Source organism: Lolium perenne, chromosome 4 (genome assembly GCF_019359855.2).
Source record: "Lolium perenne isolate Kyuss_39 chromosome 4, Kyuss_2.0, whole genome shotgun sequence".
Classification (NCBI taxonomy): domain Eukaryota; kingdom Viridiplantae; phylum Streptophyta; class Magnoliopsida; order Poales; family Poaceae; genus Lolium; species Lolium perenne.
The window spans coordinates 329,891,477-329,962,565 of NC_067247.2; the positions used below are offsets into that span (position 1 = coordinate 329,891,477).

Here is a 71,089-nt window from a genome sequence, read left to right on the forward strand (position 1 = left end):
CTTCGGCGTCCCAACAGGAGAACTTCTTCGTTTTCTAGTTTCAGCAAGAGGGATTGAAGCAAATCCCGACAAAATACAAGCTATCGTAACAATGAGGAAGCCAACAAAGTTGAAAGAAATACAGCAACTAACTGGGCGAGTCGCAGCTTTGAGCAGATTCGTCGCCAGGCTGGGAGAAAAAGCGTTACCGTTCTATGCTTTGATAAAGCAAGGGGAGAAATTCCAATGGAACGAAGAATCCGATAGAGCTTTTGAGGATCTGAAATGCACAATCTCGACACCACCAATCTTGGTGGCGCCGAAGGAAAAGGAACCTCTCCTGCTGTACATTGCAGCCACACCCCAAGTGGTTAGCATGGTGCTAGTTGTCGAAAGAGAAGAAGAAGAAGGAAAACTCCATGGAGTGCAAAGGCCGGTATATTTCATCAGTGAAGTTTTATCGCCTTCTAAACAGCGGTACCCGCAGTACCAGAAACTATCATATGGAGTAATTGCAACGGCAAGAAAGTTGCGCCACTATTTTTCGGCACACCCGACAATAGTAGTCAATGAAGCACCTCTTTCAAATATACTGAACAATCCAGAAGCTACGGGGCGTGTCTCCCTTTGGGGAATAGAACTTTCCCCTCGGGACATCACGTATGAAAAAAGAAAGGCAATCAAATCGCAAGTTTTGCCAGATTTCATAGCAGAGTGGATGGAGCTGCAAAACACGGGACCTCCAGATTTGTCGAGAACTTGAACCATGAACTTTGATGGATCCAAGAGAGTAGAAGGAGCTGGCGCAGGAGTAATACTTATATCACCTGAAGGCGACAAGTTAAAGTACGTCCTACGGATGACGTTCCCTAACGCATCCAACAATGAAGCAGAATATGAAGCCCTCATACATGGGATGAAGATGGCGAAAGCTTGCGGTGCAACTCGACTAAAAATCTTTAGCGACTCACAATTGGTGGCTCAGCAAGTTATGAACCAATGTGATGCAGTCAACGATAGCATGATAGCATACAAGGAGGTGTACAATGAGCTCGAGAAACTGTTTGATGGATGCGAGGTAAATCACATCAGTAGGTTGAGCAATGATGAAGCCAACGTTCTCGTAAACATCGGATCGCAGTGCCTTCCAGTCCCACCAGGTGTATTTTGGGAGGAAATAGCGGAGAGATCCACGAAGCCGAAAAAGGTGCAGAAAAAGGCAAAGGAAGGAAAAACTTCGGCACCCCTCAAGGAAGCCATGGAGGACGAAGAGGACCAAGAGCTTGTGATGATGGTAGAAGTTCCTTGGATGCAAGCGTACATATCGTATATCCTCAGGAAAGAAATGCCCGACGATCCAGTTGAGGCAAGGCGAGTTATTCGACGATCCAAAGCTTTCACAGTGGTCAAAGGGGAGTTATACAAGCGAAGTATTTCAGGCGTCTTGCAAAGGTGTGTCACACCCGAGGAAGGAAGAATAATCCTAAAGGATGTACACGAAGGAATATGTGGTCACCACGCGAGTAGTCGAACTATTGCAGCCAAGGTTTTTCGGGCAGGATTTTATTGGTTGACAGCAATTGAGGACGCCAAGGAAATAGTACGAACCTGCGACGCGTGCCAAAGATTTGCCGCCAAACCTCACTCTCCGGCGGCAGAACTGATGCCAATACCATTGTCATGGCCCTTTGCCCAATGGGGACTTGATATGGTGGGCAAGTTGCACAAAGCTTCGCCAGGAGGATATGAGTACCTGCAGCATCGGCAATAAAGTTTGTGAAAGGCCTCGTCTTTCGGTTTGGAGTGCCTCATAGCATTGTCACAGATAACGGTACAAACTTTACGTCCAAGGAATTCAAGGAGTACTGCGCAGAAGTAGGCATTAAATTGCACTTTGCGTCAGTTGGGCACCCGCAAACCAATGGCCAAGTCGATAAAGCCAATGAAATCATCTGCAACGGCCTCAAAAAGCGCTTGCTAGGACCGCTTGAAAAAGCTCGACATACCTGGCCAGAGGAATTGCCAAGTGTTTTGTGGAGCATCCGAACAACACCAAATACGGCGACACAAGAAACTCCGTTTTTTTCTCGTCCACGGAGCCGAAGCAGTGTTACCAATTGAAATAGAGCATTATTCTCCAAGAGTAACAGAGTATGACGAAGAAACATCACAAAAAGCTCAGGAGGATGACATGGACGCACTCGATGAAGCTCGAGACGAAGTACTTTCACGAGTCACCAAATACCAGCAGGACCTCAAAAACTACCACAGTCGACGGTTAAGGCCAAGATCTTTCCAGGTCGGAGATTTGGTCTTACGGTTAAATCAAAAAAGTACTGAAAAGCTCGAATCACCATGGCTAGGCCCTTACGTCGTCACGGAAGTCATCGACGGAGGAGCATACAGGATAAAGGACAAGAAGACAGGGGCTCCCGAGAAGAACCCCTGGAACGTGGCGTAGCTCAGGCGGTTCTACGCCAAGAGTCGAAATATAGTCCTCCTTTTGTAAAAATACAATGTACTGAAACGCCCGCGAGTTTTCAGATGCACTCTTTTCCTTTTCGGGGCACCGAGTGGGGCCGGAAAGGTTTTTAATGAGGCGGGCTCGCGGTGCTGCAATATAATAAAGATAGTGGAGATATACTTCTTATTCTTCGACACGCTCGGGGGCTCAACGCTTTCAAGTTACAAAATACATACAATATAGATAAACTAGACTTACCGAAATATTTCGCCTTGGTACAATAATACCTCGCCAAATATAACATCGGAAGCTAACAAATTATAAATATAGTATACTCATCAAAATCTCATTGCTTTGGTCTGAAAACCTCGCAACAAAAATATAGAACTTCGACACCAAGACACTCGGGGGCTTGTAACCCACCGAGGGAAAAATAAATATATCTTCTTATGACAAGAGGAAAAAATCTTTGAGATAGCAAAACAGTATAAACTCCAGCCAAAGGCTCGGGGGCTCGGCGATCAAAAATAGAAATAATACAGAGTTGACAGCTTTACAATATAGATTATGTGTACAAATACACAAAGAAATATCAATGGTGAAGCTACAGCAAGAAAAGAAACAAAAATCCTCAATGAAAACCTAGCACATGGTCTATGGTTATACGCTCAGTAGAAGGACAAGTACTATGCTCAGCATAGCTTCCCTTCACGAAGAACTCAGCATCCATCCGAAGAAGCTCATCCATCATATCTTCGGCGACAGGAGTCACCAAATCATCAATCTTGCCCATATTTCGTTTCTTCTTCGACATTTTAGCCAGGCACGTGGGAACAATTTGATCCATGGGCAATTTTGGATAGCAAATTTTTATCATCATCATGGCAAACCTTGCGCCAGCAGAGAGTTGAGCCCGCACAAAGCCATGGATTCGAGGAGCATCCCGGAATTTTTCCATTAAAGCTGGAAGGGTCTCTGGCATCTTGTTCCGAGGGAACATGGTTCCATAAACTAAAAATAAAGTCTTCGTACAGAAGTCGAGGAAGTCACGGACCTGAGCCGCGCGATCTTGGAATCTGACAATTTGGCGGGTGCGCTCAGGAGTAACCCAAAAGTTAGACCCATGTTGTGCAGCCAGTCTAAGCAAAACATTGGCTCGAGCTTCAACACGTTGGTCTTCGGCAGCAGTATCCAAAAATGAGCCTGGCACAGCAAACAAATTATCAAGGAAAGGAAAAACAACAAGAACAACATCCAGCATGGTTATGAATAGGAAACATACCTGTCATGTCCAAGCTAGCGTCAGTCATCAGTTGAAGCATATAATTTTCGCGAGAAGAAGTTTCGGTAGCCTCAGCAACAGCAGCATCCTTTGCAGCAATGGCTTCTTTTGCCTGTTGAAGAGCAATTTTCTCTCTCTCGGACGCTTGTCGAGATTGTTCCATCATCGCAAGAGTTTGTTTCTTCATGGATTGGAGTTGTTGGCGAAGTTCTTGCAAATCTTGCGACAAATGTTCACTTGAAAAATCTCCGGTAAGGGCTTTCTTCGAGAAAGAAGAAGCAGGCGAAGTATCAGCAGAGCAAGGATTGGTCGAGTAGTTATCAAATATTAACTGGAAAAGAAAGTCTCAGGATCAATAATAGTGCAAGGGAGAATTTCATTAATTTCCAGGAAAATTACATAGATATTACAGAAGGAGTTCTCCAAAAGGACTACTAAGATAATTGTCGCCAAAGCTAATATGGCGACAATAACAAAAGAAACAGAGAAAGCAAAAGAAGAGGCATTCAACTAGACCTCCGGCCTTGATGAGCTAGGAGTTGCAGATGGCTTGATCCCGAGATAGGCCAGGATTTTCTTCGTGTTGGGCTTTGCCGCCTTGATCAACGACCGCCATTTTGTTTGTTCTATCTGCTTGGTGTCGCCAACTTTCATCCAGTCAACAGTTTGTTGGCTCTCAGCGACCAAGGCAATGGTGCTCTCAACAGCAATCTTCTTGTCCTCCTGGCGCATCTTCAGTCCAAGATCCTCCGGTGGATTGAAGTTCTTGGCAAGGGCAAGAAAAGTCTTGGGCTCCTCTTTCTTCGGGAAGAAGTAGGAGAACAGACTCGATAATCCTGCATCAGCATGCGCCATGCCTTCGCGAACTTCGGTTCCATGAAACTCCAGATAAGAGAGTGCGTCAAGGAGAGGATCATCGGCGGGATTTTCTAGATCAAATTCTTGGTTTGTTTTACCTGCCATCCGCAGAAAATATAGGTTGGTCGACAGCAAGCAAGGAAAAGCAAGCCTAAGAAAGATAGAAGGGATTGACAAAGTTACCAAGGAAGCGTCGATTCTGCGTGTTCAAGCGCTTAATGATCGCCTGTTCACGAGTAGCCTGTGCGGCCTTGTGCTCGTTTAAAGCAGTTTCGGCATCATCAAGCCTCTTTTGCAGATCGTCGACACTAGCAGCTTTTGCCTTGGCCTTCTCAGCCTCTGCTTTAGCTTGGCCAGTGTCAAGTTCAGCTTTCTTGCGAGCCGTTTCACTCTGCTCCAGTTTTTGAGCAAGAGTGTCGACAAGCTTGTTGGCTTCTGCAAGTTTCTCTGCCAAAATAGTAAAGAATCGTTAAAATTGCGACAAAATAGGAGCAAGGAGCTATAAACAAGGGTCAGCAAAAAAGTCATTACCTTCAGTCTTGCTGGCATATTCACGGTACCCAATGAATTGGGCACCGATGCGAACAAGCTCTTTGATCATAGGCTGCCAAAGAAGAACAAAGAAAGAAAACGTCGGTATGGGAAAAATATGAAGGCATGAAAAAGCAAACAGAGGAAATATAGATAATGACAAAAAAAACCAAGAACTTACATCATCCAAGAGAGAATTGGAGGAGCTACCCAATTGGAGGGTAGGCTCCGGGATTGTTTCAACCCTTGTCCTTTTTGGTGAAGGAACAAGAGGGCTTGAAGGAGGAGTGGTGGCGCCAACATTCTATTGAGGAGGCGAGGATTCTTCTCCCTCAACTGGCGTCTCCGAAACAATTAAAGTATGTGACATGCTCATTCGAGCAGCCACATCAAGAGTTGGTACTTCTTCCTCATCATCACTGCGATTAAAAATCGACAGCATAAAAAGCAAGATAGACAAAAAAATTCGAGTACAAAAATAAGGGGAAATAAAAGTGACTTACGAGCTGATGAGGGATTCAAGATATGGATCATAAGTTGCCTTCTGACGTAAAGGACCAACTTCTTCGGCTTTGGAGGTGCTGGAATCGTTGACATCATTCCTCTTCCTTTTGTTCCTTGGAGAAACAGCAGGAGGAGGAGATTGCGCTGCATTCGGAGGCAGCATCCTTTTCAGAAGATCCCGCAGATTTTAGAGAATCCACGGGTTCATTCACAAAAGAGGGGGCCTCTTGGTTGTCATCAGTGACAACGGCCCTTTCCTCGACTTCTCCACCTTCAGGAAGAGGAGGAAGCGAGACAAGATTTGGATGGTTCTGTAAAAAACAGGAGAAGATATCAGAAAAGGAGTTACAAAAAAGATATCAAAGCAATAACAAATCAATCGACAAAGGTTACCTTGGGAAGTGGATTGGCGGCGCTGAATGGTTTTACACGGCAAGAAGAAGGGACAGGATCTTTTTTGCTGAGAGACGAGATTTTTCGGACAAGCTTTTCTAAGTCCTTGACCTCTAAATCCGCTGACAACCGATCTGCGTCCTTATCGCCAGCAAATTTCCAGAGAGGGTATTTGCGAGCCTGAAGCAGCTGCACTCTAGTCCTAAGAAAATATGCCGTGATTTGGATACCTGACAACTCTTTGCCACGAGTATTTTGCAACTCATGGATGCGAGTCATCAGGGCTTCTGTCGCTGTTTTTTCTTCTTCGGTAGCCTCTGCGTCCCAGGAGCGGCGGCGAAGGATTTTTTTGGCACCATCGAAGGGAGGAATGTTATCTTCAGCACATCCATGGTTTTCTTCCTGAATGTACAACCACTTCTTGCGCCACCCCTGGACTGAGTCAGGAAGTTTAACGTCGAAGTAATCGACGGTGGGGCGAATGGAAATAACAACGCCACCTATATTATAGGCGATGTTGGGAGAGCCATTACGGCGACAAAAGAAAATGCGCTTCCATAGCGCCCAGTTAGGCTGGACGCCAAGGAAGGCCTCGCAGAGGGTGATGAAAATGGAGATATGAAGGATGGAATTGGGCGTGAGGTGGTGAAGTTGCAGACCGTAAATAAAGAGCAGTCCACGGAGAAAAGGATGAATGGGGGTGGAAAGACCGCGGATGAGGTGGTCGACAAAACTTACCCGGTACCCCATTGGAGGGGTTGGGTAGCTTTCCTCGCTAGGGAAGCTCAGCGCATTGGGCTTCTTGCTGATCCCCAGCTTCTTCAGCAAATTGATGTCCTGGGTGGAAATCTTGGACCTTTCCCACTCCGCGGTTCCCAGATCCACGGCGGCCATTGACGATTCCGGCGTGCTGTGCCTGGTCAAACGACGCGGTGGCATCAACAATGGCGCAGGAATACAGCTTCGAGAAGATGAGCTTAGGGGATTGAGGAGCGCAGGAGGAGGTTTTGCAGAGGAGAGCAGAGGTGCGGCGTGAGCGGAAGTGCTTGAGGAGGAAGAAGGAGATCTTATATAGAGGTGCAGCGAAGCGGTGGACCATTGGATGGAAAAAATGCGTGGCAGATGATAACCACGTGGAAGCAGGGGTAAAAAAGTATTTTAACATTGGAGAAGTTACGGTACGTGCGCCAGAAAAAGCGGAGGACGTGTGTCCCCCATTTGCACGACGTGTCAAGATGGTGGATAAATTGGGCCCGCAAAGCAGCGGGAGAAGACTTCTCGCGATTTTTGACTGGCAATCGTGGCTATCGTCAGCAATAACGTCACCTTGACAGAAGGAAAAATTCGCCTCAACTTCTTCATAAAAGGCGACATGGAAAAATAATGCTGAGCCTTTGATCAAATACAAGTTTTTGATCAAATGCTCGGGGGCTACTTTGGAAAAAAGAAAAAGAAAGACAAGAAAGAAATGGCGTGAGCCTATGACCAAATACAAATATTTGTTCATAGCCTCGGGGGCTACTCCCATCGGGAGCGCTGTTCGCGCACCCGAGCAATTGTAAAACTTCGGGAGAGGAAAAAATATAGCGGCATAAGGCGTGGAGCCTACAACCAAGCACAAGTCCTTGGTTGTAGCCTCGGGGGCTACTCCCATCGGGAACGCTGTTCGCGTGCCCGATGAAATCATGAAAAAGAAAGAAAGAAAAAGAAAAAGAAAGATATCAGACCAAAAGAATATATTTCGAGTTATAAATAACTCTGCATATACTCCCATCGGGAGAGCAATATAAGTCATCTTTGACTCAATAAAATGTGCCATTCCAACAGCCGAATAAGCACTCGACAATATATTCTCAGAACGCCAAAGTTGCGATCAATTTCTGAATGCCGCAAATTTGCGAAGGTAAGACCCCAGATCCGTTCTGTGAGGCGTGGCATCGCCAAAGACTGCGCTCGTTACATTTTTATCCGTATCAACGTATACGAAGAAAAATCCTAACGGACGCGTTAGGTACCCGATAAATTTTACTGGGACTCGACAGAATGGTAAGACCTTAAGCGGCACCTGTCGAAGTTTACACCAGTATCCCGAGATCATGTCCAGGGACGTGATCTTGAAGTAGGTTTTTGCGGATTGCCACTAGAGCAGTTAACTAGTACCTGATCCGTCTGATGAACTAGCCCCAACTACCATTATCCCTGCACAATATAGAAGTTTATGTGAAGAAATATAGAAAAGTTAAAGTTGTCGAATAAAAATAAACAGTGGAGATTTTCCCTGACTCTACGATTCAAGCAAAATCTCGGGGGCTACTAACATAGGCATCCCAAATGGGCCTGCCGAAGATAGTACCCGGGGTTTACTGAAGGCCCATTACCCGAAGAATAAGAAGATTCGGAAGCCCAAGATATTATTAAGGAAAGCTAGAGTTGTAATAGGAAGTGTTATTTGTAATCTTGCGGGATGAGTTAGAAACTTTCCCGGACTCTGTAACCTGTACGACACGAATCCCTCGGCTCCGCCCCTATATAAGGGGGAGTCGAGGGACGCAGAAATCATCGAATTATTGTCTCTCAAACCCTAGTTTTCATAATCGTCGAGTACTTTTCGGCTGAAACCTTCGAGATCTACTTGCCCTCTACTTCCAACTAAACCCTAGCCTATAACCCGTAGGCATTGACAAGTTAATACCTTATCACACCCCTCCCCTGCCGTTAACATGGTGGAGTGCACTTACCCTGGGAGGTGCCAGCCAGGTTTCTCGTTCAGCATCAACATGGTAGGACCTGTGTACCACCCTGGTAAGGACAAAGGCGAGAGCAGCCGTTCTCGTGGAAAAGAAAAAGAGGAGGCCGTTCCACGTGACCGGCCCCAACGTAGTGACAAGCGCTACATCACAGAGGAGCAAGTGAGGAACGTGCGATATCAGCGACCTCTCTCCGAGCACCTCCTCAACAAATATGAGCGTCAGTACGACCAGCGCCGACGATACGACAGCGACGATGAAAAAGATCGTCGGTCTAGCGTGGATCACAGGAAATATCATCGGTACGATCGAGACGACGAAAGATATGAGCGCCGCGTCAAGGAAAAGTCAAGAGAGCAAGACGACGTTGATAGACATTGGGATTGTCTGTTCTTCAAACATTGCTGGGATTCGGGGATGAGCCGATTGCCTACAATCGGCAACTGCCCAGAGTGTAGACAGAAAAAGAGGGATACAGGAGATGTGTCAGTGTTCAAGCGTCTAGGGCCTCTCCCATCTCGGAACAAGCAAGCTGAGTCCTCTCGGGTGGAAGATCTCGAGGAGTTAGAAGATGACGATGAAGAAGAAGATAGATACCACCGGCCAAGGTGGTGCCCTGATGGACTCAGTCATTCTCAAAAGCGTAGGGTTCAGCGACTACGTAGCGTAGAGGAAGCTGAGAGACGATACCTACACGCGTTAAGGAAAGCGCGGCCTGATCTGGCCGCGAAAATTCAGCAAACTCTGGACGAGGAGGGTCGTCCACAGAAGAAAGAGTGGCACCCCAAACAAAAGAAAGCCGATGATGAGACATCGGCTGGCACGAACATGGTGTTCATTCTTCCATCGGAGTTTTGTGCTCCAGGAACAGAAGAGGCACCTATAGCACAGCTCGACTGCGGCCCACGACCAGTTATCTTTGAGAAGCCACGAGAAAGGAGCTACAGGCATCTGAAAGCCCTATATTTAAGAGGTTATATCAACGGGCAGCCTGTCAATAAGATGCTGGTTGACACGGGAGCAGCAGTCAATATAATGTCATACTCCATGCTACGTCTTTTGGGACGTTCTAGCGCAGACCTGATCAAAACCAACGTCACATTGAACGACTTCAACGGCCAAGCATCAGAAACACAAGGCGTTCTGAACGTGGATTTAACTGTAGGCCGAAAGACCATCCCTACGTCATTCTTCATCGTCGACAGCAAAAGCACCTACGCTGTCCTGCTAGGTAGAGATTGGATCCACGCTAACTGCTGCATTCCATCCACGATGCACCAATGCTTGATACAGTGGGATGGAGATGAAGTGGAGGTCGTCCATGCAGATGATTCAGCCGAAATATCAACGGCTGGCATGAACATTTGGGAAGCGGGAGGCCAAGAGCCACTCTCCGGGATCAATCTAGACGGCTGCGAGTTCATCGACGTGACAAAAAATGGGGTGAGGCTGGTCTTATCCACCGGCCTGACAGTATAGCAAGAGTAAAGGCAACAGACATACGTGGCAAGGCCGATCCCTGCGATCGGCCCCAAAAAATAGAAAGTAGTGATCTCATCTCAAGCATGCCACGTAGTCGTAATAAAGCACGAACAATATGTAAACCTTCATTGAGCAACGCAATGAAAATGGGGGCCGATTCCAGCAATCGGCCCATACTATCCTCGCCATACGTTTTGCCCGTGTTTAACATCGATCTGGCAGGCGACGGAAAGCTAGGGTATGAGTTTACATCGGCTGATGAGCTAGAAGAGGTTGACATTGGTCCTGGGGATAAGCCTTGACCAACTTTTATCAGCAAAAAGCTAGATCCACATCTCAGGAGCATCATTGAGCATCGGCTCCCTCTCAAGAAAGGATTTCGGTCGTTCCAGCAATGTGCACGTCAGATGAAGGCCGATATCCTAGAAGAAAGCAAGGGAGTGTTGGATGCCGGGTTCATCAAGCCATACGGGCAGGATGACTAGAGAGCCGATATCTTCAATTACTTGGAAGACTCGGCTCGGGGGGCACATAACCCATGAACAGTGAAAAATCGGGGGCCGATGCACAAAAAAATCGGCCAGTAAAAAAAAATACATACAAATCACAACCGATGCACAGACATCGACTTCAGAATAAAAAAAGCCGATGCATAACCATCGACTCTAGAGGTACAAGTTCAATGAAGCATTTATCAGTTTACATGGAAAGGCTCTACTGAAGGAATACGTTGAGGGCATGAAGGGCGTCAGCGCGTATACGATCCACCTCGGCGATCTCAGCCTTGTCATCCTCGTCTTGGCCCGTCACCAGCTGACTGTCCAGGGCACGAATTTCAGCCAGATCAGTCTTCAGTTCAGCTGTGAGGCCTTTTGCTTCCTCTCGAGAGCGGGCAATAAGAGCTTCCTTATCTTGGATAAGCTGCTTGGTCACCCTGACCCTCTCTTCAAGGTCCTCCAGGTCCTTACGCAGGGTCTCGAGTTCGGCACTGCTGACAGAGGTGTCGGTGTTGGCGTCCAAGGCAGCCTTTTTCTCATTGAGCCGTTGACACTTGGCTGCAATATCGGCTTTCAATGGTAGCTGGGCATGGCGAAGGTCAATTCTCTGACGAGCCAACTGAACCCTTGACCTGAAGGCCGACAGGGTCACAGCTGGCCAGAGTTTCACCTGCAGTGTCACCGGAAGATGGGGCTGAATGTCTTCAAGAATCCCCTTTACTTCCTCCGAGTTTTCAACCAATGTCTCAACTGGGGAGGAGAGCAAAGCCTTGAGACGCTGGAGTTGACCATGAGCCGTGCTAGGTCTTGGCTCTTCACCTGCCCTTGAAGTAGCTGGTTCGATGGATTCAGGGTCGAACGTCAGCAAGCTTGAGAGGTCATAACCCTGACAGACAAACACGAACAGCGTCAGTATGCAGCAAAAGGAAAAGGTAGAACCAAGGGAATGAGGTATACCTCTCCTAAGACCGGAGGGGCAACCGATGTTGTGGTGATCGGCTTTTCTGTGGGCTTGGTTAGGTTGGCCACCTTGACAGCCACGCTCTTTGAAGGTGCTAAATCCAGGGTGGCGGATGGCATCGGTATCTCTTCAACGTCCCCAGTAGAGGTGCCATCAGTCTACAAAGGAAATGGTTAGCCGATCCGAGTAGCGATGGGATAGTATGAAATATGAATCGGGGGAGATAATTACATCTGAAACCTCCTGGCTTGGTGAAGAAGCTCGCGGTTCTTTGCGAGCCCTCTTGACACATCGACTCTTCGTGCGTAGCCCTGCTCTAATCGGAGCTTGAAAAGCAGCAGGTTCGGGAGCTGACCTTTTCTTGGAAGCCGACGATGGCAAGTTTGTCTGGCTCTGTGTGGTGGTCCTTCCTGAATTACCTGAGCTCGAGTCCCTTCGACTGGACTGGGTCTCCTCGCTGGAGTTCTCCTCGGTGGAGGTCTGTAAAAGGAACACAAGCATGTTGCAGAAGCCTAGAAGGACAAATGGAATTAGTCAAGGCATAGATCAGCTTACGTGCAAGCTTTCTTGAGCGGGAATGGGGGCTTGGCGCTTCAGGGTCTTCCTGGCAGCTACTTTTCTCACTGCTTTCCTCGCCTGGATTGAGGCTCGGGGGGCAGTTGTCCCTGAGGATGCTTTGCTCTTAGGAGCCGATTTCGGTGAAATCGACTGGCTCTGCATCATAACCTTCTTCAGGGGTGGTGAGCTCTTGCAGAAGAGAACCACTGGAGCTGGTGGAAGGAATTTGAAGGAGGAGCCGTCGGCCTGCACAGGTTCTGGACCATCTTGTTGCTGCGAGAAAATAGAGCCAGGTTACAGACCATCAGTGTGAGCCACTGCAAGAAAATTGTAAGTGGTGGTACCTGTTCTGCAGGAACGTCGTATTCAGCATCAAGTTGCTTCAGCAACGGCCCTAGAGCTCTCCTGAAGGCATGGGTCTTCCACATTGACCACCAAGTCTCAAAACCATCGGTAGTGGTGGTGAAACGAAGGTTGTGAGGGATTGGAATGGCTAGAGCATCAAAGAAGGAATAGCACCTCTGGCCAGTAAGGATATCAGGCAGCTCAGCTCTGCTTTCGGTCAAGTGGTGTAGGAAGAAGTGTGGAGCCACTTGCCCGAGACCAAACTGCCGGGCCACTACCACCGGTTGATAAGATTCATAACCGGGTTTGATGATCCTATCGGAGGTACTCATGCCAACTGGGAGGAAGCAAGGACGGATCATGATGGAGTACAAGTGCCGAGTGCTGGGGTCATCGGCAAAACTGTCCAACCTGAAGGAAACTGGATTCTCAAAATTTTCAGCTTCAGTGTAAGGAAAGAACAGTGGGACCGTCTGTGCCTTGGAAGAAAATTCTGAACCACTCTGACGCTTCCTTAGGGATCAGCCTGCTGCCTGGAAGGCTATATAAAGCTTGACCATAGCTGGTGCATCGGATCTGCTTCCCATTAGCATCTGGGAAGGTGCAAGTGGCCAGAGGTGGGGAGTTTGGGACCTGGTTTCGAAAGTACAGTTGAGCCCATAGCTGAATAAACCACCAGGGGCCTCCTGTTTTAACTGTCTTTTGGGAGAACAGTTTGACAGACATCAGTTGGAGAGATCGATAGACCTCTCCAAGGAATAGTTTGCCGATGCCAAGCTGGGTGCCTTTGGCAAGTTCATAGGCCAGGGAAAGGTAATTCTTGGTTGGGGTGAGTGATGGGCCACAGAATATGAAGTGTTATAACCAGAAGTTCAGGAAGGCTGTGTGCTCTTTCTCTGTCACAGGCCCTTTGGTTTTCATGTAACGCCTAAGATAGGCATCCCAGCTGGTACACTCTGTTTTGGAGGAGAGGGTGAAAGGAACCTTTGGCAGCATAAAAGCAGAGGGGCTTGGGGATGCAATATCTAGACCTGTGATCATGGCCACGTCCAGCAAAGTTGGTGTCATGGGACCATGGCCAAACATGAAGCAATTCAGTGCATCAGACCAGAAGTAGCCGATGGCTTTCAGAAGGTTTTCGTGTTTCTCAAGGGGATACAATGACAATGACAAGGCATCGGCTATCCCTATAGTTTCCCATGTGGCATGGTGAGTTTTGGATACTCTACTGTACCATGCCACCCAACCCTCAGAGGGATTAGGCCAGGCTCGTAGGCAGTCGGCCCAAGAAGTCAGATCTAAATTCTGGTTTACGAAGGGGATTCTATTGGCCTCGCATGAAATTAGATGAGCGGGACTCTCGGAAGAACGAGGGCCAAGACACAAAGAATTTGGGAGAGAGGGGTGCGGCAGCAGGATGTCTGAAACCTAAAAAATTAATAACGAAATAGGACATTAATTCAGGTGTTTGCTGTTAATCCTAAACATTTACTCGGATGGCGAGGAGCGGTTAAGGATTACCTTCAGACCGGAGACCATAGCATTGGCGTTGGATGATTCCGCCATTGGATGTGCTGCGGAGTTGGTCTGGCACGGGTGAGATCTGAGATTCGTGTGGCCGGGAGTTGGATCTGTTCGAGCGGCGATTTGGGGATCTGAGTTTACTCTCTCAGACGAAGGTTGCAGGTTACCGTTTGAAGAGACAACTGATGTGGCTTTACTCGCGTTTTATGGTAAAGGCCGATGCGGTGCCATCGGCTCTTTGGGAGTTGACTAACTTTGACTATCGGCAAGATTAATTGGAAGCACTTCTTCATTAATAAAAGGGGGTTTTTTACAATGAAGAGCCGATTGCTCAAGGAGGGAAGAACAAAAGAAGAGCCGATTGCTCAAGATCTACTACTAATCCTATACTAGTAGTTCTTATTCTAAGGGCCGTCGCTGGCCTCGTCGTCGGCATCGTAACTGCCGTCGGCGCTGCTTCCGGAGAACTCCTCGTCGCTGCTGCCCCAGTCCTCGGCCGGTGCTTCTTCCTCCTCATCTTCATCATCATCGTCGTCTTCCGACCAAGCGCGGAAGCGCTTTGCCGGCGGGTACCCGGCGGAGGAGGAGTCATCCTCCTCCTCTTCCTCCTCTTCCTCCTCCTACTCCTCTTCATCCTTTTCCTCCTCCTCGTCGTAGGAGGTGAAGCTCGCCCAGGAGTAGAGGTCGTCCTCACTCTCTCCCTCCAGTTCCCCGTCGATAAGGAACCGGAGGTCCGCTTCCTCGTCGGTCATGGACAGGTCGTCGTCCGACCCGACGGCGGCCAGGGGAAGGTCATCATTCGCCCTGATGGTGAAGTCCCACTCTTCATCGTCCCAGTTCTCGGACTGAAAAGAGAGACCCGACGAGGCGAGGGAGGAGGAAGAGGAAGACATTGCTACAGGAGATGAGGGTTTTTTGGTGCCGATGGCTAGAACAGAGCAAGGGGATGAAGAGGCGAACTGTTCGGCACGGTTAAATAAAGGAGATATAGTGGAGATTTAATGCCACAACAGTTTCCGAGGAGGTGGTGCCAAAGAAAAAAAACTATCAGATCACGCGGAGGAGTTGAGAAGGCAAGGCATCATGATGAAGGATACTGCGACGGTTCTGCTCTGCCACGACATGACCCGACGAAGAAAAAGCAGAGTGGTTTTGGAATTATCATTACCAAAACCAGGGGGGCATGTGTTATCACCAGATTTTAACCAAGTCAGAAGTGGGCCGTGATTGAGATGGGCTTAGCAAATATACGAGGAAATCATTCATGAATCGGCCTTGTATGAGGAGTTTGGGCTAAATTGCCCGTGTATCTGTAAATATGATAGGATACGTGTCGGTTAGGATTAAAAGGTAGAGTTTAGCTCGTACACGGTTGGGATTATTCCCACGTTAGAAAGTCTACGGACTATAAATATGTATCTAGGGTTATTGAGAAAGAAGACGATCACGTTCACAACAAATCAATCTAGGCGCATCGCCACCCCTTGTTTCGAGGGTTTCTTCCGGGTAAGCGCTATGCTGCCTAGATCGCATCTTGCGATCTAGGCAGAATCTTGTTTATCTGTCGTTCATGTGTTGCTCGTACTGAAGCCTTTTTTATGGCGAGCAACACCGTTATCATAGATATGTTAGGGTTAGCATCGGTACTTTCTCGATGTATTTGATTAGTCATGCTACTCCTGGATATCTAGCCACCCTTGTACCGATCTTAGGTGCAAGGGTGGCACCCTGCTTAGTCATTGTTTAGTAGATTCGATCCGTTACGATTGCTCCTTGTTCTTCAAGGATTAGTTTAATATCTACATAGTTAGGCCTTATAAACGGGTTGAAGGATCCAGCAGCACGTAAGGTATAGTTTGCTAGTCCTAGAGAAGATGTTCCGGGAATCAACTCCACGTTGGTTTTTAGGCCTTGTCTAGGGCTGGTTTATTACCACCTTTCGTGTCTGCCAGGCTCAATTACGTGTAGGACGTTCCGGTTATGTGGTGAAAACCCTAGATCGTCGTAGATCGTTTTAACATAATATTGATCAAGCAGGACCACCATGTTATCGTAGATCTCATACGAATCATGGGTGGATCGGCTCCCTGAGCCGATTCACAGGACAACCTGAGAGCCGATCGAGGCTCGTATTTAATGTTTACGTGTATGCCATGCAGGGAACTAGTCGAAGCAATCCATCACCTTCCTGACCAGGTATAGGTCAGGTGGCACGCCCTTGCACCAGCATCGGACGTGCGTGCCGGAACTTTGCGGGCCGTTGCCCGAGGGACCAGGGCCCACAACAGTCCTGGGAGCCTCCCGGCTCTTCGTGTTGCCCGTCGCTACTCGTCGGTGGGTTTTGGTGGTCAACAGATCCTAATTGGAATGGGTAATTTGTTCCGAAGAGAAATTTGCACAAACAAGTAACACTCGGGACTATTGTTTGCAAACCAATTACTCTAGAGGTGATTATTTGCAAGAAGCTATAATCATATGTTTATATCACAGTAGGGATGACCGGTTTGTGACATTCGTTTCTTTTTTATTTCGAAATGGAAGAGTCTCGGCCTATGCATCAAATATAAATCTATTAAGATCATACACAATAGAACCCGAAGCCATAACTCAACACCTAGACACCCGTGAAGTAACACTCGTTTTCTACTATCCTAGGCAGTGCTAGCAAACCTGAGCCCAAGCATGGCGGCCCTATAAATCCTTCGTGAGGCGATGGCAGTGGTGACCGACCACCTCAGTCAACACCCGGTGTTCGCATTGAGGCGCTGACACCTGTGAAAAGATAAATAATACCGGGGATAAGTTGGTTTCGTCCAAGCCTAGGTCAACCATGTGAAGCTGCCTTCGTAGATGGCCGACAATCCACGCATTCACCGTCACCTTAAGGTGGCCCCATTGGGTTGCCGCCACCTTGCAAGAAACAAGGCAAACTAGGGACTCCTATGCCGGCTCAACCACATGGAGTGGCTCGGTCGTCGACCTGCAACAACCATGATCCTCTACAAACTGGGGCGATTTTTTTAAGTAATATAGTTTTTTTCTTTATTTTTAAAAATAATATCCGATTTAGAAAATTTCCATAAATAATACACTGTCGGAACTAGTACCCCAATTAGAATATATCTGGGTAACACACCCGAGTAGCACGTGGATACTCATCAACCGTATGTTGTCGGGCTCCTGCTTCCCGATTGCTTCTGTGAAATATTAAATCGGGGGCAACAACCCCGAGTCAGCTACTTGCATGCAGCTGTTTACTGCTCCTGCCTGTGATGGCCTTGGTTTGGCTGAAGTGATGTCAAAACACTATTTGCAGAAGTAATGTTGCAGAAAACATTGAACGATCTTTGTATTCGTGTGATCGAAAAATGGGCCTGCACCTTGTTCCAGCGGGGCGATGTATAGTGATCGAGCCGTCCGTGAAGACGCAAAAACGGCGTATATTTGCGTCCGGGATGCGTCGCGGCGGACGTTGTGCGGACGCGCCAAGTGACCGCTCGTTTTTCCAACGGGCCCGCCTAGCAACGAGCCATAGGATAATATCAAGCGCATCGCTTCCGCGGCCGCCGCTTCAGCGGTTATCGCTTCCGCGTCTGCGTCTGCGCCGCAGCCTTCGCCATCAATGTCGCGGCTGCCTCTTCTGCACGCGCACTGGCGGGCGGCGGCCGGGTTTCTGCGCCGCCATCAATGGCATCGTATCCCACGCGTGCTCGGCCTTTAAAATTCGACCGGCATCGTCCCTACCATTGCCCACACCACCGACACCTCCACTCCCACGTCTCACCGCCGCGCGATACCGCATAACCACGGGCAAGAAGAAGCGCGACTCCGAGGCTTCCAGAAGCGGCACCAAGAAGGTGGAGCGGACGAACAGAGTGCCGCTGCCCGTCGACGTGCCACGGCTCATGCACTGGAGCTGGACGTCGTGCCACCGCTGGGGGGACGTGCACCTTCCTGGCGGCGGCTGGTGGCTCAGCCACCTCCGGGTGCCTTTCCCGCTCGTGCCTATGCGCGATCCAGAGAGGAGCGCCGAGATCCGGCGCAGGCGGCGGGACCTGCCGCGTGACAACCGCGCCGATCCCGCCTTCGCCGTCGACTCCAATAGCTGGCACACATGGCGCGAGACCGAGGACGATCCGAAGAGGCAGGCGGGCTTCCTCGGCGACCAGGACTTCCCGTTTGAGTGGCCACCGCCGCCTCATCGTAGAACACGCCAGCAGTCGGCGCCTCCGCAGGATGACAACTACGATGAGGACTGCGACGCACTGGCCTACCACAACGAGGAGACCAAGGACGACAACGGCGACTTCATCGCCTGCATTTTCTACGAATGGCAGGCGGCCATGGCAGAGGGCCGGAAGTTCAACTTCCCAGCGACGATGACCGACGACAAGATCGAGAGGCACGGCGTCCTCGTCTCGGAGGTGGACCGACCGGTGCCGGCGCCGCTGCCCCGGTACGCCACTAGCATCATGACGCCGGGCCTCACGGAGGAAGAGGCCCTACGACAGGCGCTCCAGAACTCGGCCCCGCAACCGCCGCCTCCGACTCAACCTCCACCTCCGGCGTATAATCCTTGGGCGGCTCCACGTCCACCTCAACCACCGGCGTGGGCTGCTCCACCTCCACCTCCACAACCGGCGTGGGCTGCTCCACCTCCGCCTCCACAACTGGCGTGGGTTTCTCTAGCTCCACCGCCGGCAGGACCGGCGTATGTTCCGCCGGTTGCCAACTGGCTGTGGCCGGTACCGAATTTCGTCGTGCTCGACGACGACGACGACGAGGAGTAGGCACGGGCGTTAGTTTTTATATTTTATATTTTCCTTTTCTTTACTATGTAAATTATGTTTTTATGTTGAAAAAAATGCAAAACTGAAAAAAATGCGGCATGCCGCTGGGTAATTCGACCATTTGGGCCAACGCAAACGGACGTGCACGGATATTTTAGGCGTCTAAAATGCACCGCCCCGTTGAAGATGCCCTGATCTGGATCGTCGGTTTATGATCTGGTGGCCAAAAATACGTAAACTGTTTATTTGCTAACTTTCTCGCAGCAAGGAACTGAATCTAAAATAGCAGCTGCTGCATGGCGGCAATGGACTTGCTAAATTCAGAGTGAGGCATGCATGACAGGGACATGGCTAATCGGGTTAGGCCATCCCGACTGGCACCACTCGGTTAAGAGTTTACCGATAGGTTTCAGTCGTACAGATCGGCGCAGAGAATGAGCAGAATTCGGGATAGCTTACCCCGACTACCTTTAATCGGGTTTGCTGTTCCCGATTTTTTCTAATCGGGATACGGGTCCCCGACGGTGTATTATTTGTGACAAAGTTTAAAACCGAATATTATTTCTAGAAATAATGAAAAAATGTATTATTAAAAAAAATTCAGTCGCAAACTGGTTCAACTTGCTATGCCATGTAGCGGGCACACACGCTCAGAAACTTTGACATAAAGCACAACTTGTCCCAACGAATTTTCAAAAAAGATCACATGTGAACGAAATTGCCAAAAAAAGACCACCTCACAGTGGTGGCAGTGCTGCCAGGCAACACATCGCACCTGCCGATGTAGGTCATGGCGGCAGACCCTGCTGCCCTTAGGCGTGGTAGCACATTAGGCCGGGCAACATCACCGTTACGCGGCGATGGAATGAGTGGGCCATGCCGCCATGGCTCCTGGTGGCAGGGTGACATGGAAGGGTGGCAGGCCCTGCCCCCACAACCCCTGGTGGCACCCCCGCCCCCATAAATCATATTAGCAATAGGTGGCTAGTACCAAAGGACGGTAGGGCCACAGTTAGGCGGCACCCTGTTTGTAGTCGTTTGTCCTCCCTAATGTGTCGCCACGCCTCAGTCAACACTTGGTGCTCGCATCGAGGCGCTGACGCCTGTGAAAAGATAAATCATACCGGGGCAAGTTGGTTTCGTCCAAGCCTAGGTCAACCATGGGGAGGTGCCTTACATAGATGGCCGACAGTCCACGCATTCACCATCACCTTAAGGTGGCCCCATTGGGTTGCCGCCACCTTGCAAGAAACAAGGCAAACTAGGGACTCCTATGCCGGCTCAACCACATGGATTGGCTCGGTCGTCGACCTGCAACAACCATGATCCTCTACAAATGGTCGCAAACTGGTTCAACTTGCTTTGCCATGTAGCGGGCAGACACGCTCAGAAACTTTGACATAAAGCACAGCTTGTCCCAACGAATTTTCAAAAAGGGTGTGTCTATGTCTAAGTTGACTGAGAATTTCTTAAGTCTCTGTCACCTCAGAAAAGTGCAACTGCAGTTCAAAGAAAAGTGCAACTCGGTCCAGTTGCACATTTCTGGCAGAAAAGTGCAATTGCACTTTTTTAACAGAAAAGTGCAACTCGAGCATTTTTTTGTAAGTGACTTAGACTTAAGAAAATCTCAGTTGACTGAGACATAGCAAAACCGTTTCAAAAAAGACCACATGTGAACAAAATTGCCAAAAAAGGACCACCTGGCGGCAGGACTGCTAGGCGACACATCGCACCTACCGTCGTAGTTCATGGCGGCATACCCTGCCGCCCTTTGGCGTTGTAGCACGTTAGGCCGGGCAACATCACAGTTACGCGTCGATGAAATGAGTGGGCAATGCCGCCACAGCTCTTGGCGGCAGGGTGACGTGGAAGGGTGGCGGCCCTGCCCCCATAGCTCCTGGTGGCACCCGTCCGTGAATCATATTAGCAATAGGTGGCTAGTACCAAAGGACGGTAGGGCCACAGTTAGGTGGTACCCCTGTTTGTAGCCGTTTGTCCTCCCTAACGTGTCGCCACGTAAGGGCGTCACCTGGCAGGCCTGTTGCCACTGTGAGGCTTTTTTTTTTTGTGCCAATTTTGTTCTTACAATTAGTTGGAACAGGTTGTTCTTTCTGTCAAAATTTCACACGCTCAAGACCACGGTTAGCTCCTTGCAAATAATTTTCTATAGAGTCGATGGTTTGCGATACATCAAAATTTAATTCACTGTTCTGTGCAACCATAACTTATTCAGAAGGAGATGAACAGGAGCCATCGCAAAAAAGTGGTTTGGGCGAACGTTGTGGTACGGGTACCAGGGAGCGGGTGGGATGCCGGGGCCGTGTCGTGCGGTTGCCAGTCCCTTTGGCGGGCGCGGCGGCGGAGGCACGGGCGGCGCTGGTGGCCACAGGACTACAGGAGCGCACGACGCCTGCTTGCTCAACTGTCACCGGCAGTAAGGTACGGATTGCCCAAGGGAAAACAAAATTAATCAATAGCTGAATGAATCTTATCGCCTTGGTCCCGTCAAGTTGACCCCGGCAGCCGCGGGAACAAGATAATCGCCATTTTAGGTTTCAGTCCTGCACTCCTGGACTGTACTGTAAGCCTGTACTAGTATATTGTTTTGTACGCGCTGCCAAATTATAGTACTCCTAGTCCTACTACTCTTTTTTTAAATCTTGCTTGGGAGGGAATCGATACCAATGCAACTAACATATTGCAACACGGCCACTTTACGTTTTTTTGATAGTAGTATCTCCTTTGGAAGTCAAATTCCTGCTTATCTACAACGGTCCGTGGATTGCGATGAACATTTGATCTCCCTGGGATCAGAAAAGAGAAGATCTGCTGGCCATGCAGATCGTGTTTTCGATTAACAACAACATCACAATGTGGTCCACCGATCCTTTTAAGATATGTAAGAATTGTTTTTGCTACTCCATGGCATCTCAATAATACATTGTGTATTAGAACGTCCTTGCCAAGTCGCGTACCAATACCATCCTTTCAACTCTACCATTGAAAGGTAGGACACGGTACAAGCACTGTAAACACTTTACCACTACTAGAACAACTGCGAACAACTGTGAATAACTGTGAACTCTGGGCATTCTAGCCCCTCGAGTTCCAGGAAATCAGTAAATCACCCATATAACTAGAACAACTGTACTACCTTGTACCAGCATCTGCCCTCTTTTACGACGTGACAAAACGCCGAGGTCCGACGTGAAAAAAAGACGTCAGTCACAGTGCTCGGCCACGTTGTAGATCCAGCACCAGCAGAAAAGTGCAAGCACAGTCAGATTCCCCACCCACTACAATTTACCACTTCTTCCACTGCTCGCATCCACTTGTCCACACTCCGACTAGCGCGGCTGACCCACGGCCGTCACCGGACCTGTCGCGGCCAAGTACCACCACGTCGCCGACGCGTCGTTGTCGCCGCCGGGAGGACGGCGCCCGGCTCGCCACGTCGAACGCACGCCGGCCGTCAGCTCGTGCGGGACTGCGGAGCGCGCAGGCAGGGGCGGCTCGCGTCATGTCCGCTGTCTCGGTTAATCAGGGCAATGTTCCAGGGGCAGGGAAGTCATTTGGGTAATAGTTTTGTTATTACTGCTACTGGAATCCACTTGGATTAATTAACGTCCAGGAAGCACAAAGAGGCCGCACTAAGTATGTCCGAATGCGCGAGGGGCATCTCCACGACTCCTTGTTTTGACCGGGGTAGATTGAGCATTGATGTAGATTCCGGTGCTGGTGTGCTAATCTAAATTATCCCATGCTACTAGCTAGTGGCATTCCTTGGTGTGAGCATAAAGTAATTGTAAAACCTTCATGGTTAGTCAAGCATGATTATGTGATCTTCCACAGGATTTGGTCTATGTGCATAGATTTTTCTTTCTTTCATTGCATGTGTTTGTTTTTTTTCGATAAAGGGAATATATTAATATCAAAACGATACCAATTACATCCAGCCTCTGCAAGAACGCACCACCCTAATGGCACTACGGATACACACAGCCAAAAAGAAGAAAAGAAAACTAAGAAACAAAAGTCCCGCTACAGTATCTCGGGCCTAACAACAGCAATACATCCACCGCCAAGACAACACCTGAAATACAGAATCTCAAAAAACGACGCCTCCAAGAAGGGAACAGTGCGCGAACACCATCGTCGCCCGATCAACGATCTTAGGTTTTCACCCCGAAGATAGTCCCCGCTCTCAAAACAATGCCTCCAACAAGGTCATTGCCGTGCACAACCAGTTAAGGCCGGACCTTGGGTTTTCACCCGAGAGGTATGACTCGAACTTCACCCGTGTTGTCGCCCCCACTTTCATACCGCCGTGAAGCCCGAACACCAAGCAAGTCCCTCAACAACGCGGAGACTTGAACCTCCCTTAGCTAGTCCTCCCTCCGCCTTCATGAACTTCTCTTCTTCCGACTTTCATCATGGATCCATAGTCACTTGATGTCAACACGTAAAAAGAGCTTCGCGCCGCTCCCTCCAGAACCAATCGGTCGGAATAAAAGCATGGGTGCGCACGACCGAATACCACCGATCCAGCAAACTCCAAGCAAAAAAGCCTGTTACATTCGCCGGCGGAGCCTTCCGGAACTCAACACTCCGGCTAGATCACGAGTCCAGGCCTCCGGTAGGTCTTCCTCTTCACGCAAGAGAGACCCTAGGACCACCGCCTTTATTCAGGTCGGACCCCCACGTCGGCGACCATCCCGGGCTGGCCACTCCAACCCTCCACCGGCGACTCTGTCGCCGGCTTCCAAGCATCTCCATCTTGCCGCCGGAACGCGGTGATAGATCGATAGATCCACCACCACCAACCGCAGGCCAACCCTCTTCGGCGAAGAAGAGGGCCGCCTCCACCGTCGTACCCAAGGCTGCTGCCCCGGGCGACCTCGTGTCGCGGGTGAAGCCCGAGATCGCCTCCACTCACCGGTGAGAGGCGGGGAGAAATTGGCGCAGGCCATGAGCCTGGCCGCCGCCCAACACCAGCCCCTGTCGGACTGCTGCGGAGGGCCGACGGGAGGAGGGAGGCCGCAGCGCTGGCAGCCGCCGCCCATCCCAACCGCGCCGGCCGAGGGAGAGCCGACGGGAGAAGGGGCGCAGCGCAGGCCGCCGCCGCCCAACCCATCCGAGCGCCCGCCATGCGTCGAGGAAGGGGATCCGGCCGCCGTCCACCAGGCGTCGACGAGGAAGGGCCCCCGCCGCCGCCACGCCCCGAGGGTCTTTGCCCCGGCGGCGTTAGAGGCGGCGGCGTTTAAGGTTGGAGAGTTACGGGAGGGCTGGAGAGTTATTTGGATATCTCTAATGTGTTTGTTTCTTGGACCTGTTTGCAGTGTCTTCATTTGATTAATAAAATATATTGTTGGTTTTTTTTTGAACAATATTGTTGGTTTAGAAAAGGTACATGAGTACATCTGGACAAGAACCACCCGCAATATTAAATTCCAGGTGCTCAAATTTAAGCACGAAAAAATTTGTTTATGCGGAAAACAAGTGGAATTTGCATACGCCCGATCCTGATCAACTGCATGCATCTATAAAAAAATATGTTTGCAAGTTGGGGTGCCGTGTGTGCGGTTATCGTATGTCATTACTAACCAAGAGAAAAACATACATATGATAAAGTTGTATGCAAAGTACTGTTAGATGTATATATATGTATATTGTAGTTTCTCCATATGTTAGGGGGCTTTCTGCATATGTGCACATGTACATGTACTATATATTGTGGCCTTTGGCCCCCTGGTAATACAACAAGCATATTTCCCTAACATGGTATCAGAGCAAAAATTGGTCCTCCTCCTCTAGTCCGTAGGGCCGATGTTTAAGTTTGTTCCGGCCGATCCAGTTTCTCTCTCCGCGCCGGTTGACTTCCCAGGTCCCCGACGCCTTCCCCGATTCCTCCTGCGCCCGACTTCCTCGTCGCCAGCCTCTACTGCTTCCTCCTGCGCGAGCTCTGCGGAATCTTCTACCACGACGCGCGCGACAGCAGACGCCTCTGGCAGTTCCTCGCGGAGGCCAACTCCTGCGCCGCCCGAACCTCCAGGCGCGGCGCCCGCTCGATTCAATCTCCAGGCGGAGGCTGATTCGACTCCTGCGCCGCCCGAACCTCCAGGCGCCGCCCGATTTGATTCGACTCCTGCGCCGCTCGAACCTCCAGGCGCCCGCTCGATCAATCTCCAGGCGCCGCCCCTGCTTCGATCTCCTCCGGCCCCGTCCGACTTCGCACGTCCCTGCTTCGATCTTCAGATTACTCTCATCCAGTCCGGCCGATTCTTTCCTAGCTGGTTGGCCGATTCCGTCCGGCCGATCCCCTGGTCCGATCTCTGCTAGTTGGCGTGAGTCTGCTCCCTGCCGGCCGATTCTTTCCTAGCTGGTTGGCGTGAGTCTGCTCCCTGCCGGCCGATCTCCTGATCCCCTGGTGTTCCCGATCGTGCTGTAGACTTCCCCTGGTCCGATCCCTGCTCTTCCGTCTAAAGCAAAAAAAAAAAAAGAGCTATGTCTTCCGCTGATCCCGCCCCTTCTTTGGGCCCACCTTCGGTACTTGGTATTTGTCCGCTGCCTCCGTGCATGACTGCTAGCTATTCTTCGTCGCCTTTTGCGGCCTCTTCACGCGGCTCTGCCCGCGCTTCACCGACTCCGTCTACGTCGGCTCGCCGCTCTTCACCGACTTTCGCGGCCTCTTCCCGCGGCTCTGGCCGTGCTTCGCCGATTTTGTCTCCCTCGGCCTGCCGCTCTACATCGACTTTTGCAGCCTCTTCACGCGGCTCTGCCCGCGCTTTGCCGACTTCCTCTATATCGGCCTGCCGCTCTACATCGACTTTCGCGGCCTCTTCACGTGGTTATGACCGCGCTTTGCCGACTCTGTCTTCATCGGCGTGTTGCTCTCCGTCACCCCCTTTGGTGGCCTCTGTGCGTGTGGATGATAGCTCCTCGTCGGCACCTGACTGTACTTCGACCTCTCCGCCGCGCCTCTCTCACAAGATGAGATAGCGCAGCTTCACTGCCTGCTTGATGCTTGGGATTCCAGTTTACGTCAGCAGCCTCGTGGTCTGAGTCTCCGTCCTCGTCCTCATTGCACCTACTGTGGCAAGGTTGGCCACACTTCCTCCACCTGCTGGACGCGGGATCCCAGTTTACGTCAGCAGTTCCAGGATCGTCCGCAGGCTGGCTCTTCAGGATCTTCTGCAGTTGCGCCCTCTGATCAGGACATTCTCAGGGGTCTTCGTGGTCTGCTCGCTACTCCAGACTCTTCCTCGCCGGGCGCTGCTGGTTCTCGTGGATCGGCTCTTCCGCACCGCGCGACCACCACTTTCTACACGCCAGTACGTCCCCGTGGTATCCGGATTCGGAGCTTCCTTTCATATGACCTCTCGAGTCTTCTATCCCGTCCGCTCTTCGGTCTCTTATTTCTCCCGTCCGTGTTGTCACGGCTGATGGTACCTCTATTCCCGTTTCTAGTACGAGCACCCTTTCTACTCCCTCTTTCTCTCGTCTCCTCGATGTTTCTCATGTTCCTCGCCTTCGTATGAACCTTTTCTCTCGCTAGCTTGACTCACCGATTCTGGTTGTCGCGTCATTCTTGATGCTGAGTCTTGTGCGGTTCAGGATCGTCGCACACAGGCCCTGGTTGGAGCTGGCCCTCGTAGCCGTCAGTCTCCGGGGTTTTGGGAGTTAGACTGGCTTCGTGTTCCTTTCAGCAGTGGCCCTTCCGCTGCCACTTCATCTGCCAGTTCTCCTCCGGTTGTTGCCTCTGTCACCGGCTCTTTTCAACAGTGGCATCATCGTCTTGGTCACCTTTGTGACTCTCGCCTGTCGTCTTTGGTTCATCGTGGCCTTCTGGGGTCTGTCTCTGGAGATGGGTCGTTACACTGTCAGGGTTGTAGGTTAGGCAAACAGATTCAGCTTCCCTATCCTACTAGTGTGTCTGTCTCTCAGCGACCGTTTGATTTAGTCCATTCAGATGTTTGGGGTCCGGCTCCCTTTGCTTCGAAAGGGGGCCATCGATACTATATCTTATTCATTGATGATTTTTCACGGTACACCTGGGTGTTTTTCATGCACTCTCGTAGTGAGGTGCTCTCTATTTATCAGCGTTTTGCGGCCATGGTCCGCACTCAGTATTCCTCACCCATTCGCATGTTCCGTGCTGATTCTGCTGGTGAGTATATCTCTCAGCACCTTCGTGGTGTCCTTGCTGAGGAGGGCACCCTCGCTCAGTTTTCTTGTCCCGGCGCGCATGCTCAAAATGGCGTCGCCGAGCGTAAGCATCGTCATCTTCTTGAGACCACCCGTGCTATGATGATTGCCTCTTCTCTTCCGCCACATTTCTGGGCTGAGGCTGTCGCTACGTCGGCCCACCTTATTAACATTCAGCCTTCCGCTGCTCTACAGGGTGGCATTCCTCTCTAGCGTCTCTCTGGTGTTTCTCCAGACTACTCGACTCTTCGTTCATTTGGTTGCGTCTGCTATGTCCTTCTGCCTCCTCGCGAACGCACCAAACTGACCGCTCGCCGTTGAGTGTGTTTTTCTCGGATACGATGATGAGCATAAGGACTATCGCTGTTGGGACCCCGTTGGTCGTCGGATGCGCATCTCTCGTGACGTCACATTTGATGAGACGCGTCCCTTCTATCCTCGCCCCACCTCGGGTACTTACCCGGTGGATGATATCTCTTTTCTTCTTTTTCCGGATGCACCCCCTGCTGTCCCTCCTCCCCTCCCTCCTACTTCTGATGCGCCCCCTTCGGCACCATCCTCTCGTTCGTCTAGTCCACCTAGTACTCCTCGTTCTCCGGCTTTGGCTCCTACCGATTATGTCCCTTCTTCCTCTTCTTCTGATGACTTGTCTTCTGCAGATGACCTTCCCCCTTCTCGGCCTTTTCGTCAGCGTCGTGCTCCAGTTCGTTACTCTCCTAGTCAGTATGGTCTCTCAGTCGTTTCCGAGCCGACTTCTTATCGGGATGCCGAGCGTCATCCTGAATGGCAGCTTGCCATGGCTGAGGAGATCGCTGCGCTTGAGCGCACCGGCACTTGGGATCTTGTTTCTCCCCTTCGGTGTTCGTCCCATCACGTGTAAGTGGGTCTATAAAATTAAGACTCGCTCTGATGGATCTCTTGAGCGCTATAAAGCGCGTCTTGTGGCTCGTGGTTTTCAGCAGGAGCACGGCCGTGACTATGATGAGACTTTTGCCCCTGTGGCTCATATGACTACTGTGCGTACCCTTCTTGCTGTTGCCTCTGTTCGCCGCTGGTCTGTCTCCCAGCTTGATGTTCAGAATGCTTTTCTTAATGGCGAGTTGAGTGAGGAGGTTTACATGCAGCCTCCTCCTGGGTATTCTGTTCCCGATGGGATGGTTTGTCGTCTTCGACGTTCTCTCTATGGTCTCAAACAGGCCCCTCGTGCCTGGTTTGAGCGCTTTGCCTCTCGTGGTGACCGCCGCTGGTTTCTCTCCTAGTCTTCATGATCCAAAGACTTTTCGTTCACACTTCTCCTCGTGGACGCACCCTTCTCCTTCTCTATGTTGATGATATGATCATTACTGGTGATGATCCTGAGTATATTGCCTTTGTAAAGGCTCGTCTTCGTGATCAGTTTCTCATGACTGATCTTGGTCCTCTTCGCTATTTTCTTGGCATTGAGGTTTCCTCCACTTCCGATGGCTTTTCTATCTCTCAGGAAAAGTACATTCAGGATCTTCTTGCTCGTGCTGCTCTTGGGGATGAGCGCACAGTCGATACTCCTATGGAGCTTAATGTTAAGCTTCGTCCTACTGATGGTGATCCTCTTCCTGATCCCACCCGTTATAGCCATCTTGTTGGGAGTCTTGTTTATCTTGTCGTCACTCGTCCCGATATTTCTTATCTGTTCATATTCTCGAGTCGGCTTTGTCTCATCTCCTACCACCGTTCACTATAGTCATCTCCTCCGTGTTCTTCGTTATCTTCGTGGCACGATCACTCGTCGCCTTTTCTTTCCCGGGGCCCAGCCTCTCTCCGGCTCCAAAGTGCTATTCGGATGCTACGTGGGCGAGTGATCCTACGGATCGTCGTTCGCTTTACGCTACCGTGTGTTTCTTGGTGGTTCGCTTGTTGCTTGGAAGACGAAGAAACAGGTCGCAGCTTTCCCGTTCGAGTGTTGAGGCCGAGTTGTGGGCTATGGCTTTGTTGATTGGCCGAGGTGACTTGGTTACGGTGGTTGCTTGCAGATTTTGGGGTCTCTGTTACGACACCCACTCCACTTTTGTCCGACAAGACAGTGCTATCGCATTGCACGTGATCCGGTCAAGCATGAGTGACCAAGCATATCGGTGTTGATGCTTTACACACGTGCAGTGCACAGGATGATGTTGTTGCGGTTCATTATGTGCCTTCAGATTTGCAGTTGGCGGATTTCTTTACGAAGGCACAGACTCGAGCGCAGCATGATTTCTTACTCTCCAAACTCAGTGTTGTGGATCCACCATGAGTTTGCGGGGGGTGTTAGATGTATATATATGTATATTGTAGTTTCCCCATATGTTAGGGGGCTTTCTGCATATGTGCACCTGTACATGTACTATATATTGTGGCCTTTGGCCCCCTGGTAATACAACAAGCATATTTCCCTAACAAGTACTACTATAGTACTCAAAACAAACTCGAAAATTCAATTTGGCCACGTGCTGCATATGCTCCCTCCACCTGAAAAACATAGTTTTAATTGTTAAAAATTCTAACAAAATATTTTGCATGTACATCTTGACAGAACTGATATTTTTTGTGGCCGATGTAAAAAAGATAAAACATGTCTCACAAAAATCTTATTTTTAGTAGCAAAATTTTCTTTTTTGCACAGCTGAAACGGTAAGTCAATTTTTCATGGAAACACACTGTACGCACGGATCATGTGAAGATGTACATGCGATTTTTTCGTTTGAATTTATTTTTAACATTTTAAGATGTATCAAAGATGCATTTTAAAATAAAGGGAGCATATGCACCCAAGAGCCATTTATGTAAATATATGAATAATATGAAGTGAAGTGTTGAAATTTGTTTTTCAAACCGTTCCTAATCACTCTAATCAACTTGGAGTCACTTTTTCGACTATTTTTTTTTTCAAGTATTATATTTGTCCCATTTACACTTTTTTTGCGCAATCACACTTTTATTTGTGCATTCACATTTTTTAAGTGTAATTAGAACACGAGCAGGACTATTTTGTGATGATGTGTTTGAGTAATGAGAGATGCTCAGATTGCTCTGGGAAGAAAATGACTTGTTACTGCTTCAAGACTTTTTGCCCCTGGTATAAAACGAATCAGCGACAGACGGCCACCAATATCTGTCGCTCCCTGCCGTCTGTTTTCCTTGCCGTCTTGGGAATGGGGAGGAGCTAGCAAAAAGATCCAAGCACCACCGGCCAAAAACACCAACCACAAAGCAAAGCTTCCTCTTGAATTCTCCGAATAGGCTCTCATCCCTTGTCCTGTTCCTCTCTCGTAGAAGTAATCCCACTTCCCTCCCTCACATCCGATCCATATACGTGAGGATAGTGAAGAAGAAGGCCGTCCCTCTCACTCTCTTGTCCAGGTCGTTTTGATCGGCTCGATCGAGGAGATCGCCGTGAGGGTGTTTGCGAGGTGAGCTCTCTTGCTTTGTTCTATAAATCCGCCCTCCCCTGCAGCTGCATCCGTGCCTTCTCCGGGCTCTCCCTTCTCGCACAACATGAGCAGCAGCTCTAGGTCGTGCGGAGTTGGAGCGGTCTCCTGCGTGTGGCTCTTCTCTTTGATGTTTCCTCGCGATTTTATCTCATGACATGTTCCCTTCGTTCTTGCCCAGAGGTGCAGATCAGATCGGTTTCATCGCAACCCTGATGGATGGATTCTTGCTGCAAGTAGCCAGTCTCTGAAGAGTGAGCTGAGCCAAGCAGAAGAATTTCGCGCAGGGCCGAAGTGCAGGGTGAGGAAAAAAGGTTTTGTGGCTTTGTTAAAAGTACAAAAAAAGAGTGGTCATTTCTGTCTCCAACTACCTCTCTCTCATCGGTCCTAGAGAGGAGAGAGAAGGCCAGTCCGAGACACAGTGAGCAAGACGCACGCACCCCAGCCCCAGGTGGATGCTTGTTGAAGCCTCACCTCTCCGGTCTCCACTCTCCCTCCAGGTCTTGCTTGCCACTTCCTCACAAACTGCCGCTGCTTCGAGCTCGCGCACTGGTCTTGCCCCAAAACTGCGTGTCGAGATTATCGGCCGCGTCCTTCGCCAATTGAAACCCACACATCCCCAATTCTCGCGCTGTTCCGCCCCAATTCGTCGCTGTTCTGTTCTTGGATTCCCGTACCAAGAACTCTGATTCCTCCACGAAATTCCCAATCTTTGATCCGAAACCTCACCCCAAATCCGCCAAGGAGCTAGGTAGGCAGGCGGCCATGGTGTCCAGCTCCTACTCCAACCTCCTCGACCTGGCCACCGGGGCCGCGGACCAGGGGCCACCGCCGGCGGCGCTCGGCGCGCTCCGGCGCCGGCTCCCGAGCTTGGTGACCACCCCGGGCCTCATCGAGGACTCGCCGGCGTCCCCCTCCACGCCGTCCCCGGCGCCGCGCCCGCGCACCATCGTCGTCGCCAACCACCTCCCCATCCACGCCCACCGCCCGGCGTCGCCGTCGCAGCCGTGGACCTTCTCCTGGGACGAGGACTCCCTGCTCCGCCACCTGCAGAAGAGCTCCTCCTCCCCCTCCATGGAGTTCATCTACATCGGCTGCCTCCGCGAGGACGTCCCGCCCGCCGACCAGGACGCCGTGGCGCAGGCGCTCCTCGACTCCTACAACTGCGTCCCGGCCTTCCTCCACGCCGACGTCGCCGCGCGCTACTACCACGGCTTCTGCAAGCAGCACCTCTGGCCGCTCTTCCACTACATGCTGCCGCTCACCCCGGACCACGGCGGCCGCTTCGACCGCCTGCTCTGGCAGGCCTACGTCTCCACCAACAAGGTCTTCGCCGACAAGGTGCTCGAGGTCATCAACCCGGACGACGACTTCGTCTGGGTGCACGACTACCACCTCATGGTGCTCCCAACCTTCCTCCGCAAGCGCTTCAACCGCATCAAGCTCGGATTCTTCCTCCACTCGCCGTTCCCCTCGTCCGAGATCTACAAGACGCTGCCCGTGCGGGAGGAGCTCCTCCGCGCCCTGCTCAACTCCGACCTCATCGGCTTCCACACCTTCGACTACGCGCGCCACTTCCTCTCATGCTGCGGCCGGATGCTCGGGCTCCCCTACGAGTCCAAGCGGGGCCACATTTGCCTCGAGTACTACGGCCGCACCGTCAGCATCAAGATCCTCCCCGTCGGGGTCTACATGGAGCAGCTCAACACCGTGCTCGCTCTACCAGAAACTGAGGCCAAGGTCGCCGAGCTGATGGAGACCTACACCGGGAACGGGAAGGTCGTCATGCTTGGCGTCGACGACATGGACATTTTCAAGGGGATCAGCCTCAAGCTGCTCGCCATGGAGGAACTGCTTCGCCAGCATCCCGAGTGGCGGGGAAAGCTGGTGCTGGTGCAGGTGGCAAATCCGGCGAGAGGCCGTGGGAAGAATGTTGCCGGTGTGCAGGAGGAGACGTACGCTATGGTGCAGAGGATCAATGAGGCCTACGGCGCACCGGGGTATGACCCGGTGGTGCTCATCGACCAGCCATTGCAGTTCTATGAACGCGTAGCCTACTATGTCATTGCGGAGGTGTGCCTGGTGACTGCTGTCCGTGACGGCATGAACTTGATCCCATATGAGTATGTTGCCTCCCGGCAAGGCAACGATAAGCTCGACAGGATACTGAGGCTGTGCAAGCCAGAGGAGAAGAAGAGCATGCTGGTGGTCTCTGAATTCATCGGATGCTCCCCTTCGCTGAGCGGCGCAATAAGGGTGAACCCATGGAACATCGAGGCTGTGGCAGATGCTATGGAGAGTGCTCTTGTGCTTCCAGAGAGGGAGAAGAATATGCGCCATGATAAGCACTACCGCTACGTCGAGAAACACGATGTAGGCTACTGGGCTAATAGCTTCCTCCAGGACCTTGAGAGGACCTGCAAGGATCACTCGCAACGACGGTGCTGGGGGATTGGCTTCGGCCTGCGGTTTAGAGTGGTCTCTCTTGATCTGAGTTTCAGAAAGCTTGCCATGGAGCACATTGTTCAGGCATACAGGAGGTCCAAGAAGCGTGCGATTCTGCTGGACTACGACGGTACACTGATGCCACAGGCGATCAGTAAGAGCCCGACTGCCAAATCGGTCCAGATACTGAACAGCTTGTGCCGGGACAAGCAAAATTCGGTGTTCCTTTGCAGCGGGTTCACACGACCCACGCTCCACGAGTGGTTCCCTTGTGACAACCTTGGCATGGCAGCAGAGCACGGCTACTACATGAGGTATGGGATTTAAGCTTTGCTCTCATCCTATATAGTACATCGTTGCAACCTTAGATGGATGCTGAACATTCAGGCTTACAGATGCATGCCATCCTTTTTTTCCTGCCCATGTTTGCTTACTAAAATGTTATTAGACCGAACTATATCATTTGGAAGTAAAATACAGTGGCAGGTGTATGATGTATGGAGAAAAGTTTTGGTATGTTACACCATAGAGTATGATTTTCTTTTCTGCCATGATACTTGTTGCTATGGTCGGTGGCTCCTTAGTTGAACATTATCTGTTGCATGATTTGAAACTGCCTAGTTCTATCTAGGCTGTCTAATTCATGAAAGATGCTGTACTGAATCAGGTTGAAGAGGGACGCAGAGTGGGAGACTTGCATTCCAGCTGCAGACTGCAGCTGGATGCAGATTATACGGCCGGTTATGGACCTCTACACCGAGACAACGGACGGTTCAATCATCGAGCAGAGGGACACCGTGCTTGTTTGGAACTATGAGGATGCCGATCCAGATTTTGGGTCATGCCAAGCTAAGGAGCTCGTTGACCATCTCGAGAGTGTGGTCACGAACGAACCGGTGTCCGTGAAGAGTACCGTACACTCTGTTGAAGCTAAACCGCAGGTGAAGTCTCTTATTCTCCTTTCATCGCCTCAGTTCCTTTGCGCGAATCAAGTTTCATTGCTCACAGAATTCTTGTCTAAATTGACAGGGTGTGAGCAAAGGCCTGGTAGCACGACGCATGCTGGCGACACTGAAGGAGAGGGACATGCGCCCTGACTTTGTGCTCTGCATCGGGGACGACCGTTCCGATGAGGACATGTTCCAGTTCATCTCCAGCGCTCCTTGCGGGGAGGACCTCGCACCGACAGCGGAGGTCTTCGCCTGCACAGTAGGCCGCAAGCCGAGCAAGGCCAAGTACTATCTTGACGACACAGCAGAGGTCGTGAGGCTGATGCAGGGGCTAGCGTACGTCTCGGAGGAGCTTGCTCTGCAAATCCCAGCGGAGGGCGAAGACCCTGAGGACCTGTGGTGTGTTGGCGAGCTGCAGTAGTCGGAATTGGAAGTGCAGGGCGTGGTTGTTGTGTTGGCCCAGTTTGAGACACTTTGCAGAGTAGTTTAGTTGTACATGACAAGAGGTGTGCTTTTCAGGGTATTGTTGTGCTGTCTGTGATTTATTAGTACTTGCTTAGAGTGTATTGGGTTCAATATCAATTCTGGTAGTGCTCTAGGTACCTCATCAGTAATAATATTTTGTCTCTGAATGCCATGAGATGCTAATTGTTGTGGTATACTCCCTCCGTCCTCTGATACATAATAAGTGTCAGATCCATAATAAGTGTTGGGTTTAGTATAAATTTGAGCTAAAATGAACTAAATCCCCTACACCTTTTATGGATCGGACGGAGTATTATTTGCCCACATGTGTAGCGTAGATGGTGCTGTAGTTTTTCTTGTGAAATGATACTAGTTCTGATATTTCTCCTGCTGAAAACTCCTCCAATTTTCTTAGGAAAAAAAAACTTGTGCAAATGAAGTATTAATTTGCTTTTGCCACCTCGACTTCTCAGGGCCCAGGTGTACGTGGAGCAAAGGACCTCACTGGCGCCTCGGCATGGCTGAGAATTTTCACCCAAGGTAGACTGAATCTTTGATAAATTTTTTTTCGAGAGTGCACCAATAGCGCACCTTATTTTCATAGAAGGGTGGAGAGAAAAATTTACAAGATCCAAGAGAAGCTGCAAGCAACTGCCTTGGTGAACTCCACAACTCACACCTAGCCTATTCTTGCGGCATGATCGCTCTCCCTCGCTGAGTCCCAAAGTTTGAACTCCTCGGCTATCTTCTCAATAATTTGCACAAGGCTTAGCTGACGATGAGCGTTCCCGAAAGCCCTAGCATTCATTCGCTTCCACAACGTCCATGCCATTAGGATGACCAAAGTGTCAAATCTCTTCATGTCCCAGCAAGGTTTAAGCGAGCTGTCCTCATGTGGCTCAATGACCTGGAGATCCATGACGCCGAGACAGCCGAACCAGACTACTCTGGCGTAGGGGCGCTGAGTGAGGATGTGGTCTACCGTGTCTTCAGCTTGTAGGCGGGTGTAGTACTCTTCGGTATTCTCCACAACGGCCTATGCATGCTATCATTCTCTGTCCCTTGGCACAGAAGGTTATATGTGGCCTTAGCTGAGGAAACTACATACTCCGAACCCTTCTTGATGAAACGATCTTGGGCATCTACCTCCATCTGAACTTCTTCAATTTCCTCCGAGAGTTTGAAACATTGGAGGCAGACCTCCACTGAAAGCGATTCAGCCGTGATGTCTCTCACCTAGGCATCATTCACCAGCGCATCCGAGATTTTCTGCAGTGTTTCCTCCTTGTAGTAACCGCGGTGGTGACGTACGGGGAAAATCTTTGATACTCCGTGAGTATGTTGTCACCACCTGGAGAGATTGAGGACAAGATGGTGGAGAAAGGAGAGGCGAGCAGACGGAGAGGGGATAGGAAGGAGGATGTTCAAGACATGTTGGGTAGGCTGCATCTGCATGAGATTGCCATCTGCTGCATCACTCATAGGCGGACCTTAGTGGGGCCGAAATGGGTTGTCAATTGAAAGTCAGCCTGAAGCTCACTTGTACCACCCCCCTCCCCCCGTCCCCCGTCGTGGCGGCGGAGAACCACAGCTGTGAGGAAGGTTCTGCTGGTACTGCTACTTATGTGGATGGCTTGAACCAGGCACTACTAGCCACAAGACGCTAGCAAAGTAGCAATATATCCAAGACAGAAGAAAAAATGTGTATAATTCTGTAGGTTCACTCAGCAAGTATAATAAGAAGCTGATGATAGCCTACAGTGTTGGGCGTCCCTGGGGATTTAATTTTCCAGCACCCACTACGTGCTAACACGATTCCATTTTTTGCTCGTCCTTGCTTATATTTCGGTGGAGCAAAAAATAGTTCACCCACAAAACAAAAGAAAAAGACTGAGCTTGCCGGAAACCTCGTAGAAAAATATTTGTGCTAGTATACCAAAAAACCGACATCATTGGAGACGTCGACGGAAACCTCGCCAAAGACCCCAGAGCAAACATATTGGTCATTTGTAGCAACACTGCAGAAAAGTTGTAGCATAAAAGTATTCCTATGTTACAAATCCACGGAACGGACACCTCGTCGAAGACATCGACGGAGACCTCGCCTGCAGCCGGCAGCACTGCACCCCAAGGTTGCAGCGATCGCCAAAGGCAGAACACCCGGAACAGCCGGTAGCAACATCGGACGCCTAATGTAGCAAAGCCGGCCTCCATCGGTAGGAACGCCGGATGTATGAGGTAGCAAATACACCCTCCACTGGCAGCAACACCACCCACCGACAACCGTTGCCACTGGTAGCAACACCGGATGCCGTTGGTAGCATCGTGGGATGCCGTTGGTAGCATCATCGGATGCTAGTGGTAGCATTGTCGGTATCCCCTTGCAGTGCCGGTAGTCATGGCCCCCAGCATCAACACAATGGTGCTCCTCTCACCACAACCGCCCATCCACCCCATATGCAGCTGCACTGACAATCGTTGTCGCGCTGCTGCCTGCTCCTCCCAGCAGCACCACCATCCACCCCCGCTTATAGTAGCGCTTCCAGGACCACCACTCCCATCTCCAGCAGATCCAAGGCAGCGGCAGCCTCCACGAGCGGTGAGCTGAAGGTTCTATTGAGGAGGGGGAGGAACATGCGCGGCGGAGGTGGAGAGGTCGTCCCAAGTGGTGATGGGATCTGGGGAGGCTGCAGAAATCCGGCGATGTTGCATCGGTGTGGGGTATCTAGCGAGGTGGCTGCAATGCAGGGCATCCGGCGAGTTTTGGTGGAGCTTGGACTTGGAGGCAGCGCATCGCAGGAGGTCGATGCCATGGCGTGTGAGAGCGGCAAGGAAGGATGGGGAAAGAGATGATGTGGTGTTGTTGACCATGCTAAACAAGAAGGATGTGGAAAGAACGTGGGCGGGTCCAACACTAGGACGTGTGTCACGTGCTGGCCCGGAGGATGAGGAGTACCGAACGATGCCCGACCCAGACATTGCGAGCGTAGCAATCTCCAGAGGAATCTAATCATTTTCATATTACTTAGATGGAGGAGAGGTGCATGAAATAATTAGTTGAGTGGACTCTTATGCAAGATCCCACTTCTATGTATGCTCTCACGCAAATACCATACGTGAAGAAAGAGATAGAGAGAAAGTTGTACTCCCTCCGTCCATAAAAGGATGTCGGAGATTTGTCTAAATTTACACAATCTTGCGATATCCTTTTATGATCAGAGGTAGTATAAAAATTAATAATCTAATCGTAAATCACCTCGTAGGTGTATATGTCAAGGTTTTGTCGAGAGAGATGCTACATAGGGTAGCTTGCGAGAGGTGGAAGACGATGGCGACATCATATCACCTGGATGACATGCGCATGATGCACCTAGGTTTGTCCTGCACGGTGTAAGTAAAGACTTAGTTCCTGTAATGGATTGATATTGCTCGGATCTTTTTCAAGAGTCAGCGGAGGCAGTGAGTATAGACTAGAGTTAGGGTATGAATGAACGTAAGGTTCGGTGCCCTGTAGGGCTCCCGACGAGCCTTATATAGACGACCCAACTAGGTTTGCAGGATCATGTCGACCTGGTTAGGGTTTCGGGTCAGTAGAAGCTACACCTAATCCACGGCATGTGCCTCACGTTGTTTCTTTGGCCTTTCTCAGGCCTTCGATCCGGCCCACCTTGTCTGTGAGCTAGTCACTAGCCACCCTAGTGACATGGTTTGATCTGGCTCATTGGGTCTAACCGGTTGGGTATTCCCTCATCAGTATATGCACCCATTTTCTAAAACTATATTTCAAAAAAATAGTGTGTACATCTCAATATTTTATGTTCACACAGTAGTTTGGGAAAAAAAATTGTTTACACCATGTGTAGAAAAACCAACTTTGGATGCTCCAATATTACTATTCATGGGACTTTTTCTTTCTTTTTTACACCAGACACACAAAAAATTATCTTTCACGAAAGTTTGTGTTGTAACGTAGAATGTCCAGATGTACGTCTAATTATTTTTCAGAATTTTTATATTTTGTAATATATTTTATGCATTCTTCATATAATAGGTCCGTCTACCCTATGACCAAAAACATCACATCATCTAATCTAATAGCCAACCTTACTACTGTATGAGCAACTATAAAGGATGAATCTAAATGATATCGCAGTTGTATATAACTATCCGTTAGCTATAATATTTATCCATGATTTTCTGTTATCATAACATTGCACATTTCAAAAAATTGACTCTATAAATTAATAAATAAGCATTTTATGTTTTTTTTAGAATTGGCTGCTCTTGATTACTTAGACCAGCATATCAAATGCCAAAGTTCTTACAATAAACTCTGGCGGCGAATCCAACCAGGTAACACACCTCTTATTCATGCAGCCCTCCCTAGCTAAGCTATGAGCTACGCCGTTCAACAAGTGACGCACATGTCCCACAATAACCTGATCAAAACCAAGAAGAAGCTCCTTAATCTCCTCGAAGAGAGGACCATAAGCCGAGCGATCAAGTCCCTCACCCTTTAGTTTTGAAACCACCCCCATAAAGACCGTCTCCAAGCAGATCCTTTCAATCCCTTGTCCTTAGCAAGCAGCAAAGCGCGTTTACAAGCTTCTAGCTCTGCTCTCTCTGGATCGGTGGTGTGCGGCAAAAAATGGCACGATCCTGTCATGAAACCACCATGACGATTCCAAAGAACCATCCCACAGCCTCCATTACCCGGAGTAGCAGAAAAAGCGTCATCCACATTCACCTTACACCTCCCCTGTTCTGGAGGAAGCCAGTGCTTCTCTTCTGAGGGAACTGGTATTTTATGCTGTTGTGCTTGGATTTCTAGCCATTCATTGACAAGGAAGGTTGATCAGCGAACAATCGCTTCTGGTTCCTCCACTTTTGCGTCATCTCTTGCATTATTCCTAGCTAGCCAAAGCTGGTACAAGATCATAATTCCCAAAGAGATTTCTTTACCACTGAGATTTCCTAACCAGTCTAGAATCCACCCATGTAGTTCTCTTTGCCGGTTCACGGTCTGATCAGGATTCTGAAGCATCAGGCCAGTGTCATCCCTTGCAATCTCCCATACCGAGGTAGAGTGAGGACATCTCCAGAATCGATGAAGCAACGATTCATCTCTGTGGCACACAATGCATTTCACTCCTCCCTTGACGTGCCTCCTCTGAAGCTCATCACCAACAGCGGGGCCATTTTTTATCAGGCGCCACACATGAATTTTTGCCTTCCCTGGAACATCTGCATCCCACAAGGAAAGCCAACCTCGGTGCTCATCCAGCGACAACGACGAGTTTGCCCTACCCCTTTGAGAGTGAATCATTTGCATCTTATGTTACTACTATTAATGTATATGATACCATGCACTATGGATGTGCTAAGATGTAGTATCATATGCGTGATATTACTCTACGTTACTTTCCATTATGAGTAGTTGGAGAGCTCACTTCCTTTATATTTTTCATGTTTCTCTATTACAAACACATTAAAGTGGCATGTAATTGGGCTATAAGAACTCATATAGCGGGAGTAACTTAGATGGTAACATGCATTTAATAATGATAAAAAAGCCTGATGTGATGAGTAAGTAATAATGAGATATATGTTTGTGGTAATAATATCATACTAGTTACTATAATATAAAGCACCCATGGGAAAATAATTTTATAACCCAATAAATGAGCACTTCCATTATGCCACACATAAGTTACTACCTATTATAACTGTAGTATCATATTTCCTCTATCCGATGAGTAAGTGTACATTTGACTTTTGTCATAGCTCAAACTTTTTCAAGCTTGACAAAACTACGCAGAAAAAGTAGCAATATGGAGACAACGAGGACAACACCTTGGCTTGACGTCAACCGGACTTGTGGGAAGACCCCGCCTACAATCGTAACTCTAGTGCATGGGACACATTCCCCGATCAGGAATACGACCCGTGGCGCCGCGACGCCTTCCTGGGCGATGCCCAATGCTAGATGGATGAGGAGGTCCTCGAGGAGACGCAAGCAAGCGACAATGAAACTTTTGGCAGGGAACCCCACAATGACACGAGGGACTACCTTGGCCTTCTTGCCTACGAGCATGATCTAGCGGTCGTTAGCATGGAGCAGGAGGGCTTGCTACAACCGCCCGATCTGGACGAGGAAGAAGCCTCAAGCATGCCATCAAGGAGTCCGAGTTGGAAGACATGGCCAGATGGGACAGTCTTATTTTGGACCTTTGGAACTTCGCACTAGCATAGGAGAGATTTGCCACACCCATGGCGACTCCACGTCGCCAAGTGGACCCCTAGTCGCCATGGGTGTCGTGGCCAGCTCCAGCGCTAGCGCTGCTAGCACCTGCACCTCCTGCGTGGTAGCCACCACATGCGATGCAATGGCCAGCAGCACCAGCGCCACCATGGCCCTGGGCACCCCCGTTGATCATCGTCGTCGGCGATGATGAGGACTCGTAGACCGCCAACGGGGGGGGGGGGGGGGGCGCAAACCCTAGATCGGTAGGTTTTTTATTTACTTTTCTTGTTTATATGTTTTTTTTTCATTTTTGGGCGAATGTAAAAAAAATTATATATGAAATAATATTGAAAACAAATATGGGTCACGTCGTTGGGTTCACTCCCGACCCAAGCGAACCAGGATTGGACACGACCATATTTTCTATCTACGAGCCATCCCAAATGGAACAAAACGGACATATTTCTTGTCCGAAATATGTCGGCCATACCCTTACGGACCTATATGCCATCACTTTAAGTTCGGTGTTGAACATCCCAACCTCAAACAACATATCCTATATCACAACTTCTTTCATGGGCATGATAGTGCCGACGGCTTCTGTCACATGTTCCTGCGTATAGGAAAAAGTATCCCTTATCGCTTCAAGCATTTTGTTGTACAAGTGACATCAGGAATCTGTCTGAAGATGTATTAGATAATGCCCCAAGATCTTGTACCGGTAAATATCATATAATCATACATGAAGATACTGTAGCGGGATTTTTGTTTCTTAGTTTTCTTTTCTTGTTTTTGGCTGTGTGCATCCGTAGTGCCATTAGGGTGGTGCGTTGTTGCAGAGGCTGGGTGTAATTGGTATCTTCTTGATATTAATATATTCCCTTTATCGAAAAAAAATCATACATGAAGATCGGGTCACTCTTTATCGCGGCAGCTAGGCTACCAGTGTATTTGTTTGCAAATAGTCCTTTCTTCACATTGTCGATCACTGTTTTTTCACGTTCCTTTCATTTGTCGAGAACTCAAAACATGTTAGCAGGAAATTGAGCTTGCCAAAATGCGCTAGGGCATTCGTCATAACCTCTCAAACTGGAAGCCTAAAGCAGACCGCAACCATCGCACCGTGGGATTTCTCGGGTAGTGGGGAAGAGCTTTTTTATCAGGATCTCGGTGTCATCTATGAATCGAATGTAGTCATTAGTGGACATGGGGCCCACATTATGTGGGAGATGACACTAGTAGAAAACTGGCCTTCTGTCCAGGCCTTTTGTCCCGGCCCAGTCTGGAGTCGAACAAATGGCCAGGCCACATCGCCCCGAAACCAGCTGGAGGACACGGGGCCTTTTGTCCCGGTTCTTTAGGGACCTTTTTCCCTGGCTGGAGGCTTGGGCCGCGACAAAAGGGTCTGAGGCCTTTTGCGGCCTGCTGGAACCCCTTTTGTCCCGGTTTCTGGCTCAAACCAGGATAAAAGGTCTCGGCCTATATATACACAGCTAGCCTCCCCCATTCTCCCTACATTTTTTTCCTTGGTGGTGGAAGGTGGAGGTTTATGCTAGCCTTTTTATTCTTCATGTGCACAAGAGGTGTTTGATGAAATGTTTGTGAGAACGATGCCACATGAGCTCATTTTATAAGATTTCTCCTCTTTTTTGTCCTAAAAGGTTAGCAACTATTTTCTCGTATATATAGACCGCAAAATACTAATTTTAGTATGATGATTGCATTTGATACATAATTGTACTTATGGTGCAGATAAGTCATCCATGGATGTACGGTAATCGATGCGATCCCGCTTCAGAGAGGGCGTGAAATCTTTCCTACTTGTGGCCGAGGCCAACAAGGGAAAGCACGATTTTATTTATTATCCATGTCTGAAATGTCGGAATGAGAAGGATTACTCTTACTCAAGAGACATTCAGAGCCACCTACTTCGGCACGGATTCATCTCTACAGTTTCATGTGTTTTCACCCTATTTATTTGCTCGGCAAAGCCGGAAGGGTATGCGATACCAGTATGTGCTCATGCCAAGCGTATGCAAATTATTGGCCCCGGGGTGAGTAAAAATAAATATAACTATTTATACTAAACCTATGTAATTGTTTAGAACTCATTCTTGTCGATTCATGGTCACTGCATTTTATAATAAAGGTTATGTTAGTTTTAATTTAAAATACATTATGTCTTAAGAAATATGTATACCAAATTATGTCAAATGTGAGAAAATAAGAGAAGACAAAACCATAGGTGTCCTGAGATGAATTTGTGTCACTTGTTTCAATAGTGTATATACATGTGTGTATCTTATCTATCTTGGTTGGGGTCTCGCCATAAATAAGAATATCATGATAGAGTTTTCTAGTTTACTAGGTATACTCAAAAAGAAAACTTTAGAGTGTGCATGTTGTTTAAGAGAATATCGTTACCAAATCATTGGCATGGTACAGCCATGTTTAGGTCAAATGTGTCTTACATATAACGATCCGTTTAATAACTTATTGATGACCTATAACTTATTTTTACTAGGTACTGAAATAACATTGTACTAGTTAAAGATGGTCTTTTGTACAATTTGCAGGGCACTAACTAGATAGAATGACCGTCGAAGTGAACCAACCGCTGTCTTGAGATGATCATGTTTATTTGCTTTTGCGCGATTCAGACTATCAATCTTTGGCGTGGACTTACTGTTAAAAGTGGATTGTCTGCCTTTGTACATAATAAATAGAATGTTTAGCATTACAGATATTGACTACTCCATAGTGATTTTATACAGATTGGATTCCGAGACACTTGTACCGTTTTCCTGGCCTATGGACCGGCCATGTAAAATAGGGCAGTGCACAGATAGTAGCATACACCATTATATCTTAACTTTGCAATATCACCACAAACATATTATAAATTTAGATCTTTGCAAAATCATCAACAAATATTGCTATTTCTTTGTAATATCACCAGAAACCAAAATTCCGATAATCATACCTACAATTGAAGAGCTGTACATTTCCCTTTATGTACAGTGTTGCAAGAATCAGGCTTATATACTCCAATCTAATCTAATACAACTGGTATTTTGCTTAGTGAGGGGGACCTAGGGTTTTATCATGACTCTCTAAAAATTTGACGGCAATTTTGATAAAATATAATTTAATAAATAATTAAATAGTTTTATGTAAAACGGTATAGATGCAATAAATAATATGTACTCCCTCCGTTCCAGAATAACTTGCATACTTTTGTATCTAGACAAAGTTGAGCATGATACTTATGTATCTAAACAAAGTTGATGATGAGGCACAACAAGAGAACCAGAGCTTCTTGGATGATGAGGCCATGGCAGTTGAGGCCATCAATCAGCCAATGCCGTTAGCACATCTACCGTCAGAGGCAGTGCATGCTCTACAAGGAGCACCGGAGGTACGTGATATAAGGGTCAAAGATTACATCATCGTCTTCCTGATCGTCATGATAGTGAGGATCTTGTTTTTTTTGAATGGTGTGTGATCGTATGTAACATGTTATGGCATGGTATTCTCATCCAATTTGAACTATAGTAAGGCAATGGAACTGTGATTTGTGTAACCAAACAGTTAATTTTTGTTCGGTGCGTCCAAGTTAGGCTAGAAGGAAGCAACCAAACAATGGGGGTTGGCTTCCCTATCCGGTGCACATTTGTTTCACAGGCTACCAAACAACATGCCGTTTCAAGCCCGTGGCCCGTCTGAAACGCGCATGAGTTTCTTCTCCCTGACGTAGTCATGCAGAAAATCAGTCCAGGCTACCAAACGGGCCCCTATTCTTTTCTACTCCGGACTAGCCTGCACGCATGGCTCAAGATTTCTCCAGCTACGGTAGCACGGCCAGGCGCGGCATATCAGGCATACCCTATGGGTCTGCCACTGATTTTGCTTGTACCCTATTTTATATGGAACTGGGGCTCTATATTCTGTAACCCTCCAATAAAAATTAGTGTCCTCTAATGTTTTTCAGGTGCTTTATTTTAATCATCTTAGAAATGTCCTCTAGCGGGTCGACGCAAATCGGACGCCAAAAGCGATTGGATGTCCGCTTGCATCAACACATGTAAACAAAAATGGTTATTTTTTACCGCGCGTCCATTTGCTTCTGGGGGTGCCCGAGCTGCCTGACGCATAATTTCTTTACCTATGTTTTTCCTTTTCTATTTAAACATAAATAGAAACATTACACAAACAATACATAGTTTGGAACATGGTTGAAATAGTGCAAAATGAGGAAACCTAACTAGTGAGCTGTGCTATCATCCTTCTTCGCTGCGAAGAAAACACACTCAGACACCCAGTCACCGAAACTAGAAAATCCAGTTGACGGCTGATGTGCCCGGTCTTCTCTGTATCTGCGAGAACATCCAGAAACCTACAATAGTGGCTTCAATTGGCGGGTGGTCATCTTCGCTTCAAAGAAGTAACACTCTGACAGTACTAGCTTCCAGTGTCCTCGTCGGTGTGGTAGTTCCTGCAGCAGGATGTCTCGTCGAACGCCTTGATAGTCAGGTCGCCGTCGCGTTTGTAGAGGAAGGTGAGCAGGCACCCGACCTCGAGGTTGTGGGCGCGGGCGAACTTCTCCCACCCGGTGTGCACATACATTTTACCATGTATGATTATTAAGATTTTTAATGTTGGTTAAGAGTAAAGCATAGTTCCAGATCTCACTACGGGAAAGAAGGACGCTGCCGTGCGACAATTCGCACGGCAAAGGGCCTTGTTTGCACGGCAAAGACATTGCCGTGCGCGGACGCACGGCAAAGACCGCCCGGCAACGCTTCCGACGGCAACGGCACCATTGCCGTGCGCGTCGACAATTTGCACGGCAAAGGACGCTGCCGTGCGTGCGCTGGGCTGCCGTGCGGCAGGCTCTTTGCCGTGCGCGCTTGCTTTGCCGTGCGCGCGCTGGGCTGCCGTGCGCGCTACCATTGCCGTGCGGCCTGATCTTTGCCGTGCGCGCATTCTTTGCCGTGCGTGCGAGCTGTGCCGTGCCACACTCTTTGCCGTGCGCCAGCATGCAAGGCCGCACGGCAAAGTCCCCTACAGGCACGCCTCCAGGGGCTCCCAGGTGCACAGGTGGGAGCCACGTGGGCCCTTTGCCGTGCGTGTGCACACGGCAAAGTGACCAAAAGTCCTTTGCCGTGTGCACACACGGCAAAGGGGCCTGATTTTTTCATTTTTTTGCTGTTTTTCATTTAACCCTGCAGTTCAAATATTGCATTTCACAAATATAGCATATATATCAACATATGATCACCAAACACATCAACAACACCACAAATACGTCGAGCAACACATAGTTCATGCATACAATCCGTTACATAGAGTCCATAGTCCATCCACACAAGTTACATAGAGTCCATAGTGCAATGTCCATTATTACAATCCATTACAAGCATACAAACCGACAAAGTGCACGAAGACCATGCCATCAACCTTGTCCTCCTCCGCTTCCGCCGGCCTCATTGTCATTGCCTTGTGACATATAATCTGTAAGCAGGTTGATGGAATGAACATTTGCATTTGCATATTGAACACTTGAACAAGCACAAGTAGCGGGTTGGGCACAAGCGTAGGAGGACTCACCGAGGTTCATGCTCCGGATGATGTTCATGTTGTTGACGGTGATAGGTGTCCCCGGGGTATGAGTGGGCGGTGGCGGCATCCACGGCAGGGAGTAAGGTGGAGGAGGAAGACTCCCCGGTGGAGAAGACAGAGCCGTCTGGCTCATCAGCCAGACTCATTCGTGCTGCTTTCTTGCATCATCTCGTCGCTGCTGTTGCATCTGCTACATCATCTCGTGTCCGTCGCTGCTGGTACTGCAGAATCTGCTGCTCCATCTGCGCCCTTTGCTCCTGGGCCGCCTGCTCCTTCGCTGCCATCTCCTCCTACGTTGTGTTGCCACGATGTCATTAACATTTCAATGGAAAGCATGTAAAGGAAATGTAGAGACCCGAGGAAGAACATACCCGTAACCGCTCGACAGCTAGATCCGAAGCCCGTGGCCGGGGCTCTACCTCAGGCTGGCCGCTCTTACGACCACGACGGATCTGGCGGAGAGAGGGAACCCTCGCTGGGTCGACGCACCCGTCACCAAACCATAGGCGGCCATGCTTCAAGCCTTCTCCCGCAAGCACCGCGACCTCAGGGTCAAAGTCCTCAGCCTCTGGGTTGGCGTCCTCGCCGTACTTCTGCTTGAACTTGGAGACATACGACGTGCACTGGGTCTCGGATTGCGGGTTAACCCACACGGACCCCGTCTCAGGATCAGGCGTCTTCCTTTGCTTCATCTTCTTTAGCACGGCAAAGACGTTAGGCTTCGCTCTGTCCCGACTTCTGCAAAGAGAACATGTAATTGAGTGAAGTGACACACCCATGCGGAGTTAACAAATATATAACATGAATTCAAAGAATGAAGGAACCATTAATTTGCTCACCTCCTTCTGCAGGTGAAGAGAGATGGGGATGCTGCCTTGGATATGCGATCCACCTCGCATCTCTGCCCGCTTCTTCTTGCCCTCCTCGTGCTTCTTAAGGTACTGGGGGCATGTCCACCACATGACCATCGCACGAAAGCACCTATCGTCGTTGCCGACGTACTGAGGAGGGTTCTACATGCACAAGATAAACCCATTATGGTAAAATAAACTACATGGCGATAAAGAAATCAATAACACATAAATGCAAATACGCAAGTACTGCCACGGCTGCATGAGCGTGTCGCGAGCGTCCTCCTTACTCATGTGGACGAAGCGGTCGGCGTGCGATCGCGGACGCATTGAATACGTGCCTCGTAGTGCATGCAGTCACCCTCTTCCTTGCAAGCTGGTGTAGGACATCATCGCACGCATTCTCCTTGCCCTCGGCCCTCTTGAAGTATTTCTGCAACCATGCACATAGGTAAAACAAGGGGCATTAGTGCAATTATTGTGAACCAAGGAGAGTGTATGAATGGTAAGAAGTCAAAAGTCACGTACCCAGAATTTGGCAACAACCATATCCGCCGTGGTGCCGCGGCCAAGAGGATCTTCCGCGAGGCTGTAGTGCGCCCACCTCCAAGCTACGTCGCAGCCACCAGTAGGGAAATTGACTATCCCAGGGAAATACCATCTAAGTAGGCCCCCAAGGATGTTCGAGTACCCACGTGGCGGTCTCTGCGTCGGGTCTTCAAACTGGAACGAGCTGCACCATGAAACGACAACATCAATATGTATGTGATAATAATTTTGATAATGACAAAATTGCGATAACGAAATGCCAAAAATTAACATGTACCTCCTTCCATAGGGCACAAGAACAACGTGCCTGTAGCGCCAGTGCTTCAGCGAGGGGAGCTGTGTTATCCCACGCCGATATGGCTTCCTATCACGTGGCCTCAGCCTCTCCACAGCTGGAACGTACTGGTAATCCTCCGGCTCACACCACTCTAGGCTTGGATCAGGATCGAACACTAAGTTCCCCAACCCCTCATCCTCCGAGAGGTCCTCCTCGTCCCCCTCCTCCTCCTGGTCCTCCCCACCCCCCTCCTCCTCCTGGTCCTCCCCACCCACCTCCTCCTCCTCCTGGTCCTCCCCACCCCCGTGGTGCTCCTGGTCCTCCTCCTCGTCATCATCATCGGCTGCGGGAGGGGGGCTAGGACTAGGAGTGAGTACCCGCGTCGCATTCTTCCTACGCGGCCGCCCTGTGGGAGCGACAGGAGGGGGGCTAGGAGGGGGGTAGTAGCTCGGCCCCGCCTCGAAGTCCCTACACCTACCAAGTCCTTGAGCTTCTTTTTAAGACCGCCACCCCTTTTTTTTGGCGGCATGCTTCAATCACCTGCAAACACAAATGAAGAGAGTGGTTTATTAGTACGCAATATTGTAAAGAGATAAATATTAGTGAAAGCAACAGAAATATAAGTAGATGAACATTAATGAAAGCAACAAATAATGCAAAAGGATGAACATTAATTAATTAGTGGAAGCAACAAATAGCTACCATAGAGTTCTCTCAAACATAGCACGGAGTTCTTACAAATAACCTAGCTAGACAATCTCTATTACACGGAGTTATTACAAATAGGCTAGCCTCACAATTACTACTACATAGATCGATGCTTTGTGTCGCCATCCGTGATTGGACCGTGTGTCTCCTCATCGTCATCGGGCTCGGCGAACCAATAATCATCAATGAAACCTGGAGGTGGTCCATCCGCATCGAGGTCAATCCCTGCTTTGAACGCCTCGAGCAAACTCAGGTCTTCCGGGGCACAGACATCCTCGGCTTCATCTTACGCATAGTCTCCAGCCATGCCCGCGTCTTCTTGTTCATCGTCTACGACCATGTCATCGATAGTCGGCAAGCCGATTGTGAAATGGCCGTGAAGCCCTTCTTCCTGTAAAAACTCTACACTCCTTGCGGATGGGTCTACGCGGCGGTAATCGTCCTTGTTTGGGTGGGGCGGCCTATTGCGTGAAGGCACCGTCATCAAAACATCCAATCCATTTTGACGTTTTGTCGGGTTTACGCACGCGTACGGGAGATAGAATACTTGAAAGGCCTGGGTTGCCAAGATGTACACATCCTCTCCCTTATAAACGGAGTTCCTTTCAACTTCGACCAACCCAATTTCAGGATCCGTCTCACCCGACGTGGGTCAAACCAATGGCATTTGAAGACGACGGGATTTAGCCCTTTGTGAAACCCGTAATTCAGCTCGTATATACCCTCGACTCTTCCATAGTAATGGAGCCCATCATCACCTTGACATACCACCCCACTATTTATTGTCTTCGCGTTGGGCCGGCTTGTTGTGTATTGATGGAGTCCGGAAGCGATACCCGTTCACGTCATAGGAGTTGAACGCTTCTACGGAATGGTCAAAGCCCCTAGCAATTTTTCTTAGCTCTGACTTCATCTCTTTGTCAGTTCTTGCCTACAAGTTTAGCACAAGAAGTTTAGAACGAGAAATGACCGATAAATGTCGGAAGTGCTAGCTAATTTGGATAGAATAGTACCAAATTACAAAACCAGCTACTGAAACCGAAACCGCCTCCCTTATCGAAAATTTGCTTGGATTCTTCCGGGGTAGGCTCCCTGTGGGTATTCTTCCAATGTATAGCCTTGAATTTCCTATACCGATGAAAAGAGGAAGAGTTAGCCACGAACATACGAGTGAATGTTTGCGAATAATTAAATGGTTCGCACTTACTCGATGTACGGCTTCACTTCGACCATGGTGTTTAAGACATACGAGTGGATCAAGGTCCGCTCATGTAGGTCCGTTCTGTACGGCTTCGAGCCACTTGACTTGCCACCAAGCCCCACGAAGATGCTAAGCTTGGGTACTTCTTCATTGTTGGCGGCATTGTAACGGAGGATCGGGTTGTGCTTTGTGGGAATGTTGGGATCATAGTGCTTAGTGGTGAAGTTTGCCACCTCCACGTTCAGGACTGCCTCGGCTATGGATGCTTCGATCTTGCATTTATTGCCAGTCATTTGACGAAGCTTTTGTGTTTCTCTCTCGGGACCAAACTGCCAACGGCCCCAATTCGGGCCCCCCTTTAAGCACTCCTCCGCGAGGTGCAGGATCATGTGTTGCATCGGATTAAAAAACCCTGGAGGAAAGATCTTCTCTAGATCGCAAAGCAACACGGGTGCCTCTTCATCCAGCTTCTCAATCACTTTAGTGTCTAACTCCCTAGCACAAATCTGGCGGAAGAAAAAACTCAACCTCGCTAGCACTCGCCAAGTCTTCTCAGGGACATAGCCTCGGCATTATCCGCTCAAGCCATATGTGGTAGTCATGACTCTTCAGTCCTTGTACTCGCAGCGTTTCAATGTTCAGGCCCCTCATCCAGTTGGCTGCGAACCCATCAGGGAAAAACAAGGAGTCCTTCATCCATTGGAAGACCTCCCTTTTTTGGGCCTTTGTGAGGCAGAACGGAGCGTGTGGCTTAGTCCAAGTTTTTTTGGCACCATTAGGTGGCTGCATGTTCAACTCTGGCCTATCACACCACATTTCTTGATCAATTCGAGCCTTTATGTTATCCTTCGTCTTCTCAGTGTCCACAATCGTGCTCCAAATGGCTTCACTGATATTCTTCTCGGTGTGCATTACATCAATGTTATGCGGGAGCTCGAGAAACTCAAAGTAAGGGAGCTTCCATAAGCACGGCTTGTGAGTCCATTGGTGTGTCTCCCCATATCCTAAGAAACCATTCCCATCAGGGCTAGGCTGAAGAGCATCTAAATCGGCCTTGATTTCCGTTCCGGTCTTCGGAATTGGCTTCGGGCCATGGACAACACGGCCTTTCTTGAAACTCTTTACATCACTCCTGTATGCATGCCTCCGCTCAAGGAACTGTCGAGCTTCATCAAAGCATGAATACTTGCCTCCCTTGTTTAGCCAGAAGAAAGTCACGGCCTGTCTGCACTGTGGGCAAGGCCACTTCCCATGTGTACACCACCCGCAGAACAAAGCACGTGGCCGGGCAGGTCATGCAGGGATGTGTGGTACCACACATACATATCGAAGTACTCCTTCTTTGATGCGTCATATGTTCGGATCCCGCGACCTTCCCAGCCACGAACCAAGTCATCCACCAGCGGTTCCAGGTACACATTCATGTTCTTGCCCGGGTATTTGGGCCCTGGGATTATCATCGACACAAACATGTTCTCTGATCTCATGCGAGACGCTGTGGGGAGGTTCATGGGAATAACAAACACTGGCCAACAAGCGTATCTGCAGCCGACATACCATATGGATTGAACCCATCGGTTGATATCGCAATCGCTACGCTCCTCGGGTCACACTGCTTTCGGTGGAAATTTCTTCACAAAGTTCTTCCATGCAGTACCATCCGACGGATGTATCATCTTGTCGGTGTATCTGTTTCCTTCCACGGCCCACCTCATCTGCTGGGCAGTATCCTCGGTCATGAAGAGCCGCTGGATCCTCGGTAGAACTAGAAGATAGCGGAGGATATTCTTGGCAACCGTGGTCTGCCTCTTCTGACCATCACCATTGCGGTCTACCTCAAAGTACCTAGAGGAATTGCATTTGATGCAATAATTTGTGTCAGCGTGCTCCTCTCTGAATAGCATGCATCCCTTTGGACAAGCGTGTATCCGCTGAGATGACATCTTAAGGTCACTGAGCAATTTGGTCGAATAGTAGAAGTTTTGCGGCAAGAGGTGCCCTTTCGGCAGAAGGCTGCCTACGATGACCAGAAGTTCATCGAACCCATCTCTGCACAAGTTCCTATGGCACTTCAAGGCCATAAGGCGAGCGATGGCATCTAGTTGGGTAACCTCTGTATTTTCATGTAGGGGTTTCTGCGAAGCAAACAGAGCCTCATAATACTCCTTTGTGTTTTCCTCCGGGTCCTCACTTGTCTCCGCATCCTGAGGTGTCTCCACCTCTACATGAGAGCTTTCAGACACATTACCATTAGCCAAGTTTTCTAAGCACCTATCAAAACCAGTGTCATATTCCCCCCTAGGTTGAATCTGCCGCACCTCCTTCCTAGCACGTTTCTTTGCCTTTTCTCCATGGTAAGTCCAAATCCTGTAGGACGGTGTGAACCCAAACTTGATCAGGTGCATACTCATAGTTTCCTTGTCCTGTGCCTTTCGGTTAGCGCACTTACTACAAGGGCACCAAACACTTATAGGTCTGCTAGGGATGGCAAACGCCCTATCCACAAACTGCTCGGTCTTTTCTCCCCATTCATCAGTATAGTTCCACTGACTGATTCTACCATCGTACATCCAGCCACGATTATCCATCCTCTAATCAGCAACAAAACAGACGAACATAGCATTTATATATCAAATACGAAATAAATGCATCATATATTTATTTATTTTACGCGTGCATCAACCTAAAACTCTACTAGGTGGGCTCCTAGCAGCCGCCGGATCCGTAGATTGAGTACGTTCTCCCAGCTCTACCCCGATCCGAGATAGAATTTCGGCAGCACCTCCCCGCTGCTCTCCCGATACACGTCTCGGCAAAAAGCCGAGAGGGGTGTGCATCCGGAGAACAACGGGGAGGCGCTACCGAAATCCTGTCTCGGATCGGGGTAGAGCACGGAGAACGTACCCAACTACGCATCCGCCGGCTGTCCCGATAAATGCCGTAAGAGTTACGGTTCATAATATGCGAGACCACTAATGCATATTTATCCGCGTAACCCTTACGGTCGGGAAGAGACGCCTAGGTATCGCGACAGACTTGGTGATCTAGAAACACAAAAAACCTAGGTACAAGAGAGGCGAACGGATTCTCACCCTCGAAGCGTGACCGACAGCCGGTGAAGAAGACCAACGACCCTCTAAGAGAATCACCAAAGAAGATCCGGAACGCCCGTCAAACACCCCCGCGACGCCGCCCCTCGTGTCCACCTCGAAGCATCGCCTGCATAACAAAAAAATAAAATAGTCATGCAAGTGAACAAGGATTTTTTACAATAGTGGTATAACAATATTACTTCACCACAAAGAATTTCCTTCCGGCACATTACCATATGGGTCTGGAAACGCGCTACAATTACAGCCCGCACCCGCCCGAGGTATTCACAAAACCTCACTGTCCCCGATCTCCCCGCATGTGCCTAGTTCCCCTTCAACTGGCCACACCCGCACTCCACGGCCGGCGCCTCCCACTTGCCACCGCATGTCCATCTTCTCCACATTTCGTTCATACTAAAATCCTATTTCTAATTTACACTACATTACCTTAACTAAATCCTATACTACACTAAAATCAACACTAAATCCTACATTACAATCTAGCTACACTAGATATCTTACCTATAGGGGATGGCGGCCGGAGCTGAAGCGGGTGGTGGCGGCCGGAGCTGCGGGTGGTGGTGGCCGGGAGCGTGGCGGCGGCGCGCGAGGAGCAGGAGCGTGGCGGCGGCCGGCGCGCGAGGAGCAGGAGAGCGTGGCGGCGGCGCGCGAGGAGGAGGGCCGTGGAGGGAGGAGGAGCGTGTGTACGTGTGGGCGTGTGTGGTCGGGGTGAGGATAAGGGGAAAAATTGACCAATCTGGACGTTGCCGTCCACCTGCCTTTGCCGTGCGCCCTTCTTCCTTTGCCGTGCGCAGCAGCTTTGCCGTGCGCCAAACGGCCTTTGCCGTGCGAAACGGCTCTTTGCCGTGCGGCACTGCACGGCAAAGATATTTTTTATTTTTTTTATTTTTTTAGTTCCTTCTTATTTCAAAAGTATTTTAAACCTGATTTTCACCATTTTAATTGTCGACACCATTCAGTTCTATTTCAGAATTATATTAAACCTTACTGTCTTGATGAAGAATAAGTTAGAGAAGGGGTGGCTCATGGAATCTATGGTGTAGACCGCCGGAGCACCGGAACCCCACCAAACCTTGCATGTGGACCTATGATATGTGTCAAAGTGTGATGCAAGGTGTAATGGTGCAAAAGTAGCTCCCCTAAACCCTAAACCCTAAACTGGGGAGGCTTCGAGCCCTAAACCCCTCTAAATCCCTAAACCACGACGCCGGAGCTGCAGAACCATGCATCATAAACCCTAACCCTAACCCTAAACCCTAAACCTATACCTAACCATAAATACTTACCCTTTAACCTAAACCCTAGCCCTAGCCCCTAAACCCTAGCCCTAACCCTACACCTAACCCTAACCAGTAGATCAGGCACATCGTCGATCGTGTGATAATGGCTCTAGCTGCGGGTATATGTGCCAAAGGGTCCCAATCTTGGTTCTCCATGTGTATATGTACTAAACAAACCTAAAAGAATGAAAAGTTACATTGGTGCACCCTCGCGCGGAGAAATCTAGGGGGGTAGACCCGCCGGGGCACGCGTTCCGCTGTTTTGGGGGAGGAGGGGGATAACGACCGCCGGAGCACCGGAACCCCACCAAACCTTGCATGTGGACCTATGATATGTGTCAAAGTGTGATGCAAGGTGTAATGGTGCAAAAGTAGCTCCCCTAAACCCTAAACTGGGGAGGCTTCGAGCCCTAAACCCCTCTAAATCCCTAAACCACGACGCCGGAGCTGCAGAACCATGCATCATAAACCCTAACCCTAACCCTAAACCCTAAACCTATACCTAACCATAAATACTTACCTTTAACCTAAACCCTAGCCCTAGCCCCTAAACCCTAGCCCTAACCCTACACCTAACCCTAACCAGTAGATCAGGCACACCGTCGATCGTGTGATAATGGCTCTAGCTGCGGGTATATGTGCCAAAGGGTCCCAATCTTTGGTTCTCCATGTGTATATGTACTAAACGAACCTAAAAGAATGAAAAGTTACATTGGTGCACCCTCGCGCGGAGAAATCTAGGGGTAGACTGCAGGAGCACGCGTTCCATTGTTTTGGAGGGAGGAGGGGGATAACGACCGCGAGCACCGGAACCCCACCAAACCTTGCATGTGGACCTATGATATGTGTCAAAGTGTGATGCAAGGTGTAATGGTGCAAAAGTAGCTCCCTAAACCCTAAACCCTAAACTCGGGGAGGCTTGAGCCTAAACCCCTCTAAATCCCTAAACCACGACGCCGGAGTCACAGAACCATGCATCATAAACCCTAACCCTAACCCTAAACCCTAAACCTATACCTAACCATAAATACTTACCCTTTAACCTAAACCCTAGCCCTAGCCCCTAAACCCTAGCCCTAACCCTACACCTAACCCTAACCAGTAGATCAGGCACATCGTCGATCGTGTGATAATGGCTCTAGCTGCGGGTATATGTGCCAAAGGGTCCCAATCTTGGTTCTCCATGTGTATATGTACTAAACAAACCTAAAAGAATGAAAATTTACATTGGTGCACCCTCGCGCGGAGAAATCTAGGGGGGTAGACCCGCCGGGGCACGCGTTCCGCTGTTTTGGGGGGAGGAGGGGGATAACGACCGCCGGAGCACCGGAACCCCACCAAACCTTGCATGTGGACCTATGATATGTGTCAAAGTGTGATGCAAGGTGTAATGGTGCAAAAGTAGCTCCCCTAAACCCTAAACCCTAAACTGGGGAGGCTTCGAGCCCTAAACCCCTCTAAATCCCTAAACCACGACGCCGGAGCTGCAGAACCATGCATCATAAACCCTAACCCTAACCCTAAACCCTAAACCTATACCTAACCATAAATACTTACCCTTTAACCTAAACCCTAGCCCTAGCCCTAGCCCCTAAACCCTAGCCCTAACCCTACACCTAACCCTAACCAGTAGATCAGGCACATCGTCGATCGTGTGATAATGGCTCTAGCTGCGGGTATATGTGCCAAAGGGTCCCAATCTTGGTTCTCCATGTGTATATGTACTAAACAAACCTAAAAGAATGAAAAGTTACATTGGTGCACCCTCGCGCGGAGAAATCTAGGGGGGTAGACCCGCCTGGGAACGCGTTCATTGTTTTGGGGGAGGAGGGGGATAACGACCGCCGGAGCACCGGAACCCCACCAAACCTTGCATGTGGACCTATGATATGTGTCAAAGTGTGATGCAAGGTGTGATTCACCAAATGGTGCATGGCATGGATCCCCGGTCTGACATTCCTCACCTTCGGGCGATAACACTTAACAGATTCCTGGACGTGTACGCTGAAGTGTCCCGCCGCGGGTATATCGGGGGCTAGACTGTGCCAAAGGGTGCCACACATGGTTTTCCATATGTCCATGGACTAAACAAACCTAAACCTATGAAAAGGTATATTGGTGGAACCTCGCGCGGAGAAATCTAGGGGGTAGACCATCCGGGGCCCACAGACAGCCGTTTTTAGGGGGGAATGACCCCCGGAGCACCGAAATGCCACCAAAACTTGCAACTTGACCTAAAACCTAACCCTAACAAACCTAAAAGAATGAAAAAGTACATTGTGCACCCTCGCGCGGAGAAATCTACGGGGGTAGACCCGCCGTCCCATTTTTTGGGGGAAGGAGGGGACGACGCCGGAGCACCGGAACCCTGATATATGTGGGGGATGAGCATGGAGACTAATTTTGTATTGCACATTGTCTTAAGTAACACTAATAAATAGTCATCAAAAAGTAAAACTAATAAAAAAAATATAAGTATTAGATGAAATAAAATAGAAAGAAAAACAAATAAAATGAATGATGGCGCAAGGCAAAGAAGTAATCGCACGGCAAAGGCGGCTTTGCCGTGCACTTTGCCTGGCCTCACGGCAAAGGGAGGCCCACGGCAACGTCCCAGTCCCTTTGCCGAGCATGTTTTCTTTGCCGTGTGGCTCTTATGCTCTTTGCCGTGCTTGCTTCTTTGCCGTGGGCTTTCGAGGGACTTTGCCGTGCGATGATACTTTGCCGTGCGGCGCTGCTGACTTTGCCGTGCACCGACTCTTTGCCGTGCGCCGCTCTAAGACTTTGCCGTGCTTTTCTTCTTTGCCGTGCGTACAACTCGCGGCGCACGGCAAAGATTTCTTTGCCGTGCAGCACCTCACGGCAATGATGTGCTGCACGGCAACGCCTGTTTTTCCCGTAGTGTCTAGCCTGGTCCTCAAGTATGAAACGTAAATTTCGGTTCGCGAGAATTTAAACTCAGGTGCTAGCTTTATACATCTACTTCTCAACCAGTTGAGTAAGGCGCACATCCTAAAAAGTCCTGGTATCCCAACCAGTTAAACTCAGGTGATCCTGGTATCATAGACGTCTGCGGTACGCCTGTGTTCTTCCTTTTCGCAACACTCCTGTTCACGAAAAACAGTGACACCTCAGGTGCACCAAATTCCTGTCCTTCGCTGTCGAACAAGTGACGTTGCTGAAGATTTCTTATCGTGAAACACGGGAGCTCAACCCATCGCTTGCGGGAGTAGTAATCGCTTTGCGGGAGGCCGTGCAAGTGCGATCTGTTTATGGCTGTGTCTCGGTGTGTTCAGTGAGGGTTGGAGGTCCGTTGCTATCGGCCGCCATGTCTGTGGCATAGTATAATGTTGGTCATCGCTCATCCGTTGAACTCGTGTCGCCTGTTGTGCCGTATAGGTATACCTACGGAGTACCCCTAAGAATCCACAAAAGGAGAAAAACGTGCGGTGATGCCCAAACTTATAAACTGCAGATGCATGCACCGTGGCAATAGAGATGCGGTGCGATCAATAAAGAAAGCAGGATTGCTAGCGATTGCGGTTGAACTCCGTCCAAATTGTTGTCAAATTCTATTGAACTCTGTCCAAATTATTGTCGAGAGGGATCCTTATTTATAGGCAGTATATTCTTCTGAAAGGAGATCACTATTACCAAGGCAAAGAGGAAGTGAGGTGCAGGGATTGTGGGGGCGGATGGAAGGAATGGTGAACATGAGCAGCGACGAGCGGCAGAGGCATTGGACGCTGGCGGTTGTGACGGTGGCGTCGCTGCTGGAGCGCGCGGACGAGGCTGTGCTGCCGGCCGTGTACAAGGAGGTGGGCGCCGCGATGGGCGTGTCCCCGGCCGCGCTGGGCTCGCTCTCGTTGTGCCGAGCGCTCGTGCAGGCCGCCTGCTACCCGCTCGCCGCCTGCGCCGCGGCGCGCCACGACCGCGCGCGCATCGTGGCCGTCGGAGCCTTCCTCTGGGCCGTCGCCACCATGCTCGTCGGCTTCTCCAACACTTTTCTCCAGGTCAGCAGCATCCATGCAGCCGCATTCTGCTCATTCAACTGACATGCGGGCCTGTTACTTGATTACTCCCGACGGTGCAACTAAAACGCGGTACGGAGTACCACTTTTTGCAGATGGCGATCGCGAGGGGGTTTAACGGCGTGGGCCTGGCGCTGGTGGTGCCGGCGATGTTCTCCCTGGTGGCGGACTACAGCGACGACACGACGCGTGGCAAGGCGTTCGGGTGGCTGATGATGGCGAGCCGCCTGGGTGCCATGGTGGGGGGCTCTCTGGGCGTGCTGCTCGCGCCGACGACCTTCCTCGGCGTCCCCGGCTGGCGGCTGGCCTTCCACGTGCTCGCGCTTCTCAGCGTCGCGCTCGCCATCTCGACATGGCTACTCGCCACGGACCCCCGTCCGGCGAGCAGGTTGAAGAAGACCACGGCCTCGGTTGCCAAGGAGATGTTGATGGAGGCCAAGGACGTGGTGCGCGTGCCCACCTTCCAGATCCTCGTGGCGCAGGGGGTGGCGGGGTCCGTTCCATGGTCGGCGCTCACCTTCGCCGCCATGTGGCTGGAGCTCGTGGGGTTCACGCACTGGGAGACTACCGTCATCACCAACCTGAACGTGTTCGCCGGAGCATTCGGCGCACTGTTCGCCGGGTACATCGGAGATCCCATGGCCCGGCGGTTCCCGGACACCGGCAGGATCGCGCTGGCGCAGGTGAGCACCGCGTCGACCATCCCGATCGCCGCCGTCCTGCTGCTCGCGCTGCCCGTCAACCCCTCGGCAGGGGCCGCGTACGCCACCGTTTTCTTCGTCCTGGGTTTCGTGATGCCCTGGTGCCCCTCGGCCACCAACAAGTGAGTAACTTAACGATGGTTGCACCCTGTTGTATTCCTGCTTGCAATGCTGTTCCGCTGACGTCCTGATCATGGCGGCTTTGCAGTCCTATACTCGCGGAGATCGTGCCGGCGAAGGCGAGGACGACAGTGTACGCGCTGGACAGGTTCTTTGAGACAATCTTCGCCTCATTCGCGCCAACTCTCGTGGGCATCCTGGCGGAGCTGGTCTTCGGATACGAGCCGGCAGCGGCCGGGGTCGCGGCCGAACGGGAGAACGCCGCCGCGCTGGCCAAGGCAGTGTTTGCGGAGATCGCTGTCCCGATCGCCATCTGCTGCATCACCTACTCATTGTTGAACTGGACGTACCCAGCAGACAGACGGCGCGCGCAGATGGCAGCTGATCTCGTGGCGGTGGAAAACCACGACTATGAGGACGGTTCCGCTGGTACTTCTACTCAAGTGGATGGCTTGAACCAAGCACTGCTAGCCACAAGACGGTAGCAATATATCCAAGACAGAAGAAAAAAATGTGTATAATTCTGTAGGTTCACTCAGCAAGTACAATAAGAGGCTGGCCACCGTCGTTGGCGGCGTGGCGGTAACCTTCGTGGCCACCATCGTTGGCGACAGCATGGTGGTAACCGTTGAGGTGTAGCTAGTGGCTGTGTGACCTTGTTGTGCTACACCAGAAGCTCCAGCCTGCCATATTCAGCCTAGTCTTACATGTAGGTAGACAGTGGCATGGTGGGCTTTCCCTGCGCCGGTGAAGTGCCAGTCGAATGATCGTAGGCGCGACTAGAGGGGGGGGGGGGGGGGGGGGGTGTGAATAGGCGCTATCCAAATTTTATATCTTTTTCAGTTTTAGGTGCGGTGCGGAAGTAAAGGTGGTGAATTTAGCGACTACAATGAACCTAGTATGATGCTATGCAGTGCAACAAGTAAAGGAACCACAAAGGAATAAGAGAGAGGAGCGGGACAGCCGGAGAATGAAAAGGAGACGTGATGTGTTTTCCGCAGTTCCTCCCACAAGAGGGAGTATGTCTGCGTTGACGAGGTGTGGACCAAAAAGGTCCAACGGCCACACAAGACTCACCTTCTTCCCCAAGAAAACCCCACGAATGAGCTTTCCCTTCTCCACTAAGTAGTCGGTCGAGGCGGCGGTTCCTTCACAAGGTTGGGGCGAGCTCCACAACGACGGAGGCTCCCAACACCCTATGGGGCTAGCACAACTCCAAGCTAGCATCCATAGGAGCACATCTCTAAGAAGTCCCACAAAAGAAACCCTAACATCAAGATCCACTAAGGACTAGGTGGTATTGGTGAAATCTCTCTTGGTAGAACTATAGATCGGGGTTTTCTCCACCAACCCTCAAAGTTTGGGCATGATTGGTTGGATGGGGAGGGAGATCCTCAAGAAATTGCGCTCAACAACAATGGATGAGAGAGAAAGAGAAGACTTAGCGAGCTGGGGAAGAAGGCCCCCTTTTATAGGGGCCCTCAAATCCAACCGTTATGTGCAGTTCCCGCACAACCGGTACTACCGCATGTGGGAGCGGTACTACTGCTCTGAGACTTAGTCTGGCCTGCAGAACTGACACGTGGGGCTCAAGCGGTACTACCGCTTGCGGTACCACTTGGGTACCCTAAGGGTCTCTGGGAGCCCCGGACATCCTCCCGGTACCACAGCGGTACCAGGGCGGTAGTGTCGTATCGGGAATTACGGTACCTAGGTGGTACCATGTTGGAAGTACCGCTTGGGAGCGGTACTACCGCTTGAGGTACCGTAAAGGTATCGCAATGCCTACTGCAGACCTTTCCACGTGTAATGTCAGAGCGGTGTCAAGGACCGGTACCAGTAGTGATAGCGGTACTACCGCTATTGGTACTAGTACTACCGCTTAAGCTGGAACTGCTTTTTCCTCTTTTCCTCTTCTACCACGTCGCCTCACGACACACACACACAAAACCAGAAAACCCATCAACTACACTTGAGTCTTCCAGTCTTGAGGTGATCAGCGAGGCCACTGTGCACCTGCAAATCTTTTCAAAACAAACTATGCACACGGTGAAATACATTCGAGTGTTGTTAACAAACACACAAAACACTTATGGATAGATCGTGCTCTTTCAATCTCCCCCTTTTTGGTGTTTGATGACAACACAATAATTTGTGATATAGCACAAGATATTATGACAAGATCCAAGATTTGCAAAATATAGACGGAGCTCCCCCTAGATGTCTGCATAGTTTGAATATGCATTTGAATACAAATGCACAACATCCTAGGTACATAACTCCCCCTAAAATTTACAAACCAAGCACATATGCAACAATGATATATGACAAAGATCATAGCATATGCACAACTAGAGGCAACATATTACGATACAAGGAGTTTGAGTACATGAGTCATACCTTTGCCTTGAGGAAACCCAAACTCCAACAATTATGCCTCCAAATAGATGGTGTAGCCATGATAGATAAATACCGAAAACCACATAGGCTACTAATAAAAGGTTTTATTACAAACTGGGTGGGAGACCCACAAATAGAGTAGCAGGTAGAAAAGCACGAATACGAATAGAGTTTTTGGTAACTAGGGGTTAAAATGATGCCAAGGCCGAAAAGACCAAAAAGAAGCACCAAGCCCTTGGCATCCCTATGCAATTCCCGTTCCATAATAGAACAACTTCTCCCCCTTTGGCATCGGAACACCAAAAAGGGAGAAGAGGCATGCTAGCGTCCCATGAAGATCACTCGTCGTTGTCGTCACCCTCCTCATCGTCCTCACCATCATCCTCCTCTTCCTCCTCATCTTCACCCTCATCATCTTCAACTTGATCTTTGCCATGAGGTGGCGGAGAGGAGCGGTACCAACGGTTCTCGGGGATGGAGTCTTCAGAGCTTGTCCACTTGTGCTTAGATTTCCACTCCTTGGGAGGGGTGATGTTGTTCTCGAAGCCATCGGAGACGGGGATGTTCATATGGACCATCATGGCGTTTTGGCATTGATGGATCTTCTTGTTTTGCACATGGGCATCATACATCGGGTCTTGGAGGTCTTCCTTGAATCAAAAGGACTTCTTGAGGCGCGCGGTGAGATTTTTGAACCACCCTTTGGTCTTGATGGACTGTGGCACATAGTCGTAGTCATCACTATCGGCCTCCTCAACGTCTTCATCCTTGTCCTTGGAGGAACCGGAGCCAAACATTTGCTTCTTGTGAATCTTGACGATGGGGTTGCGCACATGGTGAGTGGTGATGAGGCCGCATTGGGTCAAAAAGTCTCCACGCCTAGCTTGATCCCACTTGAGGCAAATCAACCGCATAATGTAGGGTGCATATTGGGGAAGCTTGCGAAGGAAGGCACAATCACGCATCTCATGCCAAATGCAGTCCATGTAATCCAATTGTAGACTGCTGCCGTGGTTCTCTTGGGTGAGCACAAGGAGGTTGACAAGGAAACCGTGGACTTCATCTTGATTAGTGTGCTTGGGATTGATGGTGTTGCGGTAGATGCGGTTCATGATGTCATAAGTGGGGAGGAGGTCATACGCGCTGTCGTAAAGAGCACGTCCGGGGATGTAGAGGTTGACCATCTTGTCCTTGCTCATGGGCTTCGGGTGGTGATGAACCCGGAAGGTGTTGCGGTTGTTGTAAGCAAGTTGGTACCCAATTCCATGCGCGAACTCCTCCCAAGTGGCCTTCATGACATGCTCCTTGGTCATCCAAGTGAGGGAGCGGTCACCATTTTCATCAACTTCAAACACCATGGTGGCGTAGAATTGGCATATGACTTCCTTGGAGTATGAATGGTTGAAAGTCATCAAAGGAACTATCCCAAGCTCTTCACATATGGCCTTTGCTTCGCCAAAGTATTCGGGTTCCAAGTCAAGCTTCTCCATGCTTATAGAACATTCGGGGCAACAAGCAAACTCCTTCTTGGCATAGATGTCATTGTATATCCTCTCTTGATATTGATGATAGAAGTATGCATTGGGGCACATGCGGGTGTTCTTGGCCACCAAGTATGGATTGACCTTGCGGACCTCCAAGAATTGGTTCTTGGATAACTTGTCCATACTCTTGGTGGGTCCCGTGGTAGTGGACTTCATGGCTGCGGCTGCTCGTTGACGCTTAGTAGTCCTTCGCGATACAATCTCATCTTCGTCTTCACGTTGACGACGAGAGACAGGAGGGTTCCTTACTTTCGGACCACGGGGCTTTTACGAACCTGTGAATAGCATAGATTGTTGAGGGAATAGGGGTTAAGTGCACAAGCCTTGGAGTTGCAAAACATAGGACACTAACAAGCAACAAGTGTGAAAGTTTTGCATAAAGCGGTAGTACCGCAACCAGGTCCGGTAGTACCGGTCAAAATGACCGGTACTACCGCTTGAGCACATCACTTCTAGATCTAGGTTTCGGTCCATAGCATTGAGGTACAAACTTCACAAGATGCTTCTAGCTAGTATCACTACACATGAAAAACCCTTCTAGGATGAATCTCCACCAAGAACTCCAACAAACCCTAGCCTATGCATCTAGGGAATCCAACAAACCCTAGAGAGGGAGGTTCAAGTTCATACCGGAGGCCATGGGGAAGAAGATGGTGTGAAGGCTTCTCCACGGAGGAGATCTGGCCAGGGATGGCCGGAGGAGGAGATCGGGGCCGGTCTCCTCGGGGTTCTTGAGCCCTTGGACGCAGCTTTGACTTGAGGTGGGTGGGGGAAAGTGATGGATTTGGGAGATCCTCCCTGACCCGGTACCTTAAGTCAAATCCGGAAGCGGCAGTACCGGTTGCGAAAGCGGTAGTACCGCTTGCCGGTACCTAACCGGTATCTCAGGCGGTAGTACTGCCCCAGGGCAGAATCCTGACAGTCGCCAGGATGCCGCCTAGGAGCGGTAGTACCGGTTACCCAAGTTCAGGAAACTCTAGATTTTGGTGTAGACTTGTGCTTTTAGACGGAAAGGCTCAAAAGGTAAGGAATGGCTTGGGATTAGACGTTGGAACTAGTAAGGTACTACTCAACCGAGCTTGCAAAAGATCAACATGAAAAGCCAAGCTTGGGTGACTCTCCCAAAAGAACACAAGAAAAGAAAACAAAAACAAATACAAAATAAACCAAAAAGAACTTCAAAGAAAATCAAGAAGAACCAAAGAGAAACACAAAAACTCCTCAAGGAGGAGGTTGGTGGCCGAAGCCACCGTGTAAGAGTATAATAGCGTGAGGCCGCGTAGATCTATCTAGGACTCACAACTAAGACTCAACATGAAGCTCATTAGTCACTTACTTGACAAATAGAGTATGTTTTGGATTTCTTTATGCATTATGGGGGAGGGATAGCTCAATAAGTTTAAACCACACTCCCCCTATGTTCATGTGTACATCCCAACAAGACACTAGCTAAAGAGTGGTATATACACACGACGGTCATGCAAAGGTCAACAGATCAATGATATTTAGCTCATGCCTCAATTCAATGAATCTCTTCTCATCCAAAGGCTTGGTGAAGATGTCCGCCAATTGATCCTTGGTGCCCACAAATGATAGAACAATGTCACCTCGAGCAATGTGATCCCGAATGAAATGGTTCCGTATCTCAATGTGCTCCGTCTTGCCGTGGAGAACCGGATTGTAGGCAATCTTGATGGCGCTCTCATTGTCGCACAAAAGAGGCACCTTGCTATACTCAAGACCGTAATCCGGCAAGGTTTGCCTCATCCATAAAATATGAGCGCAATTAATAGCCGCGACAACATACTCGGCCTCGGCGGTAGAGACGGGGACGTAGTTTTGCTTCTTCGAATACCAACACACCAAAGATCGCCCAAGGAAATGGCAAGCGTCGGATGTAGACTTCCTATCCACCTTGTCGCCGGCCCAATCGGAGTCCGTGAATCCACACAAAGAGAAGTCCGTGTCTCTTGGGTACCAAAGACCAAATCTAGGGGTATCAACAAGATATTGAAAGATCATCTTCACCGCCATAAGGTGGCTTTCCTTTAGATTTGCTTGAAACCATGCGCACATATCAACACTTAACACGATGTCCGGACGGGATGCACAAAGGTAAATAAGCGAACCTATCATGGAACGGTAGAGCTTGTGGTCCACCGGCTTGCCGTCCTCGTCAAGAGTGAGTTGGCACTTTAAGTGCATAGGAGTCCCAATGCCGTAGTCTTGGAGGTACATGGCTTGATTGATGAAGGTACCATGCCGTAGTTGGTTGATCTCAAACCCAAGGAAATACTTTAGTTCCCCCATCATCGACATCTCGAACCTATCGGTCATCAACTTAGCAAACTCATCGCTAAACAAGGTGTTAGTAGACCCAAAGATAATGTCATCTACATAGAGTTGACATATGAAAAGTTCCCCATTGACCTTCTTAGTAAAAATTCCCCATTGACCTTCTTAGTAAAAAGAGTGGGATCGATTTTCCCCACTTCGAACCCACGGTCCTCAAGCAATTCACGTAGGTGATCATATGTTGGGGGGATGACCCCCGGTATGCCAAAGGCTTGGCAAACGAGCCTTGTCTAGGCAGTTGACGTACCGGTTTAAAGATTATTCCGGATGATGAAGATAGGTTCATGGCTAAGTGAAACCATACTGGTATCCCAGGATGGGTATACCGGAATAGGTTAAGAAGGTGCCGGAATGCCGGCATAGGCTACACTGTAGCACGTCGGCAGTCTGGTCAAAGATTCTCTCAAGGACTAGAGGACAAGGATGAGCGAAGCAGTTCAGCTTTAATCGAAGCTCTGAGGCCAAAGCAGAAGATGACGTGAAAGCTACCGGAGGATGTCATCTTCCTTGATTAAAGACATACTGGCGTCACCGGCTGCCAAAGAGGCTTTGTAAAGTAGTTTGTCTAGTCAAAGATGCCATTAGGTTTTCTTCCCTTGTAAGCCACCCTCTCCCCTATATAAGGAGAGGGAGCACACCCCTGCGCGGGAGATCAGACTCTCAGTAGACAGAAGGGAGGTGAGCGATAGAGAGATAGAGCTTGTACTGTTCTTCTTCAACCTCTGGCCAAGGCCAAGTTCATCAATAGAGATACTGGTATTCCATCCGATTTCCACCCTTGCGTTACCAAAACCCTCCCCCGAATCCTCTAGCGCACATTCAGCCCCAACTTAAGCCATCCCATGGCATCTGTCTGTTCACCACGACGACAGTTGGTGCCCACCGTGGGGCCAGCAGCTGCGCTTGCTGGAGTTCATATTCGGGCGGGCCTCCTCACCATCTTCGGCGAGCGTGTGGTCAGCGGCCTCGTCTACCGCCTCGGCTCGCTGGACTTCATCAACGACAACACTGGCTGCTTCTCAAACGGCGGTAAGTTCCCCAAGAACGGCCGCATCATCGAGTTCGGCAGCCACCGCGTCTACCTTGGCACCGTCCCTGTGCGCCAGTACCTCTCGCCGGTGCTCGTGGCGCCGGACCCGCCAAGATATGCTCATGGGCTGCGCAACAGCTGCGCCACCGGCAGCGTGGAGGTGCTGGTGGTTGGTGTAGCTGACGCCGACAAGGAGGCAGCGGCGGAAGGCGCTGGACAGACAAAGTCCGCGCGCACGGCCAAGCCGCCGACCGAGCGTGACCAGGTGGTTGCGGGTGCATCAGCAGCGCCACCGGAGACCCCTCTCCAAGCGGCCATGAGCGTGCTGGCGACGCCCATCGCACAAAACATCGATCCGGCGGTGGCTCAAGCGGAGCTGGAGGCGCAACGACAGAAGCTGCTCTCCGGAGGTGCGGACATCATCAGGGCGCAGCGCGAGCTGAACCTAACCCTACGTGAGTATAACGCTGCCCATGGCTTTTCTTCTGTTAGCGCTCAGCCTGCTAGAGTACCGGAAAACTGGCTTAGAGCTCGCAACCTAGACCAGGATCTGCGCCGGGAAGTTCTTGCCGGAAAAAGTACTTCAGCATCCTTGAGCATCGTAGGGAAACCTAAGTACAGCAACCCCGGATAAAACAATAAAAGCTGCTAAGGCTGTGGTAGAGATGTGTGATTCGCTTACCAGCGATGCTCTAGCAAAACAACAAGATCGAGTTAGAGAATTGCTGGAAATGATACAAGAGCAAAATGCTGAGCTTGCTAGGGCAAACCAAGCAGCTGCGGCATCCAAATCAGTGCGTTCGGCAAGAAATGCCGGAAGCAAGTCCCATGGGCAGGCATCGTCCCCCCATCCGGACAGAAGAAGAGAAAAAGAGGCAAATGCGCAGCAAATGACTGTGTATGATCCGGTACTTGCCGGAAAACAACAGGCCGGGCAACATGATGCCGGCAGAAAAAGCCAAAGGGCAGGTCGTGGCTATGCGGGAAAAGGCTATGCCGGAAATGCTTATGCCGGTAGAGGTGAAACCGGGCAAAATTATCGGGCTGCAAGGGCAGCATATGCTGAAGATGAAATGCCACCACCAAGGTACCAGCAGGCAAGAGCCGCGGTACCGGAACATTATGATGAAGCTGATTCAGGAATGGAAAGGGTCGGAGTTTACCGGAACCCATTGGGAGAACGTGTTGGAGAAAGGTGCTTGCCAGACCAGGATGCGAGGCACAGGCTGGACAGAGTGCATCTTTCCGAGATAATTGAAGCTGAGGGTCCTCCAGGTCCAAAGTGCTTTGGCCCACGGATCATGAGAGAAGAACCGCCGGTTCGCAACTTCCAGTTGCCCCGTGACACAAAAACATATGATGGCACCACTAAGCCGGAAGATTGACTTGCGGACTATGTGACCGCAGTGTACGTCGCTGGCGGCGGAGGTACTGCCACAGGTGGAGGAAACCGTCGTTGGGCCGTGAGAATCATACCGTCCTTTCTGGTAGGACCGGCACGAATTTGGCTTAACAATTTGCCAAAGGGAAGCATAAATGGTTGGCTGGACTTTGAGGAAGCCTTCGTGAGCAACTTCAGCAGCACGTACCGGAGGCCAAACAGACCTCAGCAGCTAGCTCTATGCCAGCAGCGCTCCAATGAAACAGACCGGGACTACCTGACCCGGTGGAACTCCACGAGGAACTCCTGTGAGGGAGTGATCGAGGCACAGGCCATTGCTTGGTTTTGCAATGGGTGCAGAAGAGGTTCACCGTTGTGGCAAAAGCTGCAGAGAAACATGCCAATGACTCTGGCAGAAATGATACGTGTAGTAGATAGCTACGCATTGGGAGATCCAATGCAACCGGCGGTTCAGGCTGAGCCGGCACAAACGAGCCAACCACGCCAAGATCAATACCGGGATAACCGACACAACAAAAGGAGAGAAGATTTCCCGGATCGGAGGTATGGTCCGCAGCAAGTGGCTGCGGTGCAGGATCATTCCGGCGCCAGCGGGAGTCAAAGGAAAAAAACCAGATCGCAGCCATGGGCGGGTCCAAAGAAGCAATGGGTTGAAAAGAAACCGTGGCAAAATGAAGATAGATACACCATGCAATCCGCAATGGATCAACCGTGCCGGTGGCACACACCAAATCCAGCGAGACCAGCGAACCATTTTACAAAAGATTGCTCGTGGACCAAGTGATTGATGGAGAGAGGCATGATGAAAGATGCCGGAAATCAGGGTTCCGGGAGGATACCACCACCACCGCTTACCGGTGCAAATGCGCAACCGGTGTTGCCTCAGCCTAACCGGCAGCAGCAGCAAGAAGTTCATCAAGTGGGAAATGGCAATGACCAAGCACCACCACCGGCACCTCTGGGCCGGAATGTTTATTATGATCCACACCTATGTTGTGTCGTGTTTGTCACCGAACCCACAGATAATCAAAGTATGCATCGCCGTTCCATGGAAGTGAACGCAGTGATGCCGGCGGTTCCAAAGTACATGCTGTGGTCAGATCAGGAAATTACCTGGTTGTTCAAGGATCACCCAAAGATAATGCCAAACCCGGGTGGTTATGCTCTAGTTGTGGATCCAATCACGCATGGGCCAACAACAAGAGTCAAGTTCAGCAAAGTGCTGATAGACAACGGGAGCAGTATAAACATCATGTACCGGCACACTATGCGGACGCTGGGCATAACCGAAAACATGCTGCAGCCAACCCACACAACTTTTCACGGGATTGTTCCGGTTTTGTCCTGCTCACCTATGGGAAAAGTCCGGGTGGATGTGTCCTTTGGAGGACGTGACAACTGCCGGGTCGAAAACCTATTGTTCGAAGTGGTGGATTTGGACAGCCCTTACCATGCACTGCTGGGGAGACCGGCATTGGCGGCGTTCATGGCCTCCACTCATACCGCATATCTCAAGATGAAAATGCTAGCACCCCGTGGTCCCTTAACTGTGGTGGGAAATTACAAAGTCTCACTCGAAACTGCTTCTGCCGGATCAAACCTGGCAGAGTCGCTGGTGATAGCTGAGGAAAAGAGAAGAATGCAAACTGTTGTAGCGTTGGCTCAGTCCTCACAGCTGAGCTTGGCGGTGATGAGCGGAAACTTGGGCACACCGGCATTCAAGCCGACAAAAGAAACAAAGGATATTGTGCTGGACCCGGCATACCCAGAGCGTACCATTCGTATCGGTGCCGGCCTGAGTGAGGCATAGGAAAGTGCGCTCGTCAGCTTCCTCCATGAGAATCGGAACATCTTTGCCTGGTCTACCGATGATTTGGTGGGGGTTCCGAGGGAGCTGGCTGAGCACTCTTTAAATGTCCGAAAGGACGCAAAGCCGGTGAGGCAGCCTTTACGCCGGTTCGCTGAAGATAGGAGGAAAATCATAGGAGAAGAAGTGACGAAGTTGCTGGTTGCTGGTTTCATCGTGGAGGTGCTACATACCGAGTGGCTGGCCAATCCGGTGCTGGTCGAGAAGAAAAAAATAGGAGGACCCCAAAGCTCCAAAGGTGTGGCGCATGTGCATTGACTACACCAACCTGAACAAGGCTTGCCCAAAGGATCCATTCCCTTTACCCCGGATTGATCAGGTGATCGATTCTACTGCTGGTTGTGAGTTGTTGTCTTTTCTGGATGCTTATTCCGGCTTCCATCAAATCCCCCTGAAAAAGGAAGATCAAATAAAGACTGCGTTCATTACCCCGCACGGGGCTTATTGCTATGTTACAATGCCTTTTGGGTTGCGCAACGCTGGTGCAACGTACCAGCGCTGTATGCAAAAAATGCATGTTTGATCAAATCGGTAAAAATGTGCAAGTCTATGTGGACGATATCGTGATAAAAACTAAGGTAAAAGATACCTTGATCGACGATCTGAGGCAAACTTTTGACAACTTGAGAAGATTTCGGATGAAACTTAATCCGGCAAAATGCACCTCCGGTGTTCCTACCGGCAAACTGCTTGGCTTTCTGGTATCAAGCCGCGGCATAGAGGTTAACCCGGTAAAAATCAGAGCCATAGAGAGAATGACCATACCGCAAGATCTTAAGGATGTGCAAAAGTTTACCAGAAGCTTGGCGTCGTTGAGCCGTTTCATCAGTCGGTTGGGAGAAAAAGCCCTGCCGCTCTATGCTTTAATGAGAAAATCAGATACTTTCGTCTGGACCCCGCAGGCAGACACAACATTCAAGGAGCTTAAGCAAATGTTGGCAACAGCTCCAGTGTTGGCATCGCCCTTGGAAAGAGAACCCATGTTGCTTTACATAGCCGCAACAAACCGGGTGGTAAGTGTTGTGGTTGTGGTAGAAAGAGATGAGGAAGGAAAAAACCGTGCAGAGGCCGGTATATTACCTAAGTGAGGTGCTCTCACTCTCGAAACAAAACTACCCTCACTTCCAGAAGATGACCTACGGCGTGTTCATGGCCGCCACAAAGCTCAAGCACTACTTCAAGGAACACCCGATGAAAGTGGTGAGTGAGGCACCTATTTCAGATATCATGTGCAACAAGGATGCTAGTGGCAGGATTGCAAAGTGGGCAAATCAGCTATCACCTTACGTACCGGTATACGAGAGGAGAGATGCCATAAAATCACAAGCCTTAGCTGATTTCCTGGTCGATTGGGCGGAAATGCAATACAAG

The 71,089-nt window shown here is 49.8% G+C and overlaps 4 protein-coding genes across 4 annotated transcripts; 3 read left to right on the forward strand and 1 right to left on the reverse strand.

Annotated features, from left to right (window-relative positions):
• Window positions 1-30,256: 30,256 nt before the first annotated feature.
• Window positions 30,257-34,617, forward strand: LOC127296434 (alpha,alpha-trehalose-phosphate synthase [UDP-forming] 6). The gene is made up of 4 exons (XM_051326503.2): window positions 30,257-30,545; window positions 30,745-33,322; window positions 33,676-33,949; window positions 34,038-34,617. Exons 2-4 carry the CDS (start codon window positions 31,329-31,331, stop codon window positions 34,377-34,379), a joined length of 2,610 nt encoding a protein of 869 aa, XP_051182463.1. The 5' UTR covers window positions 30,257-30,545; window positions 30,745-31,328; the 3' UTR covers window positions 34,380-34,617.
• Window positions 34,618-46,453: 11,836 nt separating this feature from the next.
• Window positions 46,454-47,068, reverse strand: LOC139830238 (uncharacterized). The gene is made up of 2 exons (XM_071818241.1): window positions 46,661-47,068; window positions 46,454-46,579 (listed from the first exon to the last, which is right to left on the reverse strand). The coding sequence occupies exons 1-2, from the start codon at window positions 47,066-47,068 to the stop codon at window positions 46,454-46,456; spliced, it is 534 nt and encodes a 177-aa protein (XP_071674342.1).
• A 10,720-nt stretch (window positions 47,069-57,788) lies between these two features.
• Window positions 57,789-58,348, forward strand: LOC139839300 (uncharacterized). Its single transcript, XM_071829343.1, has one exon. It carries the CDS (start codon window positions 57,964-57,966, stop codon window positions 58,321-58,323), a length of 360 nt encoding a protein of 119 aa, XP_071685444.1. The 5' UTR covers window positions 57,789-57,963; the 3' UTR covers window positions 58,324-58,348.
• A 35-nt stretch (window positions 58,349-58,383) lies between these two features.
• LOC127349094 (uncharacterized) lies at window positions 58,384-59,784 on the forward strand. The gene is made up of 2 exons (XM_051374881.2): window positions 58,384-59,122; window positions 59,209-59,784. The coding sequence occupies exons 1-2, from the start codon at window positions 58,395-58,397 to the stop codon at window positions 59,603-59,605; spliced, it is 1,125 nt and encodes a 374-aa protein (XP_051230841.2). The 5' UTR covers window positions 58,384-58,394; the 3' UTR covers window positions 59,606-59,784.
• The last annotated feature ends 11,305 nt before the right edge of the window (window positions 59,785-71,089 follow it).

Bases quoted from the DNA above. Each gene is read 5' to 3' on its own strand.
- LOC127296434 (XM_051326503.2), top strand. From the start codon at position 31,329: ATGGTGTCCAGCTCCTACTCCAACCTCCTCGACCTGGCCACCGGGGCC. The intron at 33,323-33,675 runs GTATGGGATTTA...GTACTGAATCAG, and splicing joins GAGCACGGCTACTACATGAG to GTTGAAGAGGGACGCAGAGT. The intron at 33,950-34,037 runs GTGAAGTCTCTT...CTAAATTGACAG, and splicing joins CTGTTGAAGCTAAACCGCAG to GGTGTGAGCAAAGGCCTGGT.
- LOC139839300 (XM_071829343.1), top strand. From the start codon at position 57,964: ATGGAAGGAATGGTGAACATGAGCAGCGACGAGCGGCAGAGGCATTGG.
- LOC127349094 (XM_051374881.2), top strand. From the start codon at position 58,395: ATGGCGATCGCGAGGGGGTTTAACGGCGTGGGCCTGGCGCTGGTGGTG. The intron at 59,123-59,208 runs GTGAGTAACTTA...GCGGCTTTGCAG, and splicing joins TGCCCCTCGGCCACCAACAA to TCCTATACTCGCGGAGATCG.
- LOC139830238 (XM_071818241.1), bottom strand. From the start codon at position 47,068: ATGGGTGTGTCACTTCACTCAATTACATGTTCTCTTTGCAGAAGTCGG. The intron at 46,580-46,660 runs GTATGTTCTTCC...AACACAACGTAG, and splicing joins TAGCTGTCGAGCGGTTACGG to GAGGAGATGGCAGCGAAGGA.